This window comes from Rhinolophus hipposideros (assembly GCF_964194185.1).
Source record: "Rhinolophus hipposideros genome assembly, chromosome: 12".
Lineage (NCBI taxonomy): Eukaryota > Metazoa > Chordata > Mammalia > Chiroptera > Rhinolophidae > Rhinolophus > Rhinolophus hipposideros.
The window spans coordinates 2,962,999-3,014,578 of NC_138058.1; the positions used below are offsets into that span (position 1 = coordinate 2,962,999).

Sequence of the window (51,580 nt, forward strand, 5' to 3'; positions counted from 1 at the left end):
GAAGTTTTATAGTCAAAACATTGTGTTCAAAAAGTTACTTGAGATAGTTTTCTCCTTTGTGTGTGCTATGTTATCCATTTGCAAGAGTTATGTATGTTAATTTGTTTCTAATTTTACTCCATTTACCTCTTCTCCATGGATTGGATTCTAATTTTTTGAGCAGGTGAAATATTAACAAGATTCAAAAGTCAAACTACACAAAAAAGTGTACTGGCGGGAAGTATCACTCCCGTATTTCCAACACTTCTACCCTATGTCCAGCTAATCCACTTCATCATTTCAGTTTTACTCCTCCTTTGTTTATTTTTGCAAAAATAGGCAGATGCGTATATATTTTCTTGTACTTATTCCCTTTTACACAAAAGGTAATATGGTAGTACCATGGTTTTCAAAATGTCTCCGTTGACGAACATTTCATTTTACGAACGCCATAAACCCAAAAGTAAATGCTTCAGTTTTCAAACACGCCTCACAAGTGGAACGTGTCACGCGGCTTCTGCTGAGTGCAAGATCCTGAGGCCTAGCTGTCAGCTGTTTTCGAACGTTTCAGGACTCGGACGGTCTTCTGGAACAGATTACGTTAGAAAACCGAGGTACCAGTGTTGCATATACTCTTTTGCACTTGGATATTTTTTATTTAACAATATGTCCTGAAAATCACTCCAAACTAGTTCATATAAATCTTTTTCCCTTTTTCAGCTTCACTGAGGTATAATTAGCCAATAAAATTGTAATATATTTAAAGTATACACAGTGATGATTTGATATATGTGTACATTGTGAAAGGATTCTGTCCATTCATCGAGTTAATACCTCACCTATTTTTCATTTTTTTCCCAATGAGAATGCTTCACATCTACTCTTAGCAAATTTTAATTATAAAATACAGTATTCACAATACACTATTACCAACCATAGTCACCGTGCTATATATTAGATTCTCAGACCTTACTCATAACTAAAAGTTTGTACCCTTTCACCAACATCCCTCCGTTTCCCCCAACCCAGCCTCTGGCAGCTACCATTCTACCCCAGGGGAGGGGGAGCTTGTTTCTATGAATTTGATTTTTTTTTCTACATATAAGTGATTCCACGCAGTATTTATCTTTCCCTCTCAGGTTTATTTCACTTAGCATAATGCCCTCCAGGCTCATTCGTGTTGTCACAAATACCAGAATTTCCTTCTTTTTAAAGGCTGAACAAATAATCCATTGTATATACAGAGGGTGGCAAAAAAATGTATATACATTTTAAGAAAGGAAAAAACTGTATTGAAATTGTGATAATATATACAGATAAGAAAGATGACTTCTGCAATTACAAGAGGTACTCAAAGTGGTTACCATCAGCGTAATTGTAATACAGTTTTTTTCCTTTCTTAAAATGTGTGTACATTTTTTTGGCACCCTCTGCATATATACCACATTTTATTTATTCGTCTACCAATGGACACAGGTTGTTTCCATATCTTGGCTATCGTGAATAATGCTGCAATGAATATGGGAGGGTGCAGATATATCTTCGATATAATGATTTCATTACCTTTGGATATATGTTCAGAAGTGGGACTACTGGATCCTATGGTAGTTCTATTTTTAATTTCTTGAGGAACCTGCATATTGTTTTCCACAGTGGCTGTACCAGTATGTATTCCCACCAACAGTGCACAAGGGTTCCCTTTTCATCACATCCTCACCAGTGTTTATTATCTCTTGTCTTTTTAATAATAGACATCCTAATAGGTATGAGAAGATAACCTCATTCTGGTCTGGTTTGCATTTCCCTGATGATGAGTGACGTTGAAACCTTTTCATGTACATATTAGCCATTTGTATGTCTTCTTTGGAAAAATGTCTATTCAAGTCCTTGGCCAATTTTTTAATTAGGTTATTTTTTTGGTTCTTGCTATTGAGCTGTATGAATTCCTTGTACACTTTGCATATTAACCTCTTATTGTATATGTGGTTTATAAATATTTTCTCGCACTTCAGCCATAGGTTGCCTATTTCGTTGATTATTCATATCTCCTATTATTTTCTTAATGTCTTTTAACTCATTTTGAGATAGTAGGATGAAGTTTTCAGCTCTTTTGTGGTCTCTTTCTTGCATGCTTACATTCTCTGAAGGGATGTATTCTGCTCCATATTCTTTTTATCTCATAATAGCTTTATATGTATAAATTTGCTATGGCTCATCTTATATGAAATTAATTTTCCTGAACTTTTAGGAAATGCTGAACTGAATACAATTTTTAACTTCATTCTCAAAAGCTCCCTCTTGTTTTTATGAACTACTTTAAGAAAATGGCCTTGCGCTTGCTCAGATCCCTTAGCTCTGTCCACCTCAGCCACTTTTATCTGAACCTTCTCTTTCTTTTCTCTCTTATTGTTCCCCTCCTGCTGAATTTTAATTCTGCTTCTAACAGTTTCTTTTCTCATGAGACTTTATTTTGGATGGAAGCTTCCATTTGCTAGATTCAACAACGTATGAGGCCCGGACTCCTGCACACAGTTAAACCTTCTCTCCAGGTCCTTTTTCCCTCACTTGCAAATTGGATCCTATGGAGCTTGCTCTACTCTAGCTGTTCTTTGATTTCCAGTGAGTACCTGCTGGGGATGTGAGGTTCTCCTGTCTCAGTTCTGCCTGATATCCCACTGTTCCCCATGCTTCTTCCTGTCCAGATGCTGATAGCACCTACTTGTATTTGAAGCTTTGTGGGATACTTTGTCCTGACTGTGTTGTGCATATTGCCTGTGGGTCTGGGCTGATAAAGATAAACTGGGACTTGAAGGAAACTGACCAGGCTGGGAGTCAATGAGAGAAGCTGAGCTCATGGAAGTTTATGAGCCCACCTAGTCCAACTCTATGGTCCTAACTTTCTTTTCATAAAACTCTATGCTTCTCACTTCCTGTCTTCCTGCCTTAAATACCCTCCATCTTAGCACATAAGCCAAAATGTACATGTGGCTTGTGGGGTCTGCGTGTGCTGGGTTGCAGCCCTTTTTCCTTTTCCCAAATAAATCCTTTTTGGTGACAGAATACCTAGTTGATATTATTGTTCAGTTGACAGGGGTTATACTATCCTATGGCGGATTATGGGAAAATACAAGTAGATTAAAAAAACTACATCTCCACTGCCACCATCTTTCGGGCAATAGTGGCTGGGTATTTTGTAAAGCTCCTCAGTGACGCTTCTGCATAGCCAGGATTGAGACCCACTGAGCTAATGGCCCTGATTCCTCCTTTTATGACCATTTATTCCTCAGGGTTTAGCCTCCAGTGTTCCTCTCCTCCCTGACCTGGTCTCCCTTGGCAGTTTCATCCTCTTCAGACTCTATCTACATGAGGATGACCACAAAGTCCCAATTGATTTTCCTGACATCAGACTCATATCCAGTGTATGGCTCCATTTGGCCACCCCAGGGGAGGGGGAACTTGGACCTATTGTGTTCACATCTTTTCCTCCTGTGGATGTTCCACAGTTCAGCTGTTCCAGCCAGAAGCCTTGGTACTAGCCTCAACTCCTCTCCTTCGTAAGCCCCAATATCTAATCAATCACCAGGCTTTTTAATTTAAAATCTCCATCACCCATATCTGTGGAATCCATCCAAATCTCCCTCCTCATGGTTACTGCTGCGGTTGAGGCCACTCTGTCTGGTTACTGTAACTTATTCTTAATTGGTTATACAAATTACTGAAATATTCTTAACTGGTCACACCCATACCCATCTTAGTTTTCATATAACAGCCCAAATGACCTTTCTGGGCACCTTGTCCTCCAAGCTTAAAAACCACAACTGCCTATCTGATGTCCTTAGACTAATGTGCTGTCTTCCTGACAGGGTGTAGGAGAACCTGTGCATTCTGGTACTATTTAAATATCTTTCCCTTGTCCATCCCACACCAATAGCCGGTCATCTGTAAGACCTTAACAGTCCACCAGGAGTGGCACAGGCTGGTCTTAACTAAAACCCCTTCCAAGCATCTCTGGCCCCACAGCTAACGCACCCTTGACTCTTCCTGCAGGACTCGAGTGCCATCTGTGTTCTGTCCTCCCACCTGCCCTGCCCTCTGACACTTGGACACTGGTACTCCTTGCCATATCCAAATGATGGCACTGCCTGTTGGGCAAGGCAGAGGCACAGAGGATCTGTGGTGACTGATAAGGCAGCGAGGGCGCCTGACTATACATCTGTCTTGTTTTACGTTGATGACAATGTTAATCCAGGATTCTATTCTCCCGCTGGACATTATTTACACTCAATAATTTTTTAAAAAGTAGTTCTCCTTGAGAGCAAGACATTTATTCAGCTTTCACAGCTGAAGATGCAGGGTCAAGTACGCAAGCTCTGCCCCTCTTAGCTTGAAGTAATGAGGCAACTTCATGTGTTCCAGAAATGACTAACTGTCCTACCAATGTTCTGCGTCCAGCGCAATGCCTTAGGTTCAACCGACCCCGACCTCGAAGTATTCTCGGGCACTTTACACGAATTTAGAGAACAATGTGAGCTGAGAGGGTCGGGGTGGGGTACGTACAGAGGACTCAAGAAACTGACACACACCGAGCAGAACTGTAGCGCTCAACTCCACCCCAAGCACCCCGCTAGGCGCCCAACGCTGCCAGCCGAGTCTGCGACCTGAGCTTTCTGCCTCGGGCCGACGCGCCCCCGGACCCCCGACACCACCCTGGCCCCGCAGCGCTTAGCCCCGCCTCCCGAAGCCCCGCCCCCGTGGCGGCCCCCGCCCCCGCCCCCCGCGGCCCCGCAGCGCTTAGCCCCGCCCCCAAAGCCCGCCCCCACCCGCGGCCCCGCCGCGCTTGGCCCCGCCCCCAAAGCCCGCCCCCACCCGCGGCCCCGCCGCGCTTGGCCCCGCCCCCCGAAGCCCCGCCCCCGTGCCGCCCGCCACGCCCCCCTGCGGGCACGCCCTCCTGCGGCCCCGCCTGTCCCCTTCCCCGGTCCCGCTCCTCCTCCAGCTCCCGCCCAGCCCGGCCCCGCTTCCCGGGCTCGACCCCCGGTCTCCTCCGGCGGAATCGCACAGGTGTGGCCGGCGCTCCGGCGTCCCGAGCCCAGGTGGCTTCCGCGTCAAGATGGCCGCTGCACGTCGTCGCAGGCCGGCCGGGGCCCCGCTGCTGCGCGCCGCGCTCTGCCTGCTGTGCTGGGCGCCGGCGGCCGTGGGCGCTGTCCCGGAGCCCGGGCGCTGGGCAGCGACGGTCAGCGACGTAAGTGGCGCGCGTCGGCCTCGGGGCCCCGAAACCGGGCGGACTTGCCCCACGGGCGCCCCTCCTCCGCCGGCCGGGGCGTGGGGCGACGGGCTTGCGCTGCAGGGTCGGCTGCCCTCTGACCGAGCCCGGCCTCGGCGCCCCGCCGCGTCCCGCGCAGCCCCGGGGCCACGCCGCGAGGCCACACGGGGGCTCCCGGTTCAGTTCCGGCAGAGACGAGCAGGCGCGGGCCGCTTCCGTGTGCTCCGTAACTGGGAAGGGGACGCGGGCCACCCACCCTCTGTCCCTCTTAGGGGGCCGGGACTGCACAGCCCCCGTAGGTGTGCGTGCAGGCGGAGCGTTGGCGGGCGCGTCTGCAGGCCGGCGGCCCAGCGACCTTCCTTCCAGGCCCGGCCGCCTGAGCACCGGGAGCCTGGTTTCCCGAGATGATGTCGGGGCGCACGGGGGGTGTTTTGGAAAGTCCTGCGAAACGCTTTAGGGCAGGAAATCGGGAAGAGGCCTCATGTCACGTGCTTCTAGGTGGGACGACCCGTCCAGCCCTTTTGACAGGAGTATTTTCCAGCCTGGAAATATGTCCAAACTCTAGAGGCAAAACTTCTACTTTGATTTCCTAACCAGAAAAAGAAAGTAGTACGAAGCCACGATGCTTCCTACGACAGAAAGGCTGTGCAAAGGGTCAGAAGTGGCTGGTTTTCATCTCTCCCAGGACCCTACGCGTGGGGGCCCCATTCCCCGCGGCAGCAATAGAGCCTGCATATTTCCGTTAGTGCATTGCTCTGGTCAAAAAGGAGCAACACTCAGAGAACCGCACTCAGGCTTCTGGAGGGAATGAGCTGTGTCATAAACTAAGTCCCAGGGCACAGTGTTGAAAGCCAGTCAGCTGTGCAGAATGGTAAACGACTATGTGTAAAGATCTTTGCCACGTACGCGCTGGATGGTGAGACTCCAAAGGCCATGGGGAAAGAATGACTTTGCTTCCTGGGTGAGGGAGAGACGTTTTGCCTTGGGTCCCTCATAATTGGGAGTCCTGTATGACTCAAGCCAGTAGCAGTCGATAAAACGATTCTCTGCAAAGAGTAGGCTGATTTTTTTCCCCATTCTCTGCAAAGAGTAGGCTGATTTTTTTCCCATTTCAAGTGGCCAGAACTTGTCCTTCAGAAGGGGAAAGGAAAGTTGGCATTTCATGTGTACTGCACATCTATCAAGAAATGGTTGTTTTGGTTGTAAAGGTCTGAGCACCTACTGTGCGCCATGCACTGCACTGGCCAGTGCTGTTGCAAAGCTGAATTTCAGACAATGGCCCTTTCTCCAGAAGCCCACACAGTAGGGACAACAGATTCGTGAGCAGTCATTACATACCACATGTGGCAGCATCTTGTGTTATTACTGGAGCGCCAAGAGGTCACCTGACCCTGCTTTCTGGAGTCGGTGCCTGGTGGGGTCTTAAAAAACCTTGGTGAGGAAGGGGGGAATAGAGCAGCAGCTGTGCAGGAAATAGTGTTTCTGCTGAGTGTTCTGTCAGGAAGGCCAGAGGGGACTCTGGAAACCATAAGCTTTGCATACCTGAGCCTGGAACCTGAGGCCCGGGTCTGTTAAGGACCTGCAGCGGCGAAGTCACACGAGCAAGTGAAGTGAGATGGCTCAGGACTGGGAGGTGGGGGAGAATGCAGTGGGCTGCAGATTGTATACCCCTTCTGATGAGGGAAGCTGCCGTTTGGCTCTAGCTAGGGGACACCATGTGGCAAAGGACGCACACAACTGCCAGGTCTGCCTTTTAAAAGTGAAGGCAGAATCCATATTTTTATTATGTCAACTAATTCAAAACTTGTTTAAAAGGCCCGCCTGTGGCCCAAACTCCGTTTATTGGTTGGATTAAGTCCCTAGGCCAGCAGTAGAAATTTTGGGGTGTGAATGAGTGAGAGCCGATGAAGGATTTTGGGTATGAATGCTGATCACTGTGGCTGCTGTCAGGATGAATTCTGGGCCCCGATCTCAAGACAGAGGGACAGTTATTACACAGTGTGGGCAGAAAAGTGTCACAGGTCTGAGTCAGGGCAGTACAGCAGGAAATGCGAGCAGGAGCTGAGTTTGGGGGTGTGTGTGTGTGAGATAAAGTGGGCACACTTTGGTCGATGGGCAATGGAGGTGAGGGACTGGAAGGGGCCGTGGCTAAGGTGACAAGATGGCATCACCTACAAGCAGGGTGGACAGTGCAGGGAGAGGTGAGCAGAGAGGGATGTCTGGCCTAGGGCAGCGTGCTGTGGAATGTCTGCGGGACATCCTGGTGGATGGGACCTTTAGGCAGTTGGGTATGTGGACATGGGGCTCAGAGGAGAGACCCGGGCTGGGGTTTTATTGTTACTGCTGTTGAAACTGTTGGGAGGGGAAAGGGTTTTCAGGAAAGAGTTGCCTGTCCCGTCAGTGTTTTGCTTTCATTCCTAACCTCTTGTCCATTTAACACAGTCACGTCTCACAGCATTTTTACTCTTGTGAGGGCAGACTAAGTAATACAGTGTTTGAATGGTGGAGCCCGCATGAGGGAGGGCCTGGCCTGGTTGGGGGTATGATGGAAGACTTCCTGAGGAAGGGGCTTGTGAACTGGGCTTTGAAGGCTGAGAAGGAGTTAACAAGGAAGAAAGAGAGGCGGGGCGGAGAGGGGTTTTAAGTCAGCTTCCAGGTAGACCACCAGGGTCTGGAGGGCAGGAAGGCAGATCACACTTTGGAGGAGCTGAAAGGAAGTTTCTAGAGAGGGCAGCCCTGATAATGCCCAGCCCTGCGAGCTGCAGTGACGCCGGTCTGCCGTAAGTCCTCAGGGGAGAGCCATCACAGTGCAGGGGGAAGGTTGGGGGCTTTATCAGAAACACCTTCACTGCAGGGGCACAGGCAGGTCCCCTGTGGGAGCAGCACTGCTGTGCAATGGCAGCTGCCCTCAGCTCCTGGGTGTGGCTGGCCCCTGGCTGGGTCGCTGGTGGGGGGCGCATTTCCCCTATCCAGCCTTATCAGTGTGGGGTGCAGGGCTTTAAGCAAGTGAGTGACGTAATCATATTTACCCTTTTAGAAAATAGTCATTCTGGTCATAGGGAGCTGTGCAAGGACTAGAACTATGTATTTTACAGGGTAAAGCTATACTCAAACAGTAGAGAAAAATGTTTAACGAGATCTTTTTATATTTTCGTGTTTTTCACTTTAGAAATCAGGACCTTTGATATTTAGGAAAATTATGTTTAACTCAACTGAGATCAAATTTTCTGGTAAGTATAGTAAACTATAATGCTAGTATAACAATACATTATAAATTAGTAATGTAATATATTATAAATTAATACATTAAGCTAAATTAATATAAAGTAGGATATTTTATAAACTAGGCAAATGTTTTGTTTTTAAGTGGTTCTACATTTTAAGGGTTTCTTTTGTTTCAGTCTTGGTTATTTTCAAGAACTGATTTTTCTGATCTGTCTCAGAAAATTATAAATTATTTTAAAACTATAATTAATATATAATAAAGTAGGCTTAGCAAAAAAGTATTTGACTGCTGTGAAATTTGACTCTGGATCTCAGCCTTTTAAACTAGATGAATTCCTTTTATGAACATGTGAAATGTCGTGATTATGATAAAGCCTTTATACTCCTCAAAATTTTCTAAATATACACATGATCATATAATAAAATAAAATAAAAATTACTGGAGACTAACATTTTAATTAGGATTTTGGGGCATCTGGAAGTGACAGTGTTTGTTAGGGATCGTGTTGTCCACATAAGGCCCGCTGTGTGAGGATTACCAGGTCAGAGCCTGAGATTTTCGGTATTTTTAATGGTTGACTTTGGATCACATTTGCTGTGGTCCAACTCCTCTTAGTGTCTCCAGGATCTTGCCTGGGAAGGTTGGTTGTCAGGGTTAAAGTTTGGGGGTAAGGAGTAGTTTTTTGTTGGGCAGAACACATTGGCTTCCTGGGGACCCAGAGTCATGCCCCTTTTCTCTGTCTCCCCATGCTCTGATCACGTGCTGGTGTCCGCCACATGTGGGTCTTGGCTGAGGGAAGTAGGCCCACTGTCAGCTAGAAAGCAGAGGTGATTCAAAGCAGCTCAGTGACATCAGACCGTCAGTGGTCATAAGACCTTGGTAAGAGGAAATTGAAGCCCAAGGTGGGACCTCTGTGCAGAGTTCTTTCACTCTTCTCTGTGTAGCTCCCAGGTTTTGGGTGTTCTGCCCCAGAAATTCTGCCCCCTCAGCCTCTGGAACGTCAGTCTCAGCTCTGTTTGGGTTCCTGCTGCTTACTGGCCTTTGAGATGGCTCGCAGTGGTCCCTGCCTCCTGGTATTCATGACCTGTGTAGTCCCCTACCATATTCTGTCAACGTTGGTCTGACCAGTAGAACGTGGCAGAAGGAATGGCATGCCACTTCTGACACTAGGTCGTAAAAGACACTGTGGCGTCTGCTCTGCCCTCTCACTCTGATGAGTCGCTCTGAGTGAAGCCAGTTGCCATGCTGTCACAACACTCCCAAAAGAGCTTTCTCTCAGTCTAGACTTAATCCTTTTCAGTCTTTTCATGCAATCCTTTTCATGCAACTCTCCCACTTGAAACATTTGGTGGTGCTTTGGAAACTCCTAGTGGAGCATAAGAGCCTTATGCATTTCCTCCAGCTTCCCCAGCTGTGGTTCAGCCACAGGCACTGTTTCCAGGTGGTCCTGCGGGAGCCATGCTCTCACCCACCCCGGGCCTGTGCGTAAACTCTTCCACCCCCTGTTCACCGGGCTAACTCCTGCTGCTCTTCACCTTAGAGGCCTACCCACCCCCCCACAAGCCCACCAGTGCCCCACTGTTCCTGCTCTGCTAGACTGCTGGGGGCCTGTTTAATTATTAACCCTCCCCTCCTCTGGTGCCTCTTATGGCGAGGATAGGGATTGCTCTCGGATATGGATTGCTCTCCGTCACTGTTAGTCCCTTCTAGCTATACATGGGGTGTTTACTTGGTATTTTTTGAATGAATAAGACAGTAAAGAGGACATTTAAGAGTGAAATAAGCAGTGTCTTGGCATCGTATCTGGCTACTCAGCTGGTCTTAACACTGGACACAACACATATATGAAATGAACACTAGTACAGCAAATTTTGATTAACTATGATAATTTCATTTAATGAATTTGTCTGATTTTGCAGTGACTTTTGGAGAAAGTAGGTAACATTGTACTCAGTGTTTCATCGAAGTAGCCTATTTTAAATTACATTCTTGAAACCTTAAGTTTATAATGGAGTATATATATTGTTATTGTAAAATTAGACTTTCTTTTTCTAAACAGTTAAGTCATTTCATTGTTCCGGGCCTGTGAGGTTTACCATAGATTGGCACTTGAAGCATTATACCTGTCAAAATGAATATTCTCAGCTGGAAGTAAGTAAAACAAATGTTTTTAAAGTTACACTTACTGAGGTAGCATGGGTTAATACCATTATATGCATTTCAGGTGTACAGCCTTGTAATTCAGCATCTGTGTACTCGTGTGCATGCCCACCAACCAGGGTCCAGTCTCCTTCCAACCCTGTGTATTTGACCCTCTACCCAGTTCACATTCCCCCCACAGTCCCCTCGCATAACCACCATTCTGTTGTCTGTGTCTGTGAGTTTGTTTCTGTTTTGTTAGTTTGTGTGTTACTTTTTGTTTTATATTCCACGAGTGAAATCACATGGTTTTTGTCCTTTTCCATCTGACTTATTTTGCTTAGCATAATAATCTCAAGATCCATCTATGTTGTTGCAAATGGCACTATTTCATATTTTTTATCCGTTGTGTATATGTACCACTTCTTCTTTATCCAGTCATCTATTGACGAGCGCTTAGGTTGTTTCCATATCTTGGCTGTTGTGACTAGTACTTCAGTGAACATAGGGGTGTGTATACCTTTTTGAATTAGTGTTTTAGATTTCTTCCAATAAATACCCAGGATTGGGATTGCTGGGTCATAAAGTAATTCTATTTTTAAGTTTTTGAGGAACTTTCATACTGTTTTCCATAGTGGCTGCACCAATTTGAATTCCCCCAACAGTGCATGAGGGTTCCCTTTTCTCCACAGCCTCTCCGACACTTGTTTGTTGATTTACTGATGATGGCCATTCTGACAGGTGTGAGGTGGTATCACATTAACACAAATTTCTAGTATATGTAAATCCATGAAGGAAAAATTATGAGTATTATAAAGATTTAGTAGCTCATCAGGTGAGGAGGCTAGAAATACAGATTGCAGTTTCAGAGTACCATAGAATTACTTTAGGCCTTATGCAATAAATGCTGTAATTATATCAAAGTACATGTTTTCTGAGACGAATACAAATCTTTTCGTTTCCTTGTATCTTATGAAAAATGTTAGTAAATGTTTAAATCAGACATGTAGGAACCATTGATAAAGGGACTGGGTCGCATACCAGTAAAAACCAATTTAAGAAATGTGAAAGTTTCACTTTATTAAAAAGTTAGTAATAGGGAACCTAGAGTTTACGGGAGTACAGGTAGATTCGTGAGTATGAGTAGATCTCAGCAAGACGTGAGGATGGAGGGAGCCATTGGGAAAAGTGGGGGAAGGTGGGAGTGCTCCTGAGAGAGGCTTGCCCCTGCTCTGTAGCTGGGGTTCCCCCGACCCCAGGCTCCCATGCCCTCACCAGGTGCTCAGTTTCTGTGATGTTCCCGTGATCTCTTGGGATCAGTTCCTTTTCAACTAATCTGTCATCTATTGGCTCCTAGTTTGAATAATGTGTAGGTTTCCATACTTTTATTTATATCATCTTTCCATTTGGGGTGAAAGATACCATTTTCCTTGAATATTGCCTTTTTTACTTTCTCCCTAAGTATTTTGTCCCTTTACACTGAATACCTCATGTATATTTGCTAAGAACAGCGGTACTCACTTAGGTGGTGACACAGCACAATCGTCAAGTTCAGGAAATTTAATATTGACAATGATACCAACATCTAATACACAGACCTTATTAAATTTTTGCCAGTGTCCCAATAACACCTTTTTTAGCAGATTGTTTTGTTTTTGTTTTTCCTAGTATGGGAGCCATTCCAGGATCACATGGCATTTGTGCAGCTTATTTTTTTCTTTTTTGGTCTTTTGTGACATGACAGTGATATATTTGAAGTGTACACACCACTTATTTTTACAAAATGTCCCTCAATTTGAGTATTTCTGATGTTTCCTCATGATTAGATTCAGGTTATATTTTTGGCAGACACACCAAAAAAATTCTGGTTTATCCTATTTTTGTGATGTTAACTTTGATCCGTTGGTTAGGGAAGTTTCTGCCAGGTTTCTCCACTGTAAATTTACTGCTTTCTCTTTGTTATTAACAGTAACTTATGAAGAAGTACTTTTGTATTTGTGTGTAGATACCTGTCCGATTTCCTCTTCAATCCTTATTTTCACGTCCTCTGATTCTTGCATGATGAAGCAGTTATTACTTGGGTGGTTGCTACATGGTGACTTTCTGATCGCATGTTTTCTACATTTATTAGCATTCTACTCTGAGAACGAGCTTTCTCTTTTCCTCTGTCTTCCTGTTTGTCAGTCATGGGCATGGACTCATGGGTTTTTACTTGTTACGGTTATGATCTATCACTATTTTTATTTCATTCAAATTGTCCTTATTTGGCCAGTGGAAGCCAACGTACCTTTTCATGATGACCAGAAGCTGCCCTTGGATTTTACTCCTACTTCCGGGATGCAAGAGCCCTAGGTCCTGATGTGTAAAGGAGCATTTTACTGCCTGTAGTTGGGTTTGCACCTTTCTTTATGTTGCTCAGTGTCTGGTCTGTCTTTCCTGCTGGTTAAATGCTGCTTTCTTTCTCTGTAAGACTTTTATCCCTGAGATAAGATGGAAGGAGCCCCAGGAACAAGTAGTTTGTATTTAAAACACCTTAATCACTTCTTTACTGTCAGATGATGGTTATATTATGTGTTACTGTATCTGAGCACATTGAAAGGGCTAAAATGTTATGATTACCTCAGTTTTGCTTAAAACTATATTCAAACGCTTTTCCTATTTGGTATTTTGTTCTACTGCATATTTTCAAGTATTCCAAACTAGATAAATTTTTGGTATTATTTAGATATTAAATTTTACTTATCTTCTTGGATAGAAGTATGGAAATAAATTATAACAGAATTTTACCTTCGGTAGGAGCTGTCACAGGAGCATGGAAATGGTGAAGATTTTTGTGGTCATTATTTTAAGAATAGCGAATGTTGGACAACAAAAAATGAAAACTTAGATTGCAACAGTGATTTACAGGTGTTTCCCTCTTTATATGTGAGTATCTGTCTTAGCACATTAAAACTATTTTACTCCCAGTGAATACAAGTATTAACTTAAATTCTGTTTTGCCAAAGTTTTAATAAATGTGCTTAATTTGTTAAATTTTATCTTAGTTCTTTTGTGAGTATGGTAGTACGTTGTAAGATGTTGGCGCCGTTGTTCCATTTCTTTGTACCCTTTGCAGCAACACCCTAGAAGAAGGTCCTTTTGTCACCCTCTCACAAACTGCTGTCACTTCGTGTGTTGTTCTCTCTTCTCTCCACTCCACTCAGACCTGCCCCCATCTTCCCACCAAAATAGCGCTCGTCAGCATTGCCAGTAGCCACATTGTTCAACCTCTCAGGACAGTCTGTCTGCGTTGACTTACCAGCATTTCACACACTTGAACACTCTGTCCTCCTTCTCGCTTGCTCCCTCCCAGCATGGAAGACCAGATTCTAGAATGTTCCCAGCCACCATCCCTGGATAGTGAGGCTATGGCTCATTTTAACTTACTTTTTTGTTGTTCTGAAAATTCTGAGATGAAAACATGTCTTTAGTAAAAACTTTAAAGAGGTTGCTTAAAAATTTTGTGAAGTATAATAAACATACTGTAAGGTATGTTAGAAGTATATGGCTTGATGAATTTTCAAAACCTGACATGCCAGTGTAGACCCAGATCAAGTACAGACTGTTTTAACACACGGAGCTCCTTTTAGTTCCTAATACCCTCCCACCAATGGTACCCACTGTCCTGATTAAGGAAGTGATGTTTCAAAAGCAGGATTTTGTTACTCATGTTTGGGTTACAGCGAAATTTGTTCTCTTGTGTTCAGTTTTCAGATTTTACTTTTTTCATAACACATTTTTTTCTTAATTGTTAAAACTATCCCCTTAGAATTGAAGTAATATAAAATGGAATTATTTTATTTTTTCCAGAATAAAGAACTAATTACAAATAACAGAAGTGTTTCAAACCAGGAAGGATCAATGGTAAGTCATTTTATTTGTCTTCAAATCAAATATATACAAGTTACAGTAAGACTGAAAGGAATCAGCTGATGGATAAATATTTGGAGAATGAAATAAAGTAGGATTATTAGACCTGGGAAAGAAAAGAGAAGCCTTATTTGAAACGGCCTATTTCCTTACACACGTCTCTATGAATTTTGTGTATACTGTTTCTGTCTTTGTTTAAAAATCTCTTTAAAGTGACAGTTGAAGGTTAACTTGTACACAGCCTTTCTTTTATTTGGGAGAATTACTGAAAGTCAGGAGACAGGAAGCGGAGAGGGTCAGGAGTTGTGTGGGGACTGGGTGCATGTAGCAGAGCACATGTCAGCTTTCTTTCTGTGACTTTCTGCGTCTTGTTTGTTTCTACCATCGTGTGGAGCTCTGCGACAGCGGGGAGCCTTCGCTCTGCAGTGGCGAGATGGGCTCTTTGCTTTGCACAAACTGTGACAGGTGGAGGGGCAGGAAGTGAAAGGAAGGACAGGGAACATTCAAGAAGGAGTGGGAGAAGTTTGGCCCAGTTACGTGGGGCATTGGAGGTGTCATGGGCATGACGGCAGCAGTTATGGTCCCAGGGGGCCTGCTAGTAGCGTAGCACCATGAAGAGTTTAGACAACTCAGCCCACACACCGGGATGCGAGTCATTTCTCACAGTGCTGTCCGACTACCCCCACAGTTCAGTTAAAAACACATTTAAGACGGAATGCTTGCTGAGATTGGGGAAAACATGGGAAGACTAATAGGAGAAGAACAATTCGAATGGCAATATTCAATAAAACACAGGATGGGAACACTAGGGGAAAACCTGTAGAAATAAGAAAAGTAGAAAACGTTGAAGAGTGGGAAAGGCTTTCTTCCCCCTTCGTCCCTTTTGGTCTGCATGGATGGCGGCAAAAAATGGGGTCCTTCCCGTCCACTTTACAGCCCTCTCTGCCTTTTCTCTGTGTTCTCTGTTTGTGTTTTTTTAAAGTAACCCAATTTAGTTATTAAAAGTTATTTACAATATGGTGAATAGTTTAGCTACGAGTGTATCTTATAGAGCCATTTAAAAAAAAATAACAATAAAGGTTATTTTTTTGTGTTTCAGGATGTTGTCGCAAGGACACAGAGAGATGGGTTTCACATCTTCATTGTTTCCATTAAAACAGACAAAACAGATGCAAACTGGAATTTGAATGGTATGTTTACTATCTGCTTTTACTGTAGTCACTATTTTTGTCATTGACCCAAATCTACATTCTCTTTTAAAACACATCATACGGAAATGAATTTCTGTTAATCACAAAAATGAATAATCTGTTTACTTGGGGGACTTTAAACTTCTTGTCTTAATGGATTAGAAATTTTGAATTAAGATAAATTTAAAAATTTTACACTTTATACTGGGATACAAAACTCCCCATCCTTCAAAATTAAAAAGAAAATGTTTTTAACACACAGAAATGGGCAGGTAGCATCTTAATTGTATTTGAAGTAGATTAGATTCTGTTTCTTGAACATGGCCATCATTAGGGATTGGAAATTGTTGTTTTTTAAGCTTTTTTTTTAAGCATCACTGTAGCCTAGGAGTAGAAGTAGTGTGTCTGGCAGCAGAAGTAGTGTGATCTGTGAGCTCCTGCTCTGGGTGGCCCTTCTGTGCCCAGGGCAAGAGTGGGCTCCCAGTTATCTGTTTGCAAGGGCATGCATGCCGTCACATGTCCCCAAATTGCTGTGGCTGTCATTTTCTAGAGCCGGCATCTGCTGGGCTGACAGTAGCCAAAGCTACTGAGGATCTGCATGCTGCTCGCTCATCCACTGGGGACGCACAGAGCTGGGGTCCTGTGGTGGGTCTGGTGGAGGTGGCTGCTCTGAAGGAGGTGGCATATGAGTCAGGCCATACCACACAAAGGGAGCAGAGACCTTGAGGCCCTTGTGCTCCTCGCTGATACCCCCTCCTCCCGGCAGTGCCTTCCCCGACTCTAGCTGACAGGGCTGAGCTTCTGCGGTTAGTAACTGGAGCCGTTGCTAAGCCTGGCGAGGCCTGCACTGTACTAGACACTGTTTGTTATCACTGTCTCGGACAGCAACCCGACGAGACGCTTCAGTTCAGGCACTTACTCCAGTTACATGGAGAGCCAAGTCCTCAGGAGGTCAGTGACTCAACAGGGGCCAGGCCATTGCCAGTGTGACTTTGCTCTCTGCGTGAGGTCAGTTGGCCCAGGTTTCCCAACCGTGTGTATACTGGTGAAGGCATCTTGATAAGATCACATGATCAAACAGCTAGAAAGTTTCCAGCGCGCGCGCGTGTGTGTGTGTGTTGGACACACGTACCATTTGTTAGCCTGCTTTGTATTCTGGAGGCTTCAGGGAAATAAGCTTGTATTTAAAGCTTAAGAGAAAGCTGATTTATTGTTAATTTAACTCTTCAATTTCTTTGTCCCCACGCTCACTTTCACCAGTTTCCCTTTCTATGATGGGGCCGAAAGGATATCTCTCTGCCTCAGATTGGCCTCTCATGATTGTGAGTATGTCTATCATTTTTAAAAAATGAATTTTGTGTCCTAATTGGACTATTTTAAGTTCTAAGAGCTCAGTGGAGGTGATCCCGTAGTAGCTGGTGCTCTAACGTGCCTTCTTTCTGGTTCTGCAGTGACTGGAAAATCAGGGGCTAACACTTGAATATAGAAATGCCGATTCTCACACTGGGAGTCTCCCTGATTGCAGTTGCTTCTCTCCCTACAGTTCTACATGGTGATGTGCATTGTTTACATTTTATATGGCGTACTCTGGCTGATGTGGTCTGCCTGCTACTGGAAAGACATATTAAGAATCCAGTTCTGGATAGCAGCTGTTATTTTCCTGGGAATGCTTGAAAAAGCAGTTTTCTATACCGAATACCAAAACATCAACAGCACTGGGCTGTCAAGTGAGTTGTGACTGTTCCTATAAACATGCTGTGACCACAGGGCCCTGGGGACGGCCGCATTGTGGAGGAAGTAGAGGGGGCACGGAGACTGCAGGAGCGGCTGCGGCCTGGGCAGCATGCTCCTGTCCCCATTCTCTGCTGTACTTCTTGCTCGCGCTCTCTCACTTTTCTCCCGGGGAGAAGAAAGGTCCTATTTCTTAAGGTCTGGCTCCCCACAGTTGGATTAAAACGACACGGAGCTCAGGACGGCAGATTTGGGTGCCACCAACTATGTAATACATTTGTGTTTCTCGCCCCACCCCTGTCCCCTTCTCCTTCCCCTCCAAAAAGAAGAAATCGGGCCGCAGGGAATAAAATGGGTATGGCCCACAGCCTCCTCCCATTCTCCTGCCTCTTCCTCGTGCACAGAACTTCTGTGACCGTCCCTGCACAGTGTATGCCTCAGACTTCTAGAAGGCCAGAGAAGGCAGGGACGGTGAACTCTGTTGCTGAACCTTGGAAGGGAGAGAGCTCAGAGAGCTGGACGTACACAGGCACAAGCTCCTGTGGGCGCAGTTACCATGACCTTGGGGCCGATTTCCCACGGACATGTATCTGCCATCCATTTTGAAATAACTCCAGGAAAAAAGAGAGTGCCTCGGAACACAGGAGAAACAGATTTGGCATAACGCTGATAATTACTAAAGCTGAGTGATGGATACATGGGAATTTATTTACTGCTTCTCTGTGTTGGGGAGTTGTTTCTAATTTCCTCATGTCAAAAGTCTAAAAGGACTCGTACAAAAGAATAAGGATGGACGTCCAGGGAGGCATGTGAGAGGTGTCATTCTCTGTAAGGACTGCAGTGATGGTTTTATGTTTGCTTATACAAGGTAGGAAGGACGGGATGCTGCTGATGGCTGAGGATGGACGCGTTCTTGGATGCCGGTGGTGGCCATCCAGCCCCTCGGCTGTTAGAGGTGGTCACCTCTTCTCTGAGCGGTGGGGCAGGGGCACTGCAGGAGGGCACCAGTGCCGTCCTCGGGCACTCCAAGCCCTGTGTCTGAGATGACAGCGAGGGCTGAGTCGAGAGTCCCCAGGCCACTGTCAGTGTCTGGGGAGCCCTGAGGAAGAAGTGGCGTCCCGGGAGGCTGGCGGGCTGTGTGACTTCCCAGCTGGGGTTCTGTGAGCTCGGCTATCTTGCTGAGCACAGAACCTGGAAGGACAGAGTTCAGAAACCCTCTAAGGGGAGGGAACAGCACTGTTAGGACCCACCAGGGAGCATGTCAGAAACAGGTTGTGCCAGGTCGACTTCTTTCTGTGGTGCTTCTAAGTTGGCAGTGAGAAAACGTGGTGACTGTGTGTCTGACGTCCTTGAGTTATTTGCTGAGGTCTCTCGTGATTCTTGTGCATAAGATGGAGGATTGTGAGCGAGAACCATGAGATGGGGCCGCCTGGTGCCTGAGTATCTTCCCGACCCTGCCCGTCCTCACTGCCAGCACTCAGCAGCTTCTCCCCAGAGTGACCCTCACGGGCAGTCCAGTGGCCCTTGAGCCCTGAGGCAGAGCAGTTGTGATGGAGTGAAGCTGTCTGTGTGTCCAGGGCCAGCACATTTTTTCTGCAGAGGCCGTATAGTAGATATTTCTGGCTTGTCAGGCCTCCCGGGCTCTGCTGCAACTGCCCAGCTCATCCACAGGCGACAAGTGGGTTGTGTGCCAATAAAAGTTTATTTACAAAACCAGGCACAGGCACAGATTTGTTCCTTTTTTACTGCCTTGTGTACTGTCGCTGCCCTTGGCCTCAAGCCCAGGTGCAGAGTGTGGCCTAAAACCCTGTACAATAGCCCTTGGTCCCAGTCTCTGTTCCCTGGAGCCATCGCACCCCTCAGTTCCCTGCCAACGTACTGTACCTCCACTTCTTGGGGCACGTTGTGCTTTGCTTCCTGCCCCCACGTGTGTCATTTCCTTTGCTTTCCTGTCCCTCCCCAGGTAGCTCACTCCTTCCTCACCTTCAGGTCCTGACTTAGGGGTCACCCCCTCTGAGAAGCTTTTCGGGACCCCCATGTGCCTCCCCATGTGTGGATTAGCTTGGCTCCCTTCACAGCTCTGCGAGGCCCTCTGTCACGTCTGCTGCTTTCCAGGCTGGGTTCCGTTGGTTCAGTTGTTCTAACCAGAGTCCACGCTTCACAAAGTGGGCTATCAAAGTTACTATGACAGCCACACAGAAGCACCAGAGAATAAAAGATGAGGACATCGTGGGGTCCAGATGTTTACAGGAAGGAGGAGGCTGTGGTGCTTGTTGTCTGAAGGGGGAGGTTGAGCACAGGGAAGGGAGGGAGGGACCCAGGTCATGGGCCGGCACAGAGCTGGGCCCAACAGGGTGGGTCAGAGACCAGGCCGCGAGTCCCCTTCACTGACTTTTCAGTGTCGCTTGGATTAGGTGACCTTTCAGTCAGCCTGAGGTTGGGTGTCGCTGTCCATGGCACGTGTTTACTATTGGTGGCCGGCCCAGGTGGCACACTGCGAGCTGCTTTCTCTCTTCCCTGCAGCCCAGGGTCTGTTGATATTTGCGGAGCTGACATCTGCTGTGAAGAGGACGCTGGCTCGCCTCCTAGTCATCATCGTGAGCCTGGGCTATGGCATCGTGAAGTAAGTCGCACTGGGCTGGAAAGGCTCCACTTCTCCAGTCCCGTGGCTTCCGTGCAGCGGGACACTTGTCAGTGTCATACAGACCCGAAGGACGCGCTCCTAAAGGCCGTCTGCACATGCTGGCGACTTCACACTCAGGGTCCTGAATTGGAATCTCAGTATCTTCTCATAGTTCTGTGAATAGAGTGTGGAGAATTGTAAACAATCCTGGCAGTTCAAGCCATTTTCTGTTTCCTGAACTGTGTAGTTATGCTTTTTCGACTGTATTTGGGCATTAGCAGGATTTCTGAGTAAAGCCCTGTCCCATCAGCACCACCTTTCCCACCCTCTCGTCCCTGTGCATCACTTGTCCTTGTCACGCCATCCTCTCCTCTTCTCTAAAACCCCGACTCCAGGGGCACGGCCTTCAGCCTGGACCCCCTCCCCCCCAGCTTCTCCCTGCAGCCCCGTCACCACCCAGCTCTCTCCCCTCGTCCCTTCACGTGCTTTGCTTTGGGGTAGAGGCTCAGGGCCGCACACAGGACACAGGTCCTGATGTGGCAGCCCGTGGACCTCACCGCAGCCGAGTGTGGGTGCCCCGGGATGTGGGGCACAGGCCTGTGATCGTGTCCCCTCCCTGTCAGCCTGCTGGCAGCTGTCCTGGAGGGACTCGAACCCTTCTGCTGATAACTGACTGACTCAGAATTCAGATGAACTACATGGGAACACTGTATAAATGTTAATTTATTTTTTTAGTAATTTAATTTTTGTGTACATTTTGTTTTAAAATGATGATTTTAAGTATCTTTTTAAAACCGTTTTTTTCCTGTAGTTAACTCTGAGAAGGGGGTTTTGAACTAAAATGTACATGCGATAAACTGACTTGCAGATGTCACGAAATTTCAGTTCTGTCACATTAACTGCAGAAATCACCATATTTGCATTTTCCCAACTCATTCAGATTTTTAAAGGATGCAAATGATATTTTAATTCTTTCCAATGGAAACTGAAATCTGGTTTCAGATATTGAGAGAAGGAAGGTCGTGGGATTCGATCTCCTAAACGTCCTGCTTTTTCTCTGCCCAAGTCATAAATCAGTGGGTCACCTCCAACAAGTGCACCTCAGAACGATTTTGACTAATATTAGTGAAGGGTTACAGTATTTCTGCCGGTGACACTCAGAAGTTGGCACTCACCTTCCCGGGTCTCAGCCTGTGCAACTGCACCTGGGCTGTGGGATAAGTGGGTCACAGGCTGCATTCCAGCAAAAAACCCTCTGCTGCTTCCAGTGCCAGAGAAGGAGGCCCATTTTCCTGAGCCTCTTGCTGCCTTGTTCCTAACACAGCAGCCCAGGTGGCAGCTTCCTGGGGTTGGAAATAGGGCCGGTGACTGTGCTGGTACACCTGGCTCACCTGCCTTTCCTGTCACTCTGTCTGCCCTCCCCGCTCCAGGCCTCGCTTGGGGACAGTCATGCACCGGGTGATCGGACTGGGGCTCCTCTACTTTATCTTCGCAGCGGTCGAAGGCGTGATGAGAGTCGTTGGGGTAAATTCTGCGTAATTCCACTTCCATTCCTTTGTCGGAGCCCCTGAGGTGAATTTGTGAAGATAGGAGGTTTATAAAAAAGGCCCAGTTTTACTTCCTATGGAATAGTTTCCTTTTCAAGACTTCCTGAAAGTAAAAGGCAAGCCAGAGCACTTCCTGAAGTGACATGGCTGCCTGATGGCAGCTGCCACCTCAGAGACATCCACGATCACCCCCAGGAAGGTTTGCGTGTCATTCTGCAGTGTGCACATCCCATTTCTTCCACACGTGCCAAGTGAAGACAGTCAGTGTGCTTTTCACGCGTGGGGACCTTGCGTCTCGCCCTTTAGTCTCATTTGGCCGTGAGTTGTCTCTGACTCTGGGTGCAGTATTGTGGGGATTCAACAGAGCCCACTCCCGGAAGGACCCGAGCAGGTGGTATTCAGGGGGTGACAGTGGGGGTCAGCAGGTGCCCTGGACAAGAGTCAGTGTATTCACGTCTGTGAAGACCCTCCGGTTCCAGCTCGTAGTTTTTCCTGATCACGTGGTTGATGAGTGAGTGATTCACAAGCTTCCTGTACATCAATTGATTTCAAGCATCGTGTCATTTTCAGCTCCAGTGTCTTGGCTGACATGTATAGCTCAGGTCACTGCACAGAGGGTTCGTGTGTACGTGGTCATGTCACATGTTCGCTCTGACTCTGAAAGCAGTATACTCGTCCAGTCCTGTTAAAAAGCCTCAGGCTCCTCCCTGTTGTCTCTAGTCTGCATTCTGTGTGAGATAACACCTGGCTCCTTTCATCTCTGACTTGTGAGGGCTGTTTATTTTTACAATACATAATAAAGAACTCTGTATTTGTATGTAACTCACAGGAAACTCCTCTTCCCTAGAGAAAAGAGAAATACTCCTCATACACACAGTATATGCATTGTATTTCCTTAAAATCTGACTCAGTCAGCTTCACACCGGTAACTGCTCTCTGTCAGCTCCTGATCAGAGTTAGTGGCTAGCCTACAGTTTGCTTGTCCCCTGCACTCAATTCCTTGGCCTTATTTTACTTTTTCCAAGTTCTTCACGCCCAGCAGGAAAGAGGAAGGTCCATCTCACTAGTAGCGGTGACCCTGGCTTGGATGTGGAGAGGGGGGTTGACACGGTTGCCCAGGGAACTAGGGGCGTGGTACTGTTACTCCCATTCCGGAGTTGAGTCTGGTTGTCCTCGAGCAGGCTGACAGGTGAGCAGCGGCTGCTGGCCAAACCGGTTATTTCCATGAGTTTAACCACAGTTGGCGGGTGAGATCCCGCGTGTGGCCTTCTCACACTGATGCTATGAGCTGACCTGCTTTCTCACCAGAAGAGAGTGCCTAGAATGTCATGAAACTCAACTGTCAGGGTTTTATTCCTGTTTTATCTTCCAGGACTCTAGCCACTTAGCTGTTGTTTTTGGTGACATTATTTTAGCCGTTATCGACTCCATTTTTGTATGGTTCATATCCTTTACCGTGTCCTTCTAAAACAGTTTGATATGTCTTAAAGTCATATTTCTTTTAATGTGTAATGATCATAGAGAGAAATACAGTTTTGCATTATTGTTACCTCCACATGGGACGTTAATTGAAGGTGAAAAAGTAACAACTCCCCAGACAAACAGTGGAAGCTATCCTTTTTTGCTATTTAGTTCAGCGAACTTAAGTGCTCACCGTGTGCCCCACACTGAGGAGGCAGGGAGGAAAAGACAATTCCCTGCGTTTAAGGGACCTGTGCTGTGGTAGAGGCGACAGTGCAGCTGGGAGCAACATAGCAACAGTCTCTGCCATTTTAGAGAGGTGGTAATGCAAATAGGAGAGAAGGTGTTCTAGCATGAAGTCCGGAAATATTTCAGAGATGGTGACATTTAAATTGAGGCTGGGAGGACAAAATGGGGTTTCGGTAGGAAGGGAATTGAGAATCGGGGAACAGGCATTCTGGGGAAAATGGAGGAGAACACATAGTGGGAAGCATGAAAAGAGAGGGACAGTTGGCAGAGTGTCCCAGGGTAGCTACCTGTAGGTGCAGATGTGGGAGAGGCGGGGCCCGTTGGGGAGAGAGTGACCTGTCCACAAGGAAGCAGCCGTGGAGGCTTTTCTGCATCCCTCGCGGGTGGTCTTTTCTGAGCCCACTCTATATGTTCTTTAAATTCCGTTTGTGAATTCTCGCATGCTTCCAAGTTAAAACAAACCCTTTAATGTATCATCTTTCTTCAAAGCGGTGGTTGTCATCCGTGCTTGGGCGCTGGGAGCACAGATGCCCCTGAAAATGTCATGGAGCCGGGAGCCTGTCCCCACAGGTTGCAGACCTCGCCCCACGTAGGCGTTTGCCGACGTTGGGCCGTGTAAGAGTCTCCCAGATCTGTCCACGGGGCCCCAGTCCAGTTAAGAAATAATGCCTGATTTAAAGAGTTGTTTCTAACCAAACTTGCCTAAAAGTCTTAAAAGCATTTTGCTTCTGTTCAGCTACTGGTTTAGAGTCCAGTTTATTGAATAAATGTGTAGTTCAGTAAATCGGACCTTCTCAGAGTGCTGTGAACATCTTCCTCCAGCACTTGTCATAGTTCCTGCATGAAAACACACCTGAAGACATTCAGTTGGTAACAAGGAGAAGTGCACACTTGAGCTGTGCACCGGAGCTGCGTTCCAGCCCAGGTGCCGGTCCTGCTCTGAGGAGCAGCCCTGTGGGAAGGCTCCGCGCCCTGGGACTGGCAGGCAGCGTGGGCGCACGTGGGGATGGGCTGGCAGGGCTGCAGGGAGAACCAAGTGGTCGCATAAGGACCCTGCTTCCTCTGCTGCTGTGAATTACTGAGCTGATCCTGTGTGAAGCTAGTTCTAAAGTAAAAGCAAAATAGCCTGAAAACTTCAGAGCCACAGCCTTTCTCATGAAGCCCTCCCCCCTCTTTTTCTGTTTATTTTTTTTGCTGTTTTGCTGCAGGCCAATGACTCTGATCTTGAGCTTGTGGCCAGCCTCCCCTTGTCTCTTCTTGACTCTGGCTTGTGCTGGTGGATATCCTTTCCTAGGGCAGCTGGGTCCTGTGTTTCTCACCTGGGATGATGGGCCGTGTGCTTTCCTCCCCACTTCCCCTCTCACCGGAAGTGGGTTAAGCTCTCCCTCCCTACCTTTCCCTACCTTGGTAAGTGCAGGCTTAGGCTCTTTTCAATTTGCTTTTGATCTTTTTATTCCTTGGCTTTTAAAAATCACTTTTGAATTATTAAACGAGGCCAGACTTTTTCACACAAAAAATTGGTTTTAGTCAAGAATTTCTAAAAAGTATTTGTCTTGGTGATGTTTGGGGGACACGGCACATTTGCATTTTTGTAACTTCTGCAGGAGTCTTAATTGGGTGGGTTGTGCTGTTTTAGACATTGACCTTCTATTGCAAATTATTGGTCATTTAGAAAGATTGAAAGCAGGTTGGGTAGTATAGGTGCTAAAATGAAGTTTTTGACTAATGAGTATTTGGAATTTAGTAGGAGGCATAAATGTAGAATTTGCCCTCTTTGACTGCGCCCTAATTTCCGTGTGTGGCTCATGGACAGAGCTGGGTGCTGCCTGCCCCGGAGGGGCACCTCCCACCACAGGCAGAGCTCTGCTCATCCCAGCCTCCGAGCTCAGGAGCCCAAAGAGAAGCTCCTTGGCTTCTTCATAGCGGACAGCGCTGAACTTGACCGGAGCCTGTGCTCCTGGAATACCACCTTGGTGGGAAGCCCCAGGCTTCCGCTTTCTGAGCCAGCTTACTGCAGAGAACCCCTTCTTTGTAGGATTTAGACGGGACACCCTGGGCCCCCTTGTTATCTGGGACAAGGCCAGACTCAGAGCTATGTACCCACTGACCAGTCTGGACCAAGCCAAGCAGTCTCCTCCCCCAGGTCCCTGAGTTTTCGTCTCCCACAGTCCTCCGGAAGGGCCCCTCCCAGGAATCTGCAGACTCAGGAAAGTCATTCCTCCCTCCCCATCCCATCTCTAACACCCCCCATCCCCCGCCCGCCCAGAGCTCTCTAGTCCTGTTTCCCTCCCTCCATAAGAGCAGAGCCCTGTCCTGTGCGCCCTGAGCCTGCTGAATCTCAGTCTCCCTGTCACAATCGTCTCGAATGAAGTCTGTCCTTACCTAAGTCCATATTTGTTTTAGTGACATATTTCAGTTTTTAGTGGATAAAATAGAATTGATAGATGACCTAACTTCTTAATTTCAGTCATTGAAAGGATAAAACGAGAGTAGACTCAAAAGAACAAAATAAGTAAGAAACAGACAAAAAAGCAGAAGCCAAGTGGGATGTCCCAGTGGGGCCTGCGAGCGCCTGGCGCTTGGCCTGGGGCTGGCAGGGGGTCTGCTCTGCCCGTGGTGTGGGCGCTGGGCATTAAAGAGTCCGTCATGGGACTCCTGGGGTATGTGTCTTCATCCAAGTTCATTGAGTTCAGACAGCGGTAGGTAGTAAGGCAAATTTGTGATAAAATCAGAATCATGATTACATGTGTTGGCGGCTAACGTTACATTTTCTGTGTTTTTATTAACTTTAAATGAAAGGATCTATATTTAGCACAATCAATTTTGGAAATCTGGTAGATTCTGTTTCTGTTTTTTATTTTAACTGTTTATTGCTATTTAAAATGTATTTCCTTAACTTTTTCACATTTTTGTAAGTTTGGCACAAACTATGAAGACTCTGAGGCTAAGAAAGAACACAGTGAAATTTTCTTTATACAGGCACTTTACAAACACTCTGATCTTTGCCGTGCTGGGTACGTATTTGGCTTTGCTTATTATAGTAAGTTATTTCAGGGTCGCATTTCCTTCAAAGGTGACTTTTGTTGTGTGTTTCAGCTTCTGTAGTGTTTATGGTGTGGACAACTAAGACATTTAGATTTGCAAAATGTCAATCAGTAAGTATAATCTTCCTATTTAAACAGTTTTCTTTTTTTTTTTTTTTTTTAAGGGTTTATTTTTTTTTTTACATTTTTTTTTTGCCTTTGTGTGTGTGTGTGTGTGTGTGTGTGTGTGTGTGTATGTGTGTGTTGAGAGCCCACTGGCCCATGTGGGAATCGAACCGGCAGCCTTCGGAGTTAGGAGCATGGAGCTCTAACCGCCTGAGCCACCGGGCCGGCCCAGTTTTCATTTTTAATTATGTATTTTATTTTGTGTAATTCTTTTTTAAATTATGTTTTAAATTGAGGAATATTGGGGAACAGTGTATTTTTCCAGGACCCATCAGCTCTAAGTCAAGTCGTTGTCCTTCAGTCTAGCTGTGGAGGGCGCAGCTCAGCTCCAAGTCCAGTCGCTGTTTTCAATCTTAGTTGCAGGGGGTGCAGCCCACCATCCCATGTGGGAATTGAACCGGCAACCTTGTTGTTGAGAGCTCGTGCTCTAACCGACTGAGCCATCCGGTCGCCTCTCTGGCAGCTCAGCGGCAGCTCGTTGTCTTCAATCTAGTTATGGAGGGCGCAGTTCACTGGCCCATGTGGGAATTGAACCCTGTAGCTAAGAGCTCGCGCTCTAACCAACTGAGCCATCCGGCTGCCTTATTTTATGTAATTTTGAAGAATTTAGTTTGTCTTTGTAAGTAGAGGTAATTTCAGTGGAGATTTTGTGTTTCCTTGAATTATTTTATATAGAATTATAAAAACTTTTGCCTCCTTTCAATGAATCTGAAAAAGTTCCTCCTAAATTTATAAGAGAAAACGTGTAAACCCTTTTCTCGATTTCCTTTTATATATTTTGAAAAATAATTCTCTGCCTGTATAATTTAAGGTAACAAGAAATCTTTTTCTTCCTACGTCCCCTGAACTTGGGCTGTTCCGTGCCCAGTGGGCCTGTACGCCTTCAGTCTGACGTGTCGTTTATGTTAAACAGCCCCGTAGAAGCATTTCAAATAGTATATAATAATATCTCCTGTCACAGTAAAGCAGAGTAACCTTCTGGCAAAAAGACTGCATTGAGATTTTTGCATCAGACATTCTGATGTCATCAATGTCAGAAATACAGCAGCCCCCACTTATCCACAGGGGACATGTTCCAGGACCCCCAGTGGATGCCAGAGACCACAGCCAGTACCGAACTCTTATATACTGTGTTTTCTCCTATACACACCTACCTACAATAAAGTTTAATTACAAATTAGGCCCAGTAAGAGATTAATAACAATAACTAATAAAATAGAAAAATATAACAATGTACTGTAATAAAAGTTATGTGAATGTGGTCTCTCTCAAAATTTCTTTTGAATTGTTTATTTTGGGAATTTTCCATTTAATGTTTTCGAACTGCATTTGAGCGCGGGAACTGCAACCACAAGAAAGCGGAACGGCGGATAAGAGGGGACTACTGTACCCACTATCAACTTGATTCTGATTCTGCTGTTAACCTGCCTCGTGACTGTTCTGGCCTAGAAAATAGATTAAATAACCTCTGAAGCTCCTTTACACTCTAATTCTTTTTATGATACTATGCTATTTAATTCACATCAGCAGTTTACTCATCTAACTGTCTATAAGGCTGAAGTAAGCCTTAATGTTTTTATGAAGATAGCATTTCTTAGTTTTCATTTTCCTTGAAAAAATATGTGCTTATTTATTTGGAAGACTTCCTGGTTGGAAAGATTTCATTAGTACTTGCTATTGTACACTCTTTGAATCAAAAGTCTATGTGTCTATCAGAAAATTAACTTTTTGTGTTTGAATTGTCCTTACTGTAGGATTGGATGGAACGGTGGGTTGATGGTGCGTTTTGGAGCTTCCTGTTTTCGCTCATCCTTGTTGTAATAATGTTTTTGTGGAGACCGTCAGCAAATAATCAGAGGTAACTAACACAGGAAAAGGCATGTTTGGCAAGCATTTGTCGATCGCCCGCTACCATGTTAACCACGCATTTAGAGAGACTGGGGGAAGTGCTCATGCTTTATCAGGTGCTCAGGCAGGTGGGGAGACACACATGACAAATGGCAGGCAGGGAAATGAAAGGTGCATACAGTGTGCGCAGGGGCGGATGCAGGGTGGTGAAGAGGACGCCAAAGAGGCAGCATTTACGGTTCACCTGAAGGAAAGAGCCGGGCAGTGAAAGCCTGAGCAGAAGGAGTACATTTCCTGCGTTGTGGGAGACACATGCGTGCGTTGAGGTCACGCAGGCATGGAGTTGGTTAATGCTACTTACACTGGAGGGCGGTAAAGCTGCAAAGGAAAGTGGGACCAAAATCGTGGCGAGCTTGAATGCCAAGTCCAGAAGATCGTGCTTTAGACCGCATGTGATGGGGCGCCCCACCTTATTTGCCCCATTCTTCTTCCCCAAGAAAGGCACTGTGAGGGCAAATTAAACAGTACATACCAGTGTGTGTGTTTGTGTCTTTTCAAAAATACACAACAATAATAAAATACATGTACATGTATGTGTATGCACTGTCCCGTACTTTGTTGTTCACATTATCTGTATATCTGCCCATTACTTGTAATGGCTGCATGGCATTTCGTGGTATGAGTGAGTCCTAACAGTAGACACTTTGTTTCTAGGTTCTTTGCTGTTACTATCAGCAATGCTTTCTGAATGCTCTTGGACTTACTACAGTGCCTCAGTCATGTGCTTTATTTTCAGCAATCACACAGTTTCTCCTGGGTCGGGGGATGAGTCCAAGGTTGTGGGCAGGGAGGTGGACCTCTTGTGGAGAGGGGAGCAGCAGGAACTCCCGCCTCCCGAACACAACAGGCTGTAGGACTGCTCTCCAGACAGGTCTCCCCCATTTCTGCTCTTACCAGCAGGGCTGGGGGCTCTTCACAACAGCCTTTCTAATTTGAGAATAAAATAATTACGTTTTTATTATTTTAATTTACGGGAAACTCTAATGTAGATGTGTTTTAATGCAATGACTCTTACATAAAAGCGAAAAATTGAACAGGCTGAAACACACTAGTAAGACAGCTTCTTGTTCTTGACATAGGTATGCCTTCATGCCCCTGATAGATGACTCTGATGATGAAGTTGAATTCATGGTAACATCTGAAAATTTAAGTGAGTGATATGTTTGCTTATTGATTGAATGACTGTTGTATATATTGTAACAAAGAAATATTGTACCTTAACCTGTGATGCAAAGTCAGAGACATTTTTTTCCTATAAAATATTTTTTAAACTATATATATGCATAAACATATATTATGGTAGATACAAGAAGAAAAGTCAGTGGTGAAATTTTCAAGATTATTAACGTAGTTTGAGCTTTGTGACTTGTTTGCTTTGAAAGTCTAAGTATTATAGTAGGTACAGTGATTTTCACAAGAGTGATTTGGTATGTTTTGTGCTTCGCTCCTAAATAATACTCATCTTCTTGATGATCGCTCAATTTCTTTGAATCGCCTGTTTAAAATTAGTCACATCTGTAATTTTCTGGCCATGCCCAAAGCATTTAGATTATGGTTTTAGTGCTAACTTCATCTTTCTATTGTATAATATTTTATCAATATGTCTGCATACATCTGCATAATATTTTATCATTTTATTAATTTTGCTGTAATACTCTAATCAATCAGTATGTAACTCAGTTGTTGAGAGTAATTTTATCTTTGTGCCATTCTGCCTTTGTCTTACTTTGGTTTCTCTTATTAGTAACATTCTTTTTAATAATTTTTTATAATTTTTTTTGGTTCTCTGTCTGAAATACTGTGAAAATTTTATAATCTACCCAATCAGCAAAAATTGCAACATAATCCATGGGTCTTCAGTGTCCCTACTTCCTTTTTACCTCTTCTCATCTTATTCTCACAACTAATTCTTTCATGTTTTTCTGACTTTCCTGTTAAGAAAGGAAACCTGAAATAGTTATTCACAGCAAGGATATATTAATTCATGTGTCAAGGTTCTGTTTCCACAATGATGGAAGGAATTAAATTGCACTAACCTTCATGCTGATACCTAGTATGAACTCTGGACAGAATAGTATTTTCATGAACTGTTTGAGTCATGGAGAGCAACGAAGAGCTGGCGGGAACTGGAGATTTGACTGTTGAATGATGAGACGCGCAGTCTTAATGAGTCCCACAGGCACAGAGGTCTTGGCTGAGGGCTCGCCCAGTCAGTGTGAGAGCCCAGGGACAGGAGCTCGGGCACACAGGGGCAGGCTTACTGATGGGAGGCATCTCAGTGGGGTTTGGGGCAGGAAGAATGCCCAGAAGAAACCCGGAAAAGAGAGAGCTACAAAGGGAAACATTCCAGAAACGTGTGCTTGCTGAGTCTTACCAGCCCGAGCTGGGAGACTGCAAAGTGAGATTCCAGGAGGCATCAGGTGAGGAAGCAGGACGGACATTTCAGCACCGCTGGTGCACAGCTGGGAATCCAGAGTCAAGCAGTTCATCGTGCTTGGGTGAACACTGTGGGCTTCCCATCAAGCCCTGAGGGGCCACTCCTTGAACATAAAGACCACATTCTGGGACATTGAAATCACCCTGGGACTAACGCAAACTGAAATAACCCCCCCGAAATAAAACCTCAGCGCATGCCGGCACAAGATCAAAGTGATCCCGCAGGAATTTGATGCCTGCTAGAAGTCAAGGCCACGCTTCCCAGAGGCAGACGGGGAACCCGGAGTCTGTATGACACCACCCTCAGGGCCATGTGCGATGAAAAGCTGCTAGGCGAGGGAGCGACTGGAAACTGTGACCCATAGTTAATGGAGATGTAGAGGTGACCCAGATGTGACAGTTGGCAAGAAAGACTTTACAAACGACTTACAGATATGTTCAAGAATATACAGGAGTAGGTTGCTGAAGACAAGGGAAATTTCAGGAGAGAGAGAGAAACTTAAAGGCAGGGAAAAGGGAGGAAGAACCAAACTCTCCTTTAAAATGTACATATGATATTATTCCTTGTTGGGTTATTAGATGCGAGGCTACAAAGAAAAATATTGTTTTATGTATTTACCTCTATAATGTTTTTCATTTATAGCTGAAGGAATAAAATTAAGAGCCTCGAAAACGGTTTCCAATGGAACAGCTAAACCTGCTACTTCTGATAATTTTGTGAGTAACACACATACTGAATAGTCTCAGTCTTTGTGCTGGAGGAATTTATATGTGCCTCAGCGCCATTGACTGTGAGGAGGCCATGTTTTACTCGGGTGAAAACAAATGTTAGCAGCCGTGAGACTGCTTATGTCCAACTGTCGCTGCTGCACTTCCTGCCTCTCGCCTTTTCTCACTCCGGGGCCACCCCCACACCTGGGAACTGGTTAGAATGCAGATTCCCAGGGCCGCCAAGTCTGAATCTACTTCTTAATAGGACTCCATAGATAGGTCATGTGCACATGAGAGACCAAGAAGCCTTGTCGTAGTGAAAGCCTGCATTAACTTTTCAGCATTTCAAAGTGATTTTGAAGCCATTTCTGTAACACTTGTTACTTGTTGGGAAAGGACTTTACTGTATGTATTACCAGTGCAGTTAACAAAATTAGCATTTTTAAAAAACTGTGTGATAGGTCGGAAAGTTAAGAAAGTTTTTATTGTAAGAGAGAAGTATATCGGGCTGAGCAAGAGATGGCTACAGTCCGGGCTGCGTGTCTAAAGGAGACGTGCAGCCCTGAAGGAGGGAGTGAGGAGGGGTTTATAGGGGCGAAGCAGAAAGGGTAGGATTGTTTGAACAGAAAATGCTGAGGCCTGTAGCAAATAGCTGTTTTGTGGCATTTTCTGTTATCGCAAGTTTGGCTCTGTCTGCAGGTGCAGGCCGCCAGACATGTTGTTGTTTTCTTGCAGACATGGCTCTGTGTGTAAGTCAGGGTCTCTGAGAGCTCACATTCAGAGGCCTAACATTGAGTCACGGTCTCTAACACTCAGGGACCTAGCACTGGACATTTAAATCAAATGGTAAAATATAGGGTAGAGATGGGTTTTCAAATATTTTATGCATATTATTTATGCATAAAAGTGATAATTATGAAAGTAATTAAGCAAAATGAAAATTCTGATCATACAATTTTATGTGGCTTTCTTATAGTTATATATGTTGTGATTAATATGGTATAAAAATTCACGTATGCATGTGAGTTCTGACAGGATAACACATGGTATATAAGAACAGTTTTATTTGCTGGATTTAGTAGATTCTCTAATTTTTATTTTTGGCAATTCTTTACAATGTGTTCTTTGAGTAGTTTAATGGTAATTTAACTAAACTTAAAAAAAAACTATAGCAATTTTAATTATCCAGTGTTAGAGCTTCAAAACTTTCAGTTTGTTAAGATATTTTCCTCTTAGTTTAGGGATATCGTTCTCAGTTTATTTTAAAGCTCTCATCAAGGGAAAGCTTTTTCATTTCTCTAAATTAAGTATAGTCAGCTCTTGGCCAGAAGTTGGGGCCTTGTCTCTCATTGACTTATTTCTACTTGAGTCTCACTCAGAGAATTGGGGTTCCTATTATTACTGGCTCAGTGGCTTTCTCAGTCTCTCTCTCTCTCTCTCTCTCTCTCTCTCTGTCTCTCTAAGATGTAAGTAATGATAGAAACAGAGTATCCCATGTAATTACTACTAGAACCAGAGGTGTAGCCAGCTACACCACAAAGAAACATTCTAGTTTATTTTACATTATAAACCTAAATATTCCATACTTTTTACTTTTCTCCCAGTGAAATAAGCAAGTTTCTGTTAAAAAAAAAAAAAAAAGATACCCTGACTGACCTGCTTCCTTTCTTTTCTCCTGCAGAGAGGTGAACATAAATACAAGTGATTGAAATAAATATGCTTTTGTTAAATTAGAATATTCGTACCATCATCTTTTTCTTTTGAAAAATTATAAACTTATGATATAAAAACTTGAACAAATTAGGAGGCATAATGAATGCTGGGAGTAAAAGTCAATACAAATCAATATTCTTGCTGTTTTGTATTGTATAAATCCACTCTGTATTTTTACTGTCGTTTTTCAGTACAAAAATTATAACACCATGCATCTAACTAAAACCAAGAAATGCAAAAATTCTAAATCCAAATTTTTGTTTGTCTGCATGTTTAAGAAAATACTGGCATAATTTCTGTCCAGCATTAGTGCCAACTTTTTTTTTTTTTTTAAATTGGAGAATGTTGGGGAACAGTGTGTTTTTCCAGGACAAATCAACTCCATGTCAAATCGTTGTTTTTCAATCTAGTTGTGGGGGGCACAGCTCAGCTCCAAGTCAAGTTGTTATTTTTTCAAGCTAGTTGTGGAGGCTGCACCTTACTGGCCCATGTGAGTCTCGAACCAGTGACCTTGGTGTTATGAGCACCATGCTCTAACCACTGCTCAGTGGTTAACCAGCCACCCACCCGTGGCTCAGCTCCAAGCTCAAGCCATTGTTTTCAATCTAGTTATGAAGGGCGTGGCTCACTGGCCCATGTGGGAATTGAACCGGCAATCTCGTTGTTAAGAGCTCACACTCTAACCAACTGAGTCATCTGGCCGCCCCTGCCAACTTCTTACAACATTTAAAAATTAAAGGAATGTTATACACTGAATTTAAGTGCTTAAATTTAACATACATTTTATTTTTAAATTCTGCTTTCAGGTGATATTAAGCAAATGCTAATATGTAAATATTTATTTCTACAGGATGAAGATTTGAAGTGGGTAGAAGAAAATATCCCCTCTTCCTTCACAGACATGTAAATATCCTGTTCAAGTTTGAATCTAAATTTAGGCTCACGTGTAAAGGGATAAGTTCATGCTTTGTGGTGTGCTTCTCAGCCTTCTCACCTCCATGTGTTTTTGTAGGCCCCCTTCACTATGAATGAGTGATTTACTTCACATCAGATTGCAAAGAATCGCTTCTTGGCCTTTAGGCTAAGATCAAGTGTAGATTGCAAAGAAACACAGTCTTGCCTTGGTCTGTCTTTCTCCCCTCTTTGTCATCTTGCAACAACGATTTTAATGCCCATGCCTTATTACCATCTCCAGCCTTTTCTGATCTAAGTTTATAGGATCAGATTCATTTCTTTTGTTTTAGCTATCTATTATGGAAAAAGTTCAAACACATGTAAAACACTTTTCTTTATCACATGTAACCACAATACCATGTATGGCGGGGAAGCTTTTGGAGGAAAAACATGAGCGTAGGAAAAACAGGGTGCAGAGGAAGCCCCTCTGGGAACTTGGGGCTCTTCAGGGTCTTATGTTTGACACTAGAATTCCAGGTAGCTGTTTCCACAGTGGAAAGCAGTGAGGATAGCCAGATAGGATAACATTTTCACATGTTCTTTCTAACTTTCCCTGCTCCCACTTGCTTCCTGTTTAGACAGTTCCTGTCTCGGATGATACTGTTTGCTTGAAGAATTCCCTTTATGGTAGTGTGGGTATCCCAGTAGTGATCTCTCAGATTTTTTTTGTCTGAAGAAGTCTTTGTTTCAGCATTTTTGAAAGGTGTTTTGCTGGGTATACAATTCTTAGTTGACGGTTGTTTTTTTCCCAACACTTCAAAGATTGTCACTTAAATGTCTCCAGCTTTCATAGTTTCAGAAAGAAGTCTGGTTTAGTTCTTTATTCCTCCAGATGTTATGTGGGTTTTATTTGTGTTTTTTGTTTTGTTATTTATTTTGGCTGCCTCCAGGATTTTCTCTCTTATCTTAGGTTTTCATCACTATGAATTTGATGATTCTAGGCAAGTTTGTGGACATATATTTTAATTTCTCGTGGGTATACACTTAGAAATGGAATTACTAGATAGTATGGTAACTGTATGTTTCACATTTTGAGGAAGTGCCAAGCTGTTTCTAAGCAGCTGCATCATTTTTAATCCTGACAGTAACATACCAGGCTTCCAGTTTCTCCACATCCTTGTCCACCCTTGCTATTGCTTACCTTTTTGATTTTAGCTCTTAGTGGCTATGAAATAGTATCTCATTGTGTTTTTGAGTAATTGAAATTTGAACTGTTTTGTGGAGGGCCCGGTGCTATTTAACTAAACTACAGTAACTGAAATTCACACATATCAGATTCACACAAAGTGAGGACTGCCTACACATTATGAAAATAACAATACACTGTTACTTTTTTTTCTTTTAATAGTCAGAAAAGGATAATAGATGCATACATGTTATTTCATATTTACCTATGCAATCACTAGCACTTCTTTCCTTCCTACATATCCAACCTATCACCATCTCCTGTATGGTTTTATATAGTATTTCTTAGAGTATAGCTCTGCTGCAAACAGATTCTCTTTTAAGTTCATTTATATGAAACTGTATTTGTTTGCCCTCCTTTTTTAAAGGATAGCTTTTGCTGGATATAAACATTTTGATTGACTTTTGTTTAGCTCTTCCAACGTGTCCTTTTGGTACTTCTTGTTTCTGTTGTTTATGGAGAGAAGTCAGCCATTAGTTGTATTCTTTTGTCATGTGTCGCTTATTTTACTGCTTTTTCTGATTTCCCTTGTATTTGTCTTCCCACAGTGTGTGTGGTGTATCTCAGTGTGCTTTTCTTTATGTGTGTTCTCTTTGGAATTTGTTGTGCTACTTGGATTTATTAATATCCCCGTTTTTTAGTGCCTTCAACTACTTATTTTTAATATTTTTGTCCAGCTTTATAAATGTTTCAGTGGGAGGAACCATCTGACCTCTCTACCTTTCCTTCTGTCTTCCATTTTTACCAGTTTCTCTGATCCTTCTTTCTTTACATCATTTTCACTCTCTTAGTTGTTTTCCTGCCACAAATTAAATTTGTACTGTATTTATTGTCCCTTAGACACCTTGCAATTTTTTTATTCATTCCTGGGATGATTTTTGTCTTTTTTAAAATTTTCCTGTGTTTGATTGACTCTGATTTTCTTCCTCTTTTGTTCTTGTCCATTTTTGCTCTTGGTTTTTAAATTTCTTATTATAGATTGTTTTTATTATCACCAAATGTTCTTTTTATCTCATTTCATTTCATTTGGAGAGTTGTGTTATAGTTGTGTTTTGTACCGTAAAATGTTTTGATTTTCATTTTCCTTTTTTCTTCCTGCACCATTCTGTGGAATTGGTTTTGTTTATTTTTCCTATTCCTAGGAATTCTGTGGTGAGAGTTCCTAATATGAGTGCTTTCTTCCATCAGTTGCATGAATTATAGTTTCATTTACGGATAATGTGGTGGGATGGAAGGTATTGAGAGGGGAAGGTTGGTGGTGTCTTATTTATTTATTTTTTTTCAGGATCTTTTGCTTCCTTCCTTTTATTTTCTGTGCTGTCATATCTCCAAGGTACACCTCCCCTCTGTGTACCTGACTGTCCCCTGAAAACCATCACTATTCAAGTCACTGCTTCTGGTTCCACTCTCTTTAAGCCCTTTCCCCATGGCAGGTGTGACCCACCAGGTCACCAACCTTTACTTGGTGTTTTGGTGCTTAGTGTTGGATTTTGTGCAGAGGTTGGTCTTGTCTGTGCTTTGGCTGGCCTACCCTCCCCTCTGCTCTTCACAGTCACCGAAGCGCTTCCCCACTCTGTCCTTGGGAGCTGCAGTGACAGCAGGCGTCTGTCACACTGGCATTTATTCCTCTACTTTCATATAGTCGCATGTTTGTGGCATTATTCTGGAAATGCTGGCGACCCTGAGTTGATGTGGTTTTGTTTGCAGTTGTTGGGGATCCATGGGTTTTGAGCCAGGGCATGTGGGAGATTCAGGTTAGGTGGCAAGCATTGTCTTCTGGATTTGGCAGCTCGGTACTGAGCACTTTCGAAGGAAACCATCTCAGTGGACTCCCTACTTCTTGGTGGGAAGTGGTGAGGCTCCTCTCGGACAGTTCTCTTTATGTCTTACAAAGTCATCACTCTTCTTCATGTAAATAGAAATATCGGTTTGACTGCAAAGATTCTCTGGAATGTAAAACACAGGAATGGTTCATTTTACATTCTCAAGAATCATTTATGTGAAATGGGTAGAGCTGTAAAACCCAAGTTTCCACTGTTTTATGTTCTTGGAAACCGGTGTGGGTTCACTTCTGAAAACTAACACAAGATATTTCGCACGTGCTCTCCCAATTAGTGTACAATTTACATAGCACGTTTAGAAGTCAGACTTCATACACAGATAAACCCTTTTTTTACACTGTAAAAATGGAACAAAAATTTGGCAAGTCATGGGACAGTTTAAATGTAATGAGTAATTCTATGGTCTGGTGTGTGATGAGATGCTTGTGTGTGTTCATTATGGCATCTCCTATTCTCTGATAAACCATAAAGATCGGCTTAGCGTACTTCCCCTTCCTGATTTACGTCCAGTAAATGGTAACAAAGACCTGGGAATTAAATAAGTACCTGATGCCATGACTACCAGCTTTCCTACATGTTTGCTCATACCTCTTTTATTATATGTGTTTATTTTAATAAACATGGTGTACATTCCAACACGGTCATCTGATGTCCATGAGCACAGTGAAGTGACGACTAATTGTCACCGAGCACGTGGCACGAGGCTCCCAGCGGAGAGCACGTCGCCACGCAGGCCCTTGTCCCGCTCTCCAGAGAAGTAGCAGCGCACATGCAGTGAAGTGGGCTGGGACTCGGCTGCGTGTGGCCCCTCGCCCGACCAGTCCGTCGTTTGTCCCCTCGGCCCATCAGCCTCCAGTGTTGCTGGCCTACCTTTCCTTGTGTTTTTGTTTCCACTTCGAAGTTATGATTATTTTCATATCTCAGTGCATTTATAACTGGAATTTTTTTAGAGTCTAGCACACATTTTGGAAAGTGCACACATTCTAAATAAGTGCATAGCTCAGTAAATTTTTAATATGAGCACCCTTGTGTAACCAGCACCCAGATCAAAAAACTGGAACATCGCTTGTGCCCCAAGACCTACCTGTTTTCCTCCCAGGCCGTGACCCCACACCCCCAAAGTGCCACTGTCTGTGCTCATAGATCACTTGTGTCCGTTTTTCCGTTTTATCCCTTACGAGGCCACACTGTTGGGTCTCCCGTTGTATGAGCGTACCACTGTTTACGTACTCCAGGCTCCTGAGAACAACGCTGCTGTGAGCCCCTGCCCATTTCTATGGCCATGTGCCCAGGACACAGGGTGGCGGGTTGTGGGGTGCGTTCACACTCAGCTTCATAGACGCACCAATCCTTGTTAACACTGTGACTTCTTGTCTCTGTTTCAGGGCTCTTCCAGCGTTGGATTCAGATGAGGTAGAGCATGTTTTGCTTACTTCCTTGAAGCTGTTTTCACAAAGTAGAAATGCATTTCAGAAAGAAACAGTTACTTTTTAGAATGAGCGCAGATTGTGCAGGGGAGGACAAAAGATGGCACTGATTTGTGGGTGAAGTTCAGAGGAACTGGGTCCTCATTTAAAACTAGTGTAAAACTAGGGAAGAGTTGTTTTTTGACGGTTTGAGCCTGACTTTTCAGATTCTTTTGTGTGGGTGGAGTTTAGAAGATGGCAGTTTGTCTAAATTAATGTCATACTTATAGATATTTTGCTGGGGTGTTAAATAGAGTTTCTAAGTGACTTTCATTTACTAAGTAGGAAATTTGAATAGAGGGTGGAGATTTAGGAAGATTTTGGGGGTAAAAATGAGTTCCAGGTCACCAGGACTTTGAAGGGCGGCCCAGAAGGCAGGAGTGTGATGTGTAAAGGATGGATGTAGGACCTGAGCTTACGTGACAAGGGCGACAGTGGCGCTGACGGGTACCTGGACTGGCAGCTGCAGGACCAGACGTGGCCGTCTGTCACTGAAAGGCTAGGCCAGTGACTTCGGCAGCAACCTGGTGACGGACTGTCCTGGGCTGGGACGTTGGAGAGGCTGCAGTGCACATGTACGTGGGCTCAGAACCATCGCGCATCAGAATCACAAGTCTGCAAGGGTACTGCGGTGGTCATGTGATAAGTCACTGGCGTCACGTCCAGAGGATGTGCAGGGGTCAGGGGAGGCCCACCCCAGGTGATTTGGAACGCGGGGTGTGTCCTAGCTAGTGGGGCAGCCACGTCCCCTCAGCCCGCGCAGGCAAACGGCTGCACCTTCCACGATGCACACGTCAGATGGTTTTAGTCCCCGCATCCAGACCGCTCTGTGTATTCTGGAATACACTCAGTTCCCTGCAAAGTCGCGACTATTAAAAGACTAGAGAACTTTGTTAGGTTCTGGAAGTATCGCCATTTTGATGACCATTTTCTTTCTTTTTAGGAAATCATGACCAGATCTGAAATGGCACAGAAAATGTTCTCTTCAGAAAAGATAATGTGATTGGAACCACGTGAGTGAGTCCTAGTTAATGGTGAAGAACTCCCCAAGACTAAGAGCCTCATTCTGATATCGTGCGGCAAGTTTTTGTTGCATTGTCTTGGAAATCTGCGTGTTAAAATGAATCGTGCACAAGTGGGAGTTCTGCAGCCCTCTTTACGCTGACTTGTGGCATCGAGTTGCCTGGACTTGGAAATAGCCTGTGCAAACCAAGTGTTATGACAAAGAATGTGCCCCATGCCCTGAGCCTATGGATGCCAGGCGTGTGGGTTAGGTTGTCTCTTTTCCCGGAATTTGTGACCATTCCAGATTTAAACCTTTTCTTTACATAAACGCTCCTTTTCTTCCACAGACGTCTGAGGTAGATGGAGTGACTCTGCTAAAGCAGGGTTGAGCGGTGTGTCTGGTCTTGGGTCTAGGGGCACCACGTGCAGGAGAACTTCCTTTTCTTTCTGCTGAAGTCATTGGAACATGGCATGTGCATATGGCCAGTTGCTGTGTGGGGGATATTGCACGCATCTGACAGAGCCGTTTGTCCTTGTCACCCTGCACATCAAACCCACTGCCTGAGCTCCGGGGACACGGGTACATGGAGAGAGGGGTCTTGAGGGTCACTTCCAAAGATTTGCTCTGCCACTGTCCCCTCGCTCGGCTGTCTGTGCTGCTGAACTGCCTAGGCAGATAGTGGCTACCTGGCCACGTGGCTCCCCCAGGGCACCTCCTGCCGGCAAGCTAGGGGAAATCAGAGCCTTACCTCTTGTGTAATCTTGGCATCTTTGATTTCGTAATAAAACGTTTAACTGTACAGGATTGTTCATCATGTAATTAATTTCTTAATGGTCAACCTTGTTTTATACATTATTTTGTTACATTATAATGTGTGATTTGAAATTTTTGTTTTAATTTTTTTTTAACGCAGAGCATTCTAAACTTGAAAGGCAGTCAACTGTGATATGGAAACGTGAATGTTTGCTGCTTTTGTGACCAAAGATACAGGGTTGGTGGGCATTTAGAGTAGGGATTAAGGTGACAACCGTGTACGTCTTTCTTTGAAGGAGATCTAACTTTGTCAGTTGACAATGGCTCCAGAGAATTCTGATTGAGAAGCATTAAGTCTTCACCAGTGCAGACACTTAAATACAACCTTTTATATTTTTTCATAGTGAAGCCACAAAACAAAATTTTTCTTTCAAAATTTTCCCTTTGGAATTTATTTCTCATTTACCCATTTCACAGGAGCTAGGGGGAAAAAAGATCTCTTTCTAGTAGTAGTGTCTCTTGAAAGGTACTTTCAGATTTATTTTCATAGCAAATATTGAACAGTGTCGTACTGACAGGGCGTGGTGGTCAAATGCCATTGCTTCTCTTTCCGGGAGAAGAATGTCTGTGTTCACAGTATGGGTTCCCTGCCTTGCTCAGTCTCTGCCACCATACTGGGCCCCACCCTGTTCACTTCCCAGCATCCATGCCCATTCTGGTGTTGGTGTGTTTTCCCTTGGGCCCAGTGTCTCAGACCCGGAGGTGACCACTGTCCTTCCATTCCTAACATTTTTATCTAATCCCACTGATTGGATTTCATGGCAGATTCATCCCCAATGCCTCCTGCCTTAGTTCTGTTTTGAATGTAGAATCCTGGACATCCAGCCAGTAGGAGCTGCCACCTAGTGGGGTGGGCGTAGGGACTGACAGCCTGCCCCCAACATAGCCTCAGCGGTGTCGGTGGAAGCCCTGCTCGGTGCAGGAAGGGGAGTGGTGGCGCCTGGTCGACCAGCTGCAGCTGAAACGCAGGCTGTCTTCAGCCTCGCTGTGCAGGAAGCAGGGTCCCTCCCAGAGGCAGACCTGTCGGATTGTTTTCCAAGGGCTTGCACTGTGACTCACTGTTGATGTGGCCTGGCTCAAGGATTCCTGTGGAGGGCGCCTGGGGCTGAGTGTGGTTCACAGAACGTGACACCCAGGGCCACTGTGCAGCTGTCCTGCTTCTGCTCAAAGATTCCAGAAACTGCTCAATGTCAGACCGATTGATTCTTAGGAAGCCACCAAAATGGGTCTCCTATTAACAAAGGGATCTGGGGACAAGAGTCCAGCTTTATGTATTTCTAGGCTAAATGCTTAAGTGTTCTCATGCAGTTCATATTGGGTTTATATGATGTGTGAAATTTGCTTAAAAGCGAATTTTCATGATTTGCGTTAGATTAGTGTTAGTATCTGCTTTAAAGAATAAAGTTAGTTTATTTCAAAAATAAGAAAAAGCAGATGAATATGTGACGTTTTTAAGCCTGGGAGATGATAAGCTATGATAAAAATTATAAAGAAAATAATTTTTAATCTTGTGTATGCTGTGGAAAATACCGACCTTCCCTTTGTAACACAGAACATTATGTTTGCACTATTGCCATGTCAAGACTAAAAGTATAAAAAATATACAAATAAGGTTGATCTGTATTTCCTTTTTTTAAAAGGGGTTTGAGTCTGTACATGACAGGTTTAAAGTTGAGAGATATGATGCTAGCTTTTAATAAGTCACTAATTTTGGTACTTGTGTCTGTATTATCAACAGCATGCAATACGAAACACCAGGCCTTATACTGCTAATTAAAGTTCTAAACACGTCACGTGTATAAATGACAAACGAGACTTTTAAGGAAATGTACATTATAATACAGGAGCTCACTGCTGCACTAAGAAACTTCTTTAGAACAAAGAAAATATGTATTTGGGGACAAAGTTTAGGGCTAAAGTTCTATTTTTCTATTTAAAATGGTTAAATTATTGTATAACTTGGAAGAAGTTGCTTTGAATGTGGGACAAAACTATTTCAAAGGTTTTTGTTTGAAAAAAATGATGTATTTTGTGTCTTAATATTTGTGGACTTTTAAATAAGATTTTCATTAAAATATAGCTAATATACAATATTTTATTAGTCTTAGGTGTACACCATAGTTATTCAACATTTATGTACCTAAAGAAGTGATCACCATAAGTCCAGAAACTATCTGACACTGTACTATGCTATCACAATATTATTAACTACCGTTGTTTCCCTGAAAATAAGACCTAGCCGTACAATCAGCTCTAATACGTCTTTTGGAGCATAAATTAATGTAAGATCTGGTATTATATTATTATATCATCATATGTCACATCATATTATATAAAGTCCGGTCTTATAGTAAAATATGACTAGATCTAATATTAATTTTTGCTCCAAAAGATGCATTAAAGCTGATGGTCCGGCTCGGTCTTATTTTCAGGGAAACACGGTATGTTCCTTATGCTATACTCTGCATCCCCATGACTACTGTGTGACAACCAATTTGTACTTCTGAATCTCTTCCCCTTTTTCACTCACCCCCATTCCCCCTCCCATCTAGCAACAAAATGTTCTCTGTATCTGACTTTGTTTCGGTTTTGTTTATTTTGTTCTTTAGATTCCATGTATAAACAAAACCACATTGCATCTGTCCTTCTCTGTCTGACATACTCCATTCAGCACAGTACCCTCCAGGTCGACCCATGCTGCTGCGGACGGCAAGAACCCATTCCCTTCCCTGGCCAAGCAATATTCCATTGTATATATGTACCACCTCCACTTTATCCATTCATCTATTGATGGGCACTTAGGTTGCTCTGATATCTTGGCCACTGAAACCAGTGTTGCAGTGAACATGTGGATACACACGTCCCCTTGAAGTAGTGTTTGGATTTCTTTGGATAAACACCCTGAAGTGGGATTACTGGGTCCTTCTTTGTCTGTTATTATTGTCTTTGTTTTAAAGTGTATTTTGCCTGGTATAAGTATTGCTACCCCAGCTTGTTTTGTTTTGTTTTGTTTTTTGTTTCCATTTTCATGAAATACCTTTTTCCATCCCTTTACTTTCAGTGTGTGTGTGCCTTTCATTCTTAAGTGATTATATTGTAGGCAGCATATGCAAAGATCTTGTTTTTTTATACATTCAGCCCTCCTGTCTTTTGAGTGGAGTATTTAATCCATTTACATTGAAAGTAATTATTGATAGATATCTAGCTATTGCCATTTTATTATTCATAATTTTGATCTTTTCTTCCGTCTTAAAAAATGTCCCTCTAACATTCTTTGTAATACAGGTTTGGTGGAGATGAACTCCTTTAGCATTTTCTTGTCTGGTAAGCTCTTTCTTTACCTGTCCTTCAGTTCTAAATGATAGCTTTGCTGGGTAGGGTAATTTTGGTTGTAGGTCCTTGCTTTTTATCACATTGAATATTTTATGCCAATCCCTTCTGGCCTGCAAAGTTTCTGTTGAGAAATCAGCTGACAGTCTTATGGGAGCTCTCTTATAAGTTACTGGTTGCCTTTCTCTGCTGCTTTTAGGATTCTCTCCTTGTCTTTAACCTTTGCCATTTTAATTATAATGTGTCTTGGTGTGGGCATATTTGGGTTCATCTTGTTTGGAACTCTGCGTTTCCTGGGTATGTATATCTGTTTCTTTCACCATGTTAGGAAAGTTTTCAGTCATTATTTCTTCAAATAAGTTCTCAATCTCTTGCTTTCTCTTTTCTCCTTCTGGTACCCCTAGGATGTGAGTGTTGTTTATGTTTGATGATGTCCCAGAGGTCTCTTAAACTATCCTTTTATATTATTTTTTTTTCCTTTTGCTATTCTGGTTGGGTGTTTTCTGCTACCTTGTCTTCCAAAACACTGATTCAATCCTCTGCTTCATCTCGTCTGCTGCTGCTTCCTTCTTGTGCATTCTTCATTCTAGTTATTGTGTTCTTCACTTCTGACTTTTTTCATGGTTTCTATGTCCCTTTTTATGCCTGCTATCTCTTTGTTGAAGTTCTCACTAAGTTCCTTGAGCAGCCTTATAACCAGTGTTTTGAACTCTGTGACTGGTAGATTGTTTGCCTCCATTTCATTTAACTCTTTTTCTGGAGTTTCCTCCTGTTCTTTCATTTGGGATGTATTTCTTTGTTTCCTCATTTGGGTTGTCTCTCTGTGTTTTTGTTTCTGTGTATTAGGTAGATCTGCTATGTCTCCCAGTCTTGGCCTGGTGACCTTATGTAGTAGGTGCCCTGTGGGGCCCTGGTGCAGTCTCCCTGGTCACCTGCTCCACGTGCTCCAGGAGTTTCCCTTGTGTGGGTTGTGTGTTCCCTCCTGCTATAGTTGAGCCTTGATTGCTATTGGCACATCAGTGGATGGGATTGACCCTCAGGCTGATTGACTGTGGGGTTTGGCCCTGTCCATAGTTTATGGGCTGCTGTGTGGGGAGCTTACCCCCTGAGTGGGATTCCGCCCAGCGGGCTCTGGTGCTTGTTGAAACTGCCCTTCGGGTGTGCCACTTGTGGGGCTAAGTGATGATGCTCTGCTGTGGTCTGAAGCCCACCTCCAAGTGTATTAGTTCTGGGGTCTCTAGGGAGGGGCTCGGTGCAGCTCTGTTTCACCCACTGCCTGTGACCAATCAGGGCTCCCTGGTCGGAGCTACAAAATGATCTGCAGTTGTTTGCTGCCTGTGCTGACCTGGAGGCACCTGGGAGAGGCCACACTGCAAACCAAGGACATCGGCCACCAGTACTGGGCCTGGGGTCGCTCTGCAAAATACCAGGACACCCTGAGGCCTGCTGCCACCTGCTGGCTTCCTTAAGGTTCAGACACTGATAGAGCCTCGTGTGATACACAAGTTGGATGAGGCGGGGTCTCAGGGAATCACTAGAATGGGAAGAATTGTGGTCACCAGGTTAATGTAGACTGTTGTTTGGTGCTAGTGCTGAGACTGGAGTTACTCAACAAAAGTCTCAAAGCACACCAAGGTCAGTGCTGCCCACCTGGGGCCCACAGAGTCTGATAATTTTCCAAGAAAGAGTGATGTGGTCAGGGCTGACTGCTCTCAGGGAAAGTACCTCTGGTGTTCGGGTTGTTGTTTGGGGCAGGGTGCCAGGGAGTCAGCAGGGTGGGGCCCTGAGCTCACCAGACCAATCAGATTCAGATTTGGCTATAAGCATAGGGGCAGGCTCAACACAGGCAAGATGGCAACCGCCTGCGGCTGCGCAGAAGGAGGACTTCACACAGGGAAAATGCCAACTGGCCTCCAGCCCTCCTATCCAAGCTACACAACTCAGTCTGTTCCCTGTATGTCTCTGACACTCCCCAAGTTGCCATCCTTCTGCTGGAGCCCAAGGTGAGTGCCGATGAGTGAGTAAGTCTATACATGGGCCGTTTAAGAGGACGTCTGAGTTTCCCACAGCCTTCCATCCCTGCCAGATGATCAGAATCCCCACTGTTTTTCACAGCCAGGTGTTGTGGAGGTTCCTTTTCCTGGCACCAGTACTCTAGTCTGGGGAGCCTGACATGGGGGGCTGGGGTCTTTTGCTCCACGGTGGTGGGGGGGGGGAGGAGAGGAAGCTCCACAGCCGATATCCCTCCTGATTCTCAACCACCACCCAGAGGTTTGGGGCTGACCTGTTTTGCATCTCCACCCCTCCTACGAGTCTCGACATGGTTTATTCTTTATAGCCTTAGTTATAAAACTTCAGCCAGACCCAATGGTTCTCCAGGTTTATTGTTCTATAATTTAGTTGTAGTTTTTTTGCCCCCTCCCCCCATCCCTTTCTCCCCCACCTCTCTGGTTTTTAAGCCATTGTTTCTCAGTCTAGTTGTAGGGTGCAGCTCCCTGGCCTTGCGCTCCAGCCGGCTGAGGCAGTTGGTCACCGGATGTTGGTTGGCCGCTCACAGCAGCTCATGGCAGCTCTCGCTGACTGCTGGCCGCTCACAATGGCTGCTGGCCACTTACGCTGGCTGCCAGTCACTTGTGGCTGCTGGCCATTGCCACCACCAGCCACCCATGGTAACACATGTCAGCACACAGCAGCCCACGGCAACACACAGCAGCTCACACTGAACTCCGCTGTTCACAGTGTCCCTAGCTCCAGGGAGAGCCATTGTTCACAGTCTTAGCTTTAGAGGGCGCAGCTTACTGGCCCATGTGGGAATCCAACCAGCGACCTTTGGCGTTAGGAGCTCGGCACTCCAACCGCCTGAGCCACTGGACCGCCCCCTAGTTGTAATTTTCATGTGTTCACACATTAAAGAACGCAGGCAACGTGTTTATCTACTCCATCATCTTGGATCTCCTTGTTCCAACTTTTAATAAATGGTGTTCTGAAGTTTTAGATAATTGGCTCTTGATAATATCTATTAGTGCTAGATTCTGTAAACCTACAGGAAGTGGATCCAATTGATAGCAGGACACAAAGCTTTTAAAAGCAGAGGTACAACTAACCAACAAACGTGGAAAAGTGTTTAATCTCAGTAGTGATCAAACAAGTGCAAAATAAAAGATAGGGGAAATTTTTAAAAATCAAATTGAGGGATGTCCAGATGGCTCAGTCGGTTGGAGCACGGGCTCTGGACGGCAGGGTTGCCGGTTCAATTACCATGTGGGCCAGTGGGCTGCGCCCTCTGCAGTTGGATTGAGGACATGGATTGAGGACGGCAAGCTGCTGCTAGGCTGCAGGAGGGGAAGCCAGGTGGCTCGGTTGGTTGGAGCGCAGGCTCTTGGCAGCAGGGTTGCCGGTTCGGTTCCCGCATGGGATGGTGGACTGTGTCCCCTGCAACTAAAGATTGAAAACAGCAACTGGACTTGGAGCTGAGCTGCGCCCTCCGGGTTGGGGGGCAGTGACTTGGAGCTGATGGGTCCTGGGGGGGCACGCTGTTCCCCAGCATTTCCCAATAGAAAAATTTAAGGAAAAAAAATCAAATTGACATCAGTTTTACTCTTAATAGATTTGTAAAAATCCTGTTGTTTTCAAAGTCTGATGAAATGAGCGTACCATTAATGATGATGATGCAATTGATTCAATCTTTGTGAAAAGTTCAACACTGTATGTATAACCTGTGAATAATGCTAATGCTGATGATGTTTTTTAAAATGACTCAAAATATAGAATAAGACTTCTGCACAAAAATGTTTATTGTCGCATTAGGGTAGAGACAAAATTAGAAACATGTCAACAATAGAGTAGAAAGTGACTTACAGTTTAACCAGCTACTTTATATACTCTGAATACTCTGCAACCATTAAATTATTAGGGAGAATATAGAATATGCAGAAAATACTTACTGTAACAATATGACACAAAGTCAGATGTGAACTCTTACCCGTGGGAACACAAAGTAGCGGAAGGACCGAGTGGAGATGCCTCATGATAGCATACACAGTGAGTGTTGTTTAAGTTCAGCTTGGCTCTGGCCACAGCCTGATGACACGTTCAGTAGTTAAGACAGACAGACAGAAGTGTTTCTTGACCATGTAGCAGTTCTAGGGAGGGTGCAGAGGTGGGCAGGGCGCCCTTATTTCTGTCTTGTGGGACACCATCTCCAGGGCCTGTCACATGCAGCCAGCAACAGGGGGCAGTTCATCCAGCCTGTGTTCCTCCTGGAAGTGGTGCCCATCACTTCTCAGTATATCCCACTGGCAAAAATGTCACATGGCCACACTAGACTGCCAGTGAAACTGGGACTGTCACGAGCTCTGCCTGCTGCTATTCTAGTTGTAGGACTGGAGAGGGTGGGTTTGGGTAACAGTGGCTTCTGCCACGGATTATTTTCTGATGATGGACTGTCTTACCCACTGTAGTCTCATAGTAGCCAATGAGTACAGCCAACAAGATTATAGATAAGAAAGCTGAGACAGTGGTTAAACAACTTGCCCCAGGTCACCCTCCCGGCAAGTGACAAGCTGGTGCAATGCTGCTGAGAAGCATCCTTGAAGGCTTGTGAAGGTCCTGGGCGGGAGAAAGTTTCATTTAACAAATCCGTGTTTCCTTGTTAGATTAAGTAAGATGATGTGTCCAAAGTGTCTGGTGCACAGGCCTTGACAGGGTAGCCAAGGTGATGCTAAAAGATGTGGCAGTGACGGTCAGCCGGCAGCCACCTCCAAGGGAATCCCAGCAAGTCTAAGATTTGTTTCCCTGTGCTAAAATCCAGTCACCTATGGCAAGTTCTTTGCCCCACCAGTGACACTGAATTCATGCCTGAATTCCTACTAACAGCTGGTACTGAATTCAGATGGAGATGATTTTGACCATGTTTCCTTGAAATCTTTCTGGGGACATAATGAAAGTTCATGTAATAAAAATTCCGAAGCTCTCCAGCAGGTGGTGCCAGAGTAATGTCTGAAGAGTTCCAGCAGCAACTTTTTTTTTTTTTTGGTGTCTAATTCTTGCTTTTATAAAACAAATTGACTTTTACTTACCAAAATGCCACTAAGCAAATTTAGAGGTGAAATAAAAACTTTAAAAAAAATGTATACACGGAGTACCGTCATCCTGGCAGAACGCGGCCTTGTGTATTTTCAGGATTAAGACTTGCAAGCTGGAAAGGGCCTCCGAGACCATCTTCCGGACAAGAATGGGAGCCACGAAGCTGCTGGAGCCCAGGTCTCTCAGGCAGAGTCGAAGCCCATCTCCTAGGTTGCTTTTCTCACCTCTGCGTCCTCGGGGTCAGAGGGAGAGAGGTACCACGGGAGGGCTGGATTCACATCCAAACTTGAAATACGCTTTACACGCTTTGTTTATCCCTTGCTACACAATTTTCTATGACTGCTGTTTTTTGTTCTAGCCTCCAAATTCGTGTCTCTTCATAAACAGCCCTAATTCTGATTCTCTGCTGCTTCATTTGATGTGTCATAGAATCCAGAGTTAATGACAGTGTCTATTTTATGTTTAGCACTACGAACATACTGAAAATAAAACATCCTATTCCATAAATTTTATCTTCCCTTTTTAAAGAAAGAAAGTTGGGGCATTAATATATCTGCTCCCAAAGAATTGTTTTAGATATTTATATTAAGAGAATGAACAAACTCGCCTTTTCACTAACTGTGAAATTGCTTTTTAAAAATAATGAATTCATTATTACAAAATGCACTTGTGCATTTCAAGTTCTGATAATGAAGTACCTTCTATTGGGCCAACCTTCCCCACAAACAACTCCAGACAAAATTAAAATAATAACCACTTGAAGACAGTGGAGAGAGACAAAAAGCAGGAACACATTGGAAGTTACTCAAAACTTGCATGAAAGGAGCTGCACTGCCTGAATCTCCCGTTTTTATGATATTTTTCACTGATAGCAGGCCATCGTTTGTGCCAAGTGGGGAGATTAAATCCAAACATGAAACCTGCTCTTTTACTTGTTGAACTGGAACACAGAGATTAGAAGAAGCATAGCAGTGGGAAAGTAAAAGAGTTACTGAACGAGAGAACCAAAGAAGGTAAGCACCACATTCTGGGTACGTCCACCGGCTCACCCTAAATGAACTCTGCATGTGTGGTACAGACTCCACGCACCCACTAAGCCTGGAGCTGGGGTTTCTGCTAACAGGAGACAAAGTTTAGCTTGAGTCCAACCCTGTAAACCCTGCTTAAAAATAATTTGGGGGGGCTAACATCAAAGAAAATGGGGGACTAAGGACCTCTGAAAATTTGTCCTTTCACTAAAAAAAACAAAACTCATAAAAACTTTCAGCATTAACCTTTTTGGAATTCTGGAAATAAACCAGTCTTGCAGCAACCTAAGGAATATTTACTCAAGAAAAATGCCTGCGTTTTGGTAAGAAGAGCAGGGAGTGTTTTAATTCATCCTACTCCCCTCAGCAGTAGCTTTCAAAACTAAGGACCCACATTTCCAATACTGCAGGGATCAGAATGGAGCTGGAGATACCTCAAAGCCTCGTTTCCGAGGAATTGTCATGATTGGACTTGTCTAGTGCTTCCTTGGAAGCTCCCACTAGAAAGGCTTGTCTTTATTTGACCCGTGTCAGAGCTTGCCCAGGACTAAAATCTTCCTTGGCGATGTTTATTTTTTTTTAAAAATTGCAATTAAGTGTTTCAATGTTGCAGCTACCTTAGGCAATAAATAACAATTGAGGCAAACAATAGGCTAACCAAAAAACCTTAAAAGGAAAAAAGAAAGGGATGACCTAGAGACATACTTCTGAGAACCTCAAAGGTCACATGCATGGACAGGGACAGGGCTCTGCACGCTCAGCAAAGACTGCAGAGAACAGGAAGTGAAGGCTAAGGCAGAGTTGCAAACCAGCTGGATGAGAGTTGAAGGTGTCACATACACACACACACACACACCTTGAGAAAGACCGGGAGATTTATTGGCTCCAAGAGTTTAAGGAAATCAATAATTAACTGACCAGTAGATAACTGAATAGAGACTTAAGTGGCCATGGATTACAAAGAATACAGACTTTACAGAATCAGTTCAGAGAAGTCACTAAACAAATGAACAACTATGACAACAAACAGTGACAACGAAAAGCTCTGGGGAGGGGAAAAGTGATTTCCAGAGTTGCCACATTACATTTCTTTTTTTTTTTTTTTTTTTTTTAAAGATTTTATTGGGGAAGGGGAACAGGACTTTATTGGGGAACAGTGTGTGCTTCCAGGACTTTTTTTTCCAAGTCAAGTTGTTGTCCTTTCAGTCTTAGTTGTGGAGGGCGCAGCTCAGCTCCAGGTCCAGTTGCCATTGCTAGTTGCAGGGGGCACAACCCACCATCCCTTGCGGGAGTCGAACCGGCAACCTTGTGGTTGAGAGCCCACTGGCCCATGTGGGAATCGAACCGGCAGCCTTTGGAGTTAGGAGCATGGAGCTCTAACCGCCTGAGCCACCGGGCCGGCCCCTACATTTCTTAAAATATCCCATTTTCACCAAAAAAGTATTGTTCATTCATGGGACAAAAAATAATCCATATAAAATGTTCCTGAGAAAGACCAGATGTTGGACTTAACTACATAAGAACCTTCAATCAGCTAAATATGTTGAATGAGCTAAAGAAAACTACGTCTAAAGAACTAA

General features: G+C 44.4%; 1 protein-coding gene across 2 annotated transcripts; it reads left to right on the forward strand.

Moving 5' to 3' along the window:
• The first annotated feature begins 4,921 nt into the window (after window positions 1-4,921).
• TMEM87B (transmembrane protein 87B) lies at window positions 4,922-42,650 on the forward strand. Of its 2 annotated transcripts, none has more exons than XM_081068351.1 (19): window positions 4,922-5,218; window positions 8,409-8,469; window positions 10,525-10,616; window positions 13,401-13,529; window positions 14,454-14,507; window positions 15,613-15,703; window positions 16,964-17,025; window positions 17,247-17,430; window positions 19,958-20,057; window positions 21,488-21,581; window positions 24,523-24,594; window positions 26,220-26,328; window positions 26,411-26,469; window positions 28,278-28,381; window positions 29,511-29,581; window positions 31,511-31,584; window positions 34,142-34,194; window positions 38,658-38,685; window positions 39,682-42,650. In XM_081068351.1, exons 1-19 carry the CDS (start codon window positions 5,087-5,089, stop codon window positions 39,739-39,741), a joined length of 1,629 nt encoding a protein of 542 aa, XP_080924477.1. In that variant the 5' UTR covers window positions 4,922-5,086; the 3' UTR covers window positions 39,742-42,650. The 2 variants fall into 2 exon arrangements, with proteins under 2 accessions (XP_080924477.1, XP_080924476.1); XM_081068350.1 differs by lacking the exon at window positions 24,523-24,594 and adding an exon at window positions 22,977-23,048 and having other exon boundaries at window positions 4,951-5,218.
• Window positions 42,651-51,580: the final 8,930 nt, after the last annotated feature.

Bases quoted from the DNA above. Each gene is read 5' to 3' on its own strand.
- TMEM87B (XM_081068351.1), top strand. From the start codon at position 5,087: ATGGCCGCTGCACGTCGTCGCAGGCCGGCCGGGGCCCCGCTGCTGCGC. The intron at 28,382-29,510 runs GTAACTAACACA...TTCTTGACATAG, and splicing joins CCGTCAGCAAATAATCAGAG to GTATGCCTTCATGCCCCTGA. The intron at 38,686-39,681 runs GTAGAGCATGTT...CTTTCTTTTTAG, and splicing joins CAGCGTTGGATTCAGATGAG to GAAATCATGACCAGATCTGA.